The sequence below is a fragment of the Oryzias latipes genome, chromosome 1 (assembly GCF_002234675.1).
Source record: "Oryzias latipes chromosome 1, ASM223467v1".
In the NCBI taxonomy this organism is placed as follows: domain Eukaryota; kingdom Metazoa; phylum Chordata; class Actinopteri; order Beloniformes; family Adrianichthyidae; genus Oryzias; species Oryzias latipes.
The window spans coordinates 29,217,950-29,287,640 of NC_019859.2; the positions used below are offsets into that span (position 1 = coordinate 29,217,950).

The following is a 69,691-nucleotide window of genomic DNA, read 5'->3' on the forward strand; positions in this document are numbered from 1 at the left end:
GGAGCAGTCACCTGCTATAGCTGCACCTTAGTGTTTGGATGTCTAATGCTAGAGTTCAGACCTCTAACTAGTCCCTTCAAGGATGCTTCGCAAGTCTTCTCAACCAAACTCTGGCTGAGGAGAACCAGACGGCGCTTTGGTGAGGATCTGTCCTGGCTGAGTGGTTCTGAACTGCATCTTCATGGTCTTTGAGTGTCTTTAGATGTCACGCTGACTTGTGCAGAAGTGGCGTTTTTGGACTTTTTGTCTTTAAAGGAGTGCATGCAGGTACAACAGAAACAGCTTCCCCTCTGCCGACTCCTACTGATGTTTTTTCTTCAGCGTTTGGCTCATTCAGTAATGTTCTGTGAAACCTGTGTGAAGAACTCATCAGAGCAAATGAAGAAAAAACCTAAAAATGTTTATACCAAAATTGAAGTTATACTGTGATGTGTTTTTAGATCTAGAGTTTTTTCTGGATCTGTTTCCCTCAGAGGATTTTACTCTTCTGCTCATCTGAATGTTGTCCTGCCCCCCCCGCTTGTTTCATACGCAGATGTTTAGCCTCAGCCGGGTGGGAGTCATTTTACAGCATTGTTGTTTGGATTGAAACTTAGACCTGGTGAAATCTGCCTCATGTGACCCCCCTGTGGGTTAAAAACGGCCTTCTTTTATGACTGATATCAGTAAGGCGATTAATTCCCGTGTCCTGCTGGGAAAGTCGGCGTGCAGGTGAATGATTAAACTGACGAGCTGTGCCAGAGATGTGCTGTGAGACCATGATGTCATTTCCTGAATGACACCTGACTGTCCGAGGAGGTTGCTTTCGCTTTGGATGGGTTTTGTGTCAGTGCGCCCCATGGGGATGGGGGTGGCTGAGGTAAAACCTGGGACTCTGTCTTTGACTCCCAAAGTTTAAAGGCTATTCAGAGTTTGCATCATTTCTGAGGCTTTTGTCTGATTTTTGGAAGGAAACGGAGGGAAATCTGTGAGACGAGAAGTTTCTCTAGTCAAACGTCATCCAGCAGTTTGGGTCATAAATGTCTTGTGATGTGCATGAATGTGTGCAGGCCACTTTGTGCGTGCGTGCACACTAGTCGTGAGCTGGTGCACGTCCACCCACCTCTGCTCTACAACCTGCCGCAGATAAACTGGGTCATTTTGTTCTGAGAGCTGATAACGTTTCAAATATTTACGGCTGATGTTTGGATCTCGGATCATTGAGACGGAGATGTATAACCTCTGCAGTGTTTTCCCTTTCGTTGATAGTTTATGTGTGAGCACAAACGTAGTTTTTAGAAAGATAATTGCATTTACATGTTGGAAAAATACGTAAAGAATGAGTGAATCAAAAAATTCCTTTTTCATTTCTACTGTGTTTTGAAAACATTTGTCAGATGATTGATATTTAAAGGGCCTATATCATGCTTGTTTATGTACTGATAATTCAAAAACTTCACAGTAAGAGTACACAAATCTATGTGAGGAGATACTTTAGTATTAACAGATTAGGTGTTTTATTACAAAAACAGAAAGCAGTGACTACTGCATTTCATGCTCTGCTGTAAACAGTGCTATGGGGGGAGCATGGCGTTTCTAAAGCACGGCTGGCTCCGTGGGTAGCGCTCGAGAAGCGCGTGCTACAGGAAATCACTGTTGGCTTAGTGGGCTACGATCCATCGGGCGGGAACTGCATAGGCACATGGGGTGATCCAGGTCACAATAAACACTCCAGTGGGCCAGAGTGGTCTTCTGCCGGGGACTTTACGTGCCGTGGGGCAGGTAGCGACTTTCTAATGATAGAGAGAATTTGCACTCAGTGTATTTAAGCACGCATGTGCAGTGACGTATGTATCAGCCGATGTTCGATTGGCCGTTCTGCATGTCAATCAAGTCCCCATACTTCTCGGTGAGGATTTTGATTCACTCTTGTATTTTTTAGAAATATATTTTTATTTTTTTGGTTATTTATCTTTGCCTGGAATCTACCCTCATGTTCGTGAAGATCGACCGGTCAATCGCGATCAACGTAATGAGCACCCCTGGAGTAAACTATATCTTTATATATGATCCTATATTACCTTTGGTACACTAAAGAACGATTTTTAAAATAAAATAGGAGTAATTCTTGCTGCTAATTTTCCTACCCAGAAGTAAGTAACATCCGAACCTTTGCAAAGATGGATGTGCGGATACGGCTAAACGCTTTCTACAAAAAGAAAGCGTTTAGCCGATCACCGCTAGCTCTGTTGAGAAAGTGGGTGTGTGTTAGCCTGGGGGCGGCGCTTTTAGCGCAGACTCTTCCTGGAAGGGGCTGTTCCTCCCTTTGTGATGTCACAATGCGAGAACCCACTTGTTTTCATTGGGAGGGGCTGGTGCTCAGAGCCCAGGTTTTCAGAGGAATGCTCAGATTGATTGATTGATTGATTGATTTATTTATTTAAGTGTCATGCACTAATGTGCCCAGCCCACACGGGCTTATATGACACTAAAAAACAAAACAAAATACACAATACATAAAGATACATCCCCATCCCAAAAAGAATCCCATAACCAGTAACCCCCCTACTCAGAGTCTAACAGAATACATAGAGTCCATTCTTATTATCCATGCTTTTGACACAAAATTTGCCAGAAATGAATGAATGGATCAAAAAAACGCTTTGGGTTGTTTTTTTGTGAAGAATGAACATTATAATACACTTAAAAGCTCAAAATTGATTTGATTGATTGATTTTGATATAAGCCCTTTGAGATCAAATGTGTCTCATGTTCCTGCTGTGTGGAACAGTTTTCCACAGACACCATCAAAGCAGGAGTTCATGGAAGCGGACCGTTAGGTCTTCACACCTAATAAACCTTTTTGTTGAACTTGATGTTTAATATTTAGCTGCTCCGTCATGTTTTACAGTTTTTCTTGCGTGGGTTTAATGGCCTTCTTTTGTTCTAGTCTTACTTGCTGCACTTCTGAAAACTTTTTTCTGGGTTTATGTTGTCATCCACTCTTCACCTGGAGGCCTGTGACTGTGAGTGAAAGACCATCCAGGCGGTCTAGAAGTCTAGCCTCATTGAAGCTTGTAAAAATTCCATATTTTCTCCATAAAGAGCAGTCTTCAAACAGAAATCCCTGCACTTGTTCTGCTTGCTGTCTCCTGCAGACTCTTGTGTCTGTGTGATCTCCTGTTGACCTTGCAGACGTTTTGTTGTCTGCTTCCGGGGTTGTTTACTTCATGAACCGGTCCTGGGGCAGCTCTTGTGCTCTTTGTGGACTGAACCTTAATGAATGCTGGTGTGTAAAGTGCTGCTTGGTGCTCTGTTAAAGATTAAACCAGTGAAGATCAACCTATTTGGCCCCTGGCCTCTGTGAACACGTGAAGTGTGCAGCCATTGTTCTTGAATACATCTGTGACCTTCAAGTGTCTCATTGGTTATAATGGCTACATGCTTTGAGGTCGAACACACAAACATTTTAAGAAGCTGTAAAAAGAAGGACGGTGCACTAAAACAAATAATTCACTTTTATTTGTTGAGCTGCAGTTTATATTTTCTCTTTTGGATTTCATCATGTGGTGATCAGAGTAGCTTCTGGTTAAATAGCTGAATTTATTTCAGCTCCTTTCCTGATCAAAAGCATTGATGATGGGTCCGTCAGTGACCAGGACTATCTGCAGAGTCGCAGCTCATAACTTTTTTAACAACCTGCAGACTCTGATGAAGACATCAGTGTTTTTCTGGTGATCCAGGAAAGCAGTATGAAGTTCTATTAGCCCAGTGCTTCTCAATTATTTTTTGCCAGGCCCCCCCTAGGAAAAAGGAAATGTTTTGGCATTATTAGCATGAGCTGAGGAATCTAAAGGCACCAAAGATCCTGGTGTTGCGCAATCCAGGCAGCACTTACAGCTCTTCGCGTGCCCCGTTCTACGTCGCAGCCTGAGCACACTACCCTCCCCCCCCTTCATAATCACACACGCGTGTGACAGGAGCAGGGAGGTTCTGGGGTTCTTCTGTTGTGCTTTGGCGTAAACGGAAGTGTTCTTGAGAACACCAGGCTGCACTTGTTGGACCATTTTTGGCTGATTATTGTTCCTCAAAAGTCATTTTCTTATTTATTGATTGAGGAGTCTTTTTAAGCGGCTGTTTCTTTTTAGTTTGTTCGAGGGAAATCTCTAACTCAGTGTTTTTCAACCGGTGTTGTGGGAGATGATCAGGTGTGCCGTGGGAAATTGCCCTCATTAACTGATCTAAAAACATTTACCGTCTCCAGGATATCAGCTCTGTGTTCATCCAAACAGACCCTGATAAAACACTGAGAAGTTAGGAATATGAAAGATCATAAAATATTTTTTTTTGTGTTTATTTGATGAAATTAAAGACATTTTGATAAGAATGACGGTACCGCGATTTAGCCGTACCGTCAGCTATTTTCAGAAAAGTCCTGCCCCTTTAACTGTCTCCACCAATCATTCTTGGAGGCTTAATCACATGTCATCAATCTGACCAATCAGAAGTGGTTAAAGTCTTCACTTCCTTGTTCCGATTCTGCTCATAAAGTCGCTCAGTTACAAAAAAAATACCAGCTAAAGGTCGTCTTTTGCGGTGTAGCTTTCCGCGGGATCCGGTATCAGACTGTGGAATAAGTTAACAAAACAATGAAACTCAGAGAAGCGGGTCTGTTTGCATTCGGCGGCTGTTTGGACTACGCCTCCCATGATGCATTGGATTAAAGTGACAGCGTTTCAGCGCACAATGAGTCTTCCTTGTTAAACGTCTTTAAACCACAATGAACATACATCAAACGGTTTTTAAAACTTCTAACTTAACTTTTATTACATCTTTTATTACAAAAACAGCTGCAGCTTCCAGTTTTTTCTGCCACAATTATCCCAAAAATGCATGAGAGATTGTGGAGGGGCTGTAGATCAATACAGACTATGAGTTTCTCCTTTTTTTTTTTTATTTTTGGATGCTGGTGTGCCGCTGGATTTTTGTCAAGGTTAAAGTGTGCCGAGGCTCAAAAAAGGTTGAAAAACACTGATCTAACTGATCCGAAACCTGACGGCAGAGACTCACTCCTCTGTCGTCTGTGATTGGCTGACATTCACTTTGCACAGTTGACAGTCACAGTTACTGGACTCTTTTATTTTGGACCCGATGAGGGTTCTTCATTATTTTGGTCTGAGGTTTGCTCCAAAAATAAATCAACTTTTAATTTCCAGATTACTGATCATTTTTAAAACAAAGTACAAGTTTTCTGTTTGGTGGGGGATTAAGAATTTTCTCAGTTTCCTCCTGCCCGCAGATGTATATGTCTTCACAGCCACCTGCCCCTCCCAGCAGCTGTCTGAATGTTGAGCCCAGGCTTCAAGGTCAAAGCAGAAATTTCAGTTATGATTCGACCTAAGCCTGGAACAGTGGCAGCCTCAGTTCTGCCTCTGATCCGCTTCTGCTCTGTCCCTGCGCCGCCTTTGCTCCGTCTCGATTTTGCCTCTGCTCCGCTTCTGTTTCGCCTCTGCGTGTTGGGTTACTGTATTGTGATGTTGCCTGCCGCTCCACCATGTCCTCAGAGGATGTTCAGGATGTTTTTTCCTTTCAGAAACAGGTGGGGAAAAGAGCAGCAGACCCCTCTGCTGCCACTGCTTTGATTGTTGTGAAGTAATGTTTGATTCCGTCAGTGCGGTGGAGGTGCTCACCTCCTGATCGGGGTGCAAAGGTCTGTGAGTGCACAGAGCTGTGAATCAGATTGGCAGGGGGGGTTCCTGGCCAGAAACCAAAAACACACTCAGCAGATTGGATAGACTGCATGGGTCGGGGGTGTCAGCTGGCGTAGGTGGAGACACCTGTAAAGATAGTTAGTCGCAGGTCTGTCAGGACGGCAAACACACAGGTATGATTGCTGCCCCCCACCACCCTGGGAGCTTTGCTCTGTTGCTTTATCAGGCCTGTGCCACCCCCACCTCACCCTCTCAGCATGCTTTATTCACTGCAATAACAGGAGCCTGGTATCAAGTATCCTTTTGTCAGGAGGGGGAGGCCAGGCCGAGCTCCTGGTGGCTCTTTCAGCCGTGACGCAGAGGTGAAGACACCTTTCAGGCTTCAGTCTGCAGATGTTTCAGCAGCGTTTATCTCCACTTTCAGGTGGGGTTACCTCAGAGCACATCATTTTAGCATTTTAATACGTGGCTTTAAATGACATAAAAAATGTATCCTCGTCCGAGGAACCTCATCTATGTGCAGCTCTGATAGAGGAGACTTTGATCCACTAGAAGGGCCAAAGAAAGCCAAAATGAGGCTCCGATCAGGAACACTACTTTACCAGCTCCAAATCTGAAGAGGATTCATTCTTCAGTATTTCTGGAATTCAGACAAGCTTTCAGATGACGAACACGTCTGACTAAAACGCAGTAATCCATCCAACAACAGAACTCTGAGTGACTCATCTCCTAAACTTTAGGATCTTCATCTGAATCCTTTTCTTCAAACAAAAGGGATTCATGGAGCTAACGTTCAGGGAGCCCCTGACTTTCAGCAGATTTGAAGCATTTCAGCTTTGGAAATGTTTAAATGCTTTTAATTAAATCTGGAGGTTTTTCAAATGACCTGGATTTAACTTTTATATTGATTGTTGAATTGATTACATTCTGATATTAATATTGTTGCTATATTTCACTGCTTGTTTTTTTAATTTAGTATCGTAATTTTTACATGATTAATTTATGAACAACTTGACTCTGTGTTTGCTGCTATGAGCTGCAGTTATTCATTATGTTTTATTTGAGATTTTTTGTTATCATAATTTTGTTTTTTCTGTTTGATCCACTTCAGGGTTTCTGCATCTTGTTGAATTTAAAAAAGTGCTTTGTTTTTGGAAGAAAGCTCCCTTAGAAATAGTCTTTATGAATTGTTGGTTACTGGATGCTGCTGGTTTGCTGCTGCTTCAGGCTCTGAGAAATGGCTTTAAAAGGAATCCCGGTTCGTGTCGGTTCTGGCTCATTTTCTCAGTTTCTATAGCGGATTACTGAGTGTTTCACTGAAGAAGTGAGCAAAAAGTAAAGTTTAGAAATGAATTTAACTGACTTATGTGCTGCTGAATTTTGGTGACCTTTGTGTGTTTTGCTCCAACCCCCCCTGCAGGAGCTGTGAGAGTCCAATGCCCCGCACACATTTGTTCCCCCTTGGAGCATTCGGAGGACACTCACATCTGAGTGGATCTTCGCCCTGAACCCTCCACTGCACCCTGCACTCTCTCCATCTTCTAGCCTGGTTTTCTGCTCCCTCCCTGCACAAACGGGCCCATCTGGACCCCCAGTCAGCCTCCTCCCTCGGTGAGGGGCAGCGGGAGTCACTGGCGGCCCTGGATGTGGACCTGCAGCCCCTTCAGCATGGCTCAGTGGGGGACCTGAGTGACGCGGGACAGCAGTCCCACCATGACGCGTCCACACTAACCGGTAAATGACTCTGTAGGAGCGTAAGGTAACCAGCAGAGGGCAGTGCTTTACAGCATTCTAACTGCAACTTTTACTGTGTCCCCCCCCCCTTTGTGCGTTGTGATTACCCCCCACCTTCCTAGACCTTTGCTCTGACCTGCCAGAGCTGGAGATCGTCAGCCTCTTATCAGAAGGTCAGCCCAACTACACTCTCCGAGCAGACAGTGTGTTTGGATATGACAGTGAGGACTGGCTGCACACCCCCCTGCTGCCGCCGCAGGTCGTCCTGGGACTCACCCACGAGCAGATCCAAGAGACGCTCAAGTACTTCTGTGAGTTCCCTCAAGCTGCTGAGTGTTAGTTCATGCTAACACTCAGGCTTTGCTGAAGAATCCAGAAACGTCTGGATGATTTCAGGAGAATAATAAACTCCATGGGAGCTCATTCAAATGGGACTCTGCTACAGGTCTTGGGGGGGATGGCATTGTTGAAAAAGCAGGTTATTTAGGAGAACTCCACTGTCAGGGGTCCATGAGTAGATCTGGGTCAAAGTCAGATGGAAGAGAAGGAATTCATGAGGAGCTACTGGATGTTTCTCCCAGTTCATTCATGGGGTCATGGGGTCATGCCGTTTCATGCGTAGGACGTAAATCTGTATTCAACCCAGAGGGTTAGAACCTCCACGTCGCCCAAACGTCCTCAGACTGTTCAGTGAACAAGGGGAAGTGCTGCACCATGGTAACCATGGTAACCGTGTCCAACTGTTCTTACACCTGCAGCAGCTTCACGTTCGAAATGAGCTCATTTATTGAAAAAAGTAATATGTTAATATGTTTCTGTTGACTTGTGGGATTTGAAAGACTCAAGAGAAACGTTTAATGGAGTCAAAGGACAGAATGTGGGGAAAAAAGCCTTCACGGTTACAGAAGGAGGGGCTGCAAATAAGCACAGAAGTGCAAAAACCCTGTTGGTTACAGGTAGAAGTTGTCTTGTGTTGCAGACTTGTGTTGGACTTTCATGTGCGTTTCCTGCAGCAGAAGATGCTCCTCGTGTGTCTTTTTTATCACAATGGAATGACTGAAGTGTTGGAGTTGATGATTAAACTGTGGAGACTCTGCTGTTCAGAAGATCATCTGAACCTGAACTTAAAAAAGAGAAAATTCCTGCAACTAAAACGATTTTGCTGGAGCTTTTTCGTCCTGTCCTCTATGCAGGGTTTTTCTTGGTGGTCTTCTTCATCTCTAAACAGGAAGGTCTTTATTTTTTCATCCCTCATGGTTTGTTGTTCCAACATGGTGCAGAACCCTGTGATAACACACGTTGACGTCTTTCAGATTAACAGAATTCATTTCTAGTGTTGTCAAAGGCAGACAGGAAGTTCCTCCTTTTATTTATAACTTTAATTTGGAGCCCCCCCCAACAGACAGCCACACAAAAGCCTCTTTTGTAAGACAATGATGTCAGATGTCATCAAGCCAATTAGCCTTTTGTGTGCTGGAGTCCTGAGCAGGTTAATCTGAAGGTCCGCGGGCTTCGCCGTGACGGCACAGCGGCTCCTTAGAACAAAGGTCGTCCGGATGTCATGAAGTGAAATCACCAAAGCCCTGAATAAACTGGAAGTTACTTCTTTAACATGGGAAAATGTGTGATCCATGTCGTTATCCTTTATTTCTCCACTTTTTAGAGTAAAATACATCAGGAATAAACAAATGTAACCAAACAAAGAATATCATTTCTGTTTCTTTTGGATCCAAACTTGTGGACCTCACATCTCAGGTTAAATCACAAACCAGAGCATTCGGACTTCATCCACGCCGCTCACCGACGAGCGGCTCTGTCCTTCAGGAGCAGAAAATGCGAAACGGTGAAAGGAGACCCTACAGATGGGAAAGTTGTGTCTGGCGTCTTTGGCCTGCCGAAAAATTCATGAGGATGTTAAATATTTGATAGGAAGACTCTCCTGCATCTGTATTCCTGCTGAAAGAGCAAACATTCAAACTGTTTGAACCTTTTAAAAAAATATCTTTTTTCCTCCAGACTGTGCTATTTAATAAAAAGACGGCTGTCAAATCAGTGAGTAGGGAGGACGGCTGGTTGCTTTGGTGTGAATCATTCAGGCTGCTGGAGGGTTCTGTGTGAACTGGAAGCCTCCATCAGCTCTGTCTGCAGTGTTGGAACCTCCTGCGTCTGTTGCTTGTGGAGCAGCCCAACACATTAGTGGAGCATACCATCTTTTAGCCTTCGCAGGGGGGTGGAGGGGGCTTTCTGCAGCCTCCTGTTCAGCTGCATCCCACTCTGACTGATGTCTGCACTTACAGGGACATTTCCATCATCTCCCAGCGACCAGAAAATCAAACTGGCTTTTGGATCTCTGGGTTAACACGTGGCTTCCTTCTTCACCTTCCTCCTCCTCCTCCTCCTGCTTTTCTTACCCGGTAGTCCAGCGTGGCCAGGTGAAGGGAGGCGGGCGTGACGACAGATGGAGGGATTATATGTCAGACAGTGACGCACACACGCAGACCAGCACAGGCTGCTTCAGCAGAAACATGCTGCATTCCTGCAGCGCCGGCTCTCCGTAGCATCCGCAGACCGCCTCCCACCCCCCCAATTCAAACGGGGTGCCTTTCTCTGGAGTCAGGATGGAGGTGTGGAGCTCCTCGGCGTCTGAGGAGGACGAGGATGAGAGGAGCATCTCCAGTTTTGCTGAAGAAACTGTGGACGAGGCGAAATGTCTCAATAACAAAAACAGCAATAATAACAACAACAACAAGGACAACCTTTGCAGGGAGGTGACCCAAGGTGAGATGCAGCGGTATGTGTGATGGGGGGCGTGCAGCGGGCATTCTGAAGACTCACTGAGAGGGGGGTGCACCTGTGTACGTTAAGGCTTCTGTCTGTCTTCCAGTTTCAAGGTGTTCAGGTTGATTGTGGTTGAAGGTCACAGAGTCTAACCACCTGCGCAGCTCCACGCAGCTCTGCGCAGTTCCTACCGTCTCTGCTTCGTCTTCAGGCTTCATCAGAAATATTTAAAATCAGGAAAACAACATTTTTGACTTTTTTCATAAACTGTTGTGATTCTGATGTATTTCAAGTGGAATTTAAAGTCCATGTGAGAAACCATCATTTGCTTCAGGTCAGTTAGAATCCAGAACAATCGTCACATCTGCATCCAGATGATGAAGGAGATCACAGCTCCAGCTTTCAGGAGTCTTCCTGTGGGAATGTGACTGCTGTGTAGAGAAACTCAGCTGAAAAGTCTCTTTTCAGAATGTTTTTCTAAATATCTTAGACGACACCCCCACCTAACAGCTTGTCATGCTCCAGGTGGGGCCACCAAAAACAGACGTCATAAGTCTGAGAGGTTAATCCACAGAGGAGCTGTAGGTTAAGAGTTCACAGTTCCTGCCAAGATTTATCTTCAGCCAGACCCTGAAACTTCCTGATCTCTGCAGAGCAGGCTTCTCCTATGGGGGGGGGGGGGGGGGGGGGGGGGGGCTTCACTTTGGTGGTGGAGGTGCTCAGGTGTTTTTCCCTCACTACCTGAACTGCCTCTCGGTGTGTGTGACTCTGCCAACAGACCTTCTGGTTTTAGCTCCGTAAACCTGCAGACACTCTGAGGACTGATGAGCAGCATCTGATTACTGTCGTGTAATTTATAGAACTGGTGTGGCTGGACCGTTGAGCAGATCAGCAAACTGCATCATTTAGGAGGAACTCCTCTGGTTCATCCCTATTGATTATGCATATGCCATCTTTGGGTAGTTTTTTGTTGTAGTACCACGTGACTTTCAGTGGTAAACAGAGCTTCTTCCGGTTGTACAGTGTACAGAGCTTTTTAAAATTTTGCCTGACTTTAAGTGGATGATCTTATCCGAGAGTCCCAGACTATTTCAGATCTTTTTGGTCTCAGACAATTTTAGACTTTTTCAAACTCTTTCAGGATCTTTCAGACCATTTCACACACTTTCAAACTCTTTCAGACCACTTCAGACTGTCTCAGACAGTTTTAAATCATTTCAGACCCTTTCTGGCTCTTTCATGCATTTTATACCATCTCAGACTGTTTCAGACCCGTTCAGGGTCTTTCAGAACATCTCAGACCATCTCAGACTGTTTTGGATCATTTCAGACCCGTTCAGGCTCTTTCAGACCTTTCATGCCTTTCAGATCAGTTATCTTGTTAAACTCTAAACACCGTCTGTCAGGGCTTCTTGATTTAGACATTAATGATGTGAGCTCTTGGAACCAATTTTTAAGCAGGCAGAGTTGATCCCTACAGATCTGATCTGATCTGAAGGATCTCCGTCCAGGAAATAACAGAAAGTAAAGAGCAGGAAGTTCTTCAGTTCAGATGCCTGCAGCTGGCATTAAAAATGTCTTTCATTCTGAGCCTCAACCAACAAGAAAATAAACGTTATCCAAGTTTGTATAAATAAAAATATGATAAAAGGAGGCGATATTGTCTCTCAGACCAGTTTTTCTGCCACTCATCCTGAAATCTTTACTGAAATTTTCAGTTTTTTTAGATCTGCTAAAAACTGTGGAGGTGGTTTTCTGGATGAGCTCCTTCATGTGACTTTGGGTTTATGAGTGAGGAGAGGGTCCAAAGCAGTCTGACATGTCATTATCTTTAGCAACTGACTGAACGGAAATACTCTGACCCTTTTCACCACGGAAACCTTTAGGCAGACACAAACAAAGCATATGGAAACAAAGTCTGGCCCCCCTCTGAGCCATTCTGGTGTCCAGAAGAACGAGGTCTTGGCTAGTGTCTTATCTGGGCTAAAAGGGATCAGGCTAAGAGGATCAGGATCCTTTTGGTCCCTCAGCAGAAAGAGGAGGGACTTCTCTACGACAGAAGCAGGACTTCCGAGGTGCAGCAGGTGGACTTTGAGAAGATGCTGGAGATGTGGGACGCTGACAAAGACTCTTCTGCTTCTGAACAGCATATTAAAGCACATCTCTTTACCATTTTTAAATGTCTTTTAAGACCATCTTTAGTTGTTTTTGAGATATTTTTTGCAAAACATTCACTTTATTATCTCTCTTAACCCTTTATTGATTTTAAAAAAATCTAACAGAGAAGTTTCAGCAGCTTCTCCTGCTGTTTTTTAAATTTTTTTAACCAACAAATGAGCTCAATTCATTTACCGTCATTTAGGTTTTGCAGCTCATGCTGTTGTTATTAGTAGGCTTTTCTCATAACTTTTTAGCTGGTACTCATTCTCTTCAAAAAATGGAGCTTCAAACAAAAACCTTGAAAGTTTTAGGAACAGCATCAGCTCTGGTTCTTGTAGTTCCTGGTCTTCAGAGACCAGCTTCAGCAGTCTGAGCTCTCAGGTATGATTAGACTGTCAATAGCGACTCTGCTGTGTTTACATCCGAGCTGTGGGCGCTGGTTCAGCAGCTGTTTGGGATGAAAAGGATTAGAAGAAGAGATCTGTCAAAAATATCCAAGCCAATTAGCAGCCTGCTTATCGTTTCCTTCCCCGTCACTTCATTCATCCTTTCTGCCCTGTCTATCCCCCCCTCCCCCAGTGCTGTGCTCCGATAGAGTGGGGCAGGTCACCAAGACGTACCATGACATCAAAGCGGTCACCCACCTGCTGGAGGAGGTGAGAGGTCACACACACACCCCCAGCTTGCTGTAGAAGACAACAGTCTCACGTCTCTTTTCCTGATGATGCAGAAAGAGCGAGATCTGGAGCTTGCTGCTCGGATCGGTCAGTCACTCCTGAAGCAGAATCAAGAGCTGACGGCACGAAATGAAATGCTGGACGAGCAGCTGGAGGTGGCGAAAGAAGAGGTAAGAGAGATGAAAAAGCAGAATGACCGTCGGCCAAAGCCCGCTTTTCTGATCCGCGTCTGTTTTGCAGATCGCACAACTTCGCCACGAGCTCTCCATGCGGGACGACCTCCTGCAGTTCTACGCCAGCACGGAGGAGCTGGAGAGCGCTCAGGCACACTCACCGTGAGCACACGCAGCACCACATGCGTTTCTGTAGCTCAAACTGCTTCATTAAGTAGAGGACCCCTCCCCAAACCAGGGAAAGAAACAGATTTTCACCCCCAAAAGACCCCCAAGGGACCAAAACACACAGATAAAGAAAACTAGTGCCATTCACACTGAAATTAAGTTGCACATAAACCACATTTTCAGGTCAACTAAATGACTAAATCAAGAAATGTAAAGAAAAAAAAGTACTAGAATGTAGAAAGGCTCATGAAGCTTTAGTGATCCTGAAGGTCAGGAGCTCCTTTGAGTACGAGCTCCGCCCCTGAGCTTTTGCTCCAATGTCCTCGAAGATTCTGCTGCAGAGTTTAGGAAATCCATGTACCGGCAGTTCCAGACGTTCCTGCTCTGATTCTTCAGCTTGTTTTAACCGTTCTGATGTTCTTGTAGGAGATTCCTGCCCGTTTTTGAATTTTCCTTAAACTTCTCAGTTTTTAAAAACTGTTCTTTTTTTGTTGTTTTGCCCAGAAAATTAATGAAACAATTGAACATTATTCAAACATTTTGTGCTCTATTACATCTAAGAATTCATCATTCAGATTATTTTAGCAGTCAATTCATCGTTAAAACAACTTTTAGCTATTTTTTAATAAACTTTTTAAGACATTTGATATATTTTGAGCCTTGTCAGAAATGTCTTTTTTGCTTTTTGAGTTATTTTATTCTTTTTCAAATATTTATTCAGAAAATTCTCCATTTTTCAGGCGTAGTTATCATGTCTTGTGGCATCTTTTTAGCATTTTAATATATTTTCCAACAACCCGGGGCTACTTTTAGATTCTATTATTTGACTTGGCAGCTTTAATTTCCTCCAGTCTGTTTGGCTGTGTCGCTTCTGAAGTTTATTCTTCATTTTGTTAGAAACTTACTGTTTTTTTGTATTTATTTCAGCTGCTAAGTTTCTTTTGCTGTTTAATCAAACTGGAGCAGATTCAGCTGTCTGTGGTATCACAGATGATGATTTATTTCCATTCCCTTTAACTTAAACCCCTAAGCCAAGTATACTCTACATGTATCAATTAAAAAGTTTAATCAGTGCTATTAAATGTAAGAATTCTGTTCATTTACTGTTTGATTTGTGTCTTTGATGCAGAATCAAAAGGAACGAATCGAGTGGATCTCTCAGCAGTTTCATCCACTACGACTTCCTGCAGAAGAAACTCAAGACTCTGGAGGAGGAGAACCACAAGCTCAGAGAGGAGGTGCTTTCTTTGTAGAAGCCTTTTTCATTGCAGTGTTGGAGTTTTTGTTTGAGGGCTGACCTTGATGTTCCTGCAGGCCAACGAGCTCTGCACTGAAACCACGAGCTACGAGGAGCAGGAGCAGGAGCTGATGATGGTTTGCGTGGAGGAGCTCTGTAAGTGCAGACATTTTTGTGTGAGACTGAACCTGAACGCAGCGCGACGTATTTATGGGACTTGTGCATTCCAGCGTCTGCCAACAAGCAGGTGGTGGATCTCTCAGAGGAGCTGGCTCGAAAGGTGGAGGACTCTCTGCGGCAGCAGGAGGAGATCAGCTCTCTGCTCGCTCAGATGGTTGACCTGCAGGCCCGCTGCAAAGGGGTGAGGGGGTAGGGGGGCTCTGACACTCTTACATCATCATCCTTTTGTTGAAATTCTCAGATCATCCCCAAAAGTCACTTTATGTAGAAAGAGGGAGGAATAGACGCGAGCTGCTACCTAGTTTTTAATCGTAGCTGGTTCAGCTTCTCCGTTCCTGAGCAGATGAACATGTCAGAAGATTCAGATTAGAGAGCACAGAGAGAACATTTCACGAGGGCTGAAATTTAAAACCGAGTCATCTGTAAAAGCTGCAGGGATGCTGAGAAATGATCTTCTTTGAAAAGATCAGTGAAGATGTGGTTCACAGTGACAGAAGGTCATTTTGAGCAGCCGAGGGGGGGAGGAGTCTGATCAGCTGTGCAGCCTGGAGACGAGGTTCAGTGAAGACAATCCGCTGAGAAACGTCATATCACGTCAGAAACGTTTATCTGAAGTGATCCATCAGGATTAGAAGACAGGCGTTGCCCCCATCATGCCGAGTTTTTTCCATACAACCCTGTTTGGGGGCCAGAGCTACGATCTGCAGGCGCTGCAGCTGGTGAGGTATCAGTTCAGCAACGTTGTGATCCCAAAGAAGGAGGTGGTACCAGGAGATCGGGACCGCTGAGAGTCTTCAAGATGCTCCGATGAAGGAATGCAGCTGTGGACTAAACATGATGTTGCAACCTTTTTAGAGACAATGCAATAATGAACGTATGCTGTCATCAAAGGTCCAACAGCATATCAGAGAGACGGGGTATTTGCTTTGGGATGGACAGAGTGTGAACGTCTGTGGTCGCATCTCCCACACATTCATTTAAAGCTTCTGCTCTTATGCTTTTCATTTTTTTAAGGGTTGCGTGAGGTAAATTCCTGAAACAATGGATTCTTGCGTTTTCCCTGCAGCTTTCCCATGAGAATGAAGATCTGAGCCAACAGCTGAGCATCTGCAGAGAGGGCCAGGCCAAACTGCGGTCAGAGGTGAGGGTTCTGTTTGGTTCTAAACAGCAACATTTATGTAAACGCTCTCAGACAAAGAATGAACGAAAAACATCCTAATCTTGTAAAAATGAATTCAATTTCAATTGTTGTAATCCAACTATTTTCAAATTATTCTAATGAAGCTGAATGATTGCACTGGAGACACAAAGATGGTTGAATTTTAGTTAAAAAAAACTCTTAAGAACAGCAGGAATCCTGCAGACTGATAGAGGATATCTCTGTTTGGAGACATGGAACAAATCAGAGTTTTAAACTGTGTTTCTTTCATTTTGTCTGGTCATTAGACTTTGCTCTGAACTCAAGTGTTTGTCTCCCCCTGCCTGCAGCTCAAGGACTTGCAGGACAAATACTCAGAGTGTGAGGACATGCTCCACGAGGCACGAGAGGACATTAAGAACCTGCGAAACAAGAGTCTGCCCAACAGCACGGTGCAGCGGTACACGGCGCTGGCCTCTGTCCTCCCCATGGACTCTTTGGCAGCAGAGATAGAGGGCACCTTCCGCAAAGGCCTGGACACCCCCGTCCCTTCAGAGTACAGGTGAGGCTAAATCTGACAAGCTTTGGTGCAAACAAGCCCCCCCCCCAAAAAAAAAAAAAAAAAAAGACAGGGGGAAAGCAACAACAGCAACTCTGAGGCAGAAGAGCTGTAAGGTTTGCTTCTCTTTAAGGTCACTCTTTGGATGACGATGGAAGACGACGCTTCACCTGTGATAAAAACAAGCTTCAGTTTGTGGGGGGGGGACTAAGAAGACAAACAGCTTTCCAAAACCGTCCAGGTTTCACATTCCTTCCACAAATGATGTAAAATCAAAGAGGAAACAAATGTCTCATGAGAGAAGTTACATGTGGAAATTGTCAATAAAAATAGTAAACAATTAAATTGAAGAAAAGCCAAACACAGAAATGCTTTTAGAAGGTTTCTTAGGAAGTGCCTCCAGAACACTGATGAGTTCCTCTGTCCCCTGAGGAAGAAGAGCCAGAACCACCAGCTTCAGACCCTTTAACCTGATGAAGAACCCAGACGTTACACCTCACCTAAAGCATCTACCCTGATTCTGGACGTTTTCTTTTGGTCTTCAGACCAAAAGCCAATCAGTCATTGGGCTAGCCCCCTCCTCCCTCTTCACCTCCCATCAAAAAAAAAGAAAGAAAACGGTAATGCAGAAAAACGATCTCTTAGGAAAAAATGATCATGCGATTGAGGGACCTTTGCTTTACTTGCAATAATGAAAAGATGCAACAAATCTGCTGTGGGAACCAAAGAAAAGTTTATGCAGAATTTGGATTCTTAAAATATCGATTCTCATCGAGGAAACCTTAAATCCATTTTACTACCAGTAATCTAAGAAACAGTTTCATTATAATTTAGGGAATTACTTTTGAAGTCATTAGTAATCTGGATTGTGTTGGTGTAAAAGGGATTCTGTGGAGGTTTGGCTCTCATCTGTGGTCTCACTGAAGACAAAGGGAAGATAAATGTCCAGATGTTCTGACAGGAGGAGACGACACAGATACCTTCCTTTGTGCTGAAGCTCCTGGAATGTAAATAACACACCTGATACCTTCCTTTCAGCCTTGTCCTCTCTGAGCTCCAGCTCCTGGGCTTCATATTCTTGCTTCCACTGTCTCTCGCTGTCTAGATTCCCCCTGGTTTTACTCATCTGCTGATGATCCTTTCTGAGAGCAAACAGCTTCTTCTTGAGGCTGTGAATCCTCTTTTCCCTTCTCCTTAACGCCTCCTCCTGCAGCTTAAATTTTTTCTGCAGTTCTTGTTGGAGATTTTCTTCTTTCCTTCCCTGGTTTGTGACTTTGACTCTAGGATGATGAATCCCATCTTAAAGCCTGTTCTTCTTCTCTGTCCTGAAGTGTTTTTCCCTTTGAACGGCTGCCACATCTCTCTCCAAACTCTGGATCTTTGTCAAAAAGAATCTGAGTCTCTCAGTTTGGAGCTCTCCCTGCAGCACCTCCGCCAACCCCCCCCCAGCCTGGTGTTGACATAGTACGGTGTTAGCATGTTCCCTGTGACTGAATGAAGAGCTTTTCTCAGTGCAGCCACCTCCGGTCTGCAGCCGGACAGCATCCAGGTACAGGAGCGCCTCCTTGTGGCTTCCTCTGGAAAAGCAAAATTAGAAAAAACGTTCAACCTTTGAAGTTTATGGAATCTGCTCGTTTATAGTGAAATAAAGCATGATAATGGAACAGATTTCCTCCAGATCTACCAGATTTAGGCTTTTTATTTATGTTTTTATTTTTAAGTCCCAGGTTTTAACCCATAACTGCCATTCCCAGAGGAGAACTTGGCTAGGAGGCGCTTTAAGGTCCTAACTGACTTGCTTCTCTGCTTCTGCTCTTCATGCTGGCTCTGTGAAGATGCGGTTGTTGGATCAGCAGCAGTTGGATCACAGTTGAAAACTTCAGGCGTTTTTGTCCAAAGGGTTGATTCCTTGGAGCAGAAAGAACCTGAACCTGTTCTTCCTCTGGCAGGAACCACCCGTGGCGTGTCTTTGAAACGGTAAAGATGGCCAACAAGGCCGGGAGGCCTCGGTCTCGGTGCCACTCGCCGTTTCTGCCGGGCTCCAGCCCCCCGTCTGCCTCCTGCAGCCGCACCAGCACCCCCAGAACCAGCTACTACGGCTCAGACAACGTCAGCCCCACACTGGAGGACAAGGCCGGCTCTGCTCAGGCTGCTAAGGAGGACAGCAGGTGAGCCCACGGTCACTTCTTCCTGGAGGTTTGTCTGAGGCCTTATCGTGGATCTGAAACCAGCATCCTCTCTGCCTTAGTGCTAGTGGGCCAAAGCGTTTGGGTCAGCCAGGCACCCCGGGAGGTCAGGACCTGGAGGCGGCGCTGCGCAGCCTTTCCGCCCGCCAGCAGAACCACGCGTCCGACCGGCCTTTTTTCGACGTGGAGCGGGAGCGGAAGCTGCACGCCCTAGCGACAGACTGTGGGGGAGGGGACGGCTCCAGCGGCTTCCTTACCCCCAACGACAGCCTGGCCTCAAGTCCAGCAGCCTCCACAGGCACCAACTACTCCAACGGCAGCTCTCAGCACTCCTGCGGCTCCTCTGGAGGATCCAGGTCCTACTTGCCCGACCGACTGCAGATTGTTAAACCACTGGAAGGTAAGGGGTGTGTATGTGTGTGTTTGTGTGTGTGTGCGTGTGTGCAGATGAAAGGTCGTGCCCTCTCTCCGTGAACCTTCAGCAGCAGTGAACACACAGTCCTCTCCTCCATCATCAGGCTCGGTGACTCTACACCACTGGCAGCAGCTGGCTAAACCAAACCTGGGGGGCATCCTGCACCCGCGGCCGGGTGTCCTGACTAAAGACTTCAAGGAGCTTGAGGTGGACGTCCAGCACGTGTACAGCCTGAATGACCTGGAGGAGGACGAACCGGAGCTGGACGGAGCGCGTGCTGCGGGTGGGTCAGCTGTCCGTGCATGCAGATGCCCCCCCTTCAGGGGCTTCATGTTCTGCAGATCAACCATGACTTTGACCTTTTTAGAGCCCATCCTCATCCTTCTGTCTCTCCCTTCATCATCCTCACAGTCTCTCCATTGGGTCTTCCTCATAACCTCCCCCCTCATGCCATAGCTGCCCACAAACGCTCCCCCCTCATTCCCTCCTTCTCCACCCGGTAAGAGCTGCATGTCTCCTTGAAGGATTTTATTCGTGTCTTTCTTCACTTTATATCAAGATTTCTAAGAAAATCTGCTGCTGCAATGTGAAGCGGGGGGCGGGGATTGAAGTGGGGGGCGGGGACAGTTTATTCCCAGGACAGGCGGGGCAGGCCGATGTATCTCAGCTTAGCCCAACAGTAGCTGGGACAGGCTTTGGCAGTACCATAACCCCAAAAAGAATATCGTGGGTTATGAAAATATGAGAAAAAAAAACAAAATCAGAAAGCTAATTAGCTAAAGTAGGCTCGTCCACCGACAAGAAAGAAAGAAAAGAAAGAATTTGGTTATTCTGATCCTATACGGATTCTTACTGCCGAAACAGTCGGCTGCCAGTAAGCCTACTTTAGCTCCGAGTGTTTAGCTCAGCTCTTTTTGTTTCGTTACCCTCTTTAATATCAACCAATTTTGACAGACATGCAGCAGTTTTTTAAACGCCTAATAAACAGAGTGGTAGATCCGCTAGTCCTTTATCAACTGTTTTCCACCTCATCTTGGTGGAAAGTCGTATTAAATACAGACATGCCAAACGTAAATACTTTCCTTCTTGACAGATTCCTTACCCCATTAACATCTAAACTGGCTCAGTGGCCTTGTGGTAGAGTGTCCGCTCTGTGACTGGCAGGTTCAAATCCAGGCCGTGTCATACCAAAGACTCTAAAAATAGGACCCAGTGGCTCCCTGCTTGACACTCAGCACACACCTAGGTGTGTGATAGGTGTGTGACAGAGTGGGACTTTAACTTTAATCTTCCACAAAGATTCCATGTTGATGGGAACGTTGTGAAACTCTGTTGCATGCATCTCAAACATCTCAAAGCGATGCTGCACGAGAGGCAGAGAGTTTTCAGTCCCAACCTGTACCTGAAGAACGGGTGATGTTTCTCTGCCATAGACTGACGGGTTCTCAAACGGGTCACCAGGAGGCTTCCTGCAGAACCCTTCATCCTGCTCACTTTGGATCTGGATGTTGCTTCATGTTCATCAGTTTCCTCCCTGATCTCCTGTGTTTTGATGGACTTCTTTACTATTTATTTGTATTCATTTTTTTTCCAAAGTTTTAAGGAAGCGACTCTCTTTTTAATAAATGTAAAATATTTGTACTCATGAAGGAATCCAATTTTTTTATTCTTTTAGTAAAATATGTATTATTTCTGTTGCTGTATTTTGTTTTTTTACTTTGTCACGTATTTTTTATTTTTGCGATGTATTTTTTATACTGAAACAATGATGCATGTTTTTTTTTGATCTTTAGTGTTTCTCACTAAGTTTCCATGTTTGTTGTTTTTTTTTTTGTCCACTTTTTCATCACTGGTTTGTGTTTCAGGCTTCGCTCTCTCAGCCTGCCGTCTCTTTGGAACCGTGAACACGTGAGCCCCTCCTACCCGCCGGCTGCCCCCCCCCTGGGACTCCTGCAGCTTTTGAAGCAGCGTGGCATCTCAGCCTCCCCGCATCCACTCAGCGACTGGCGCCACGAACCGCGGGCCGCACGGCCCACCGTGGAGGACAAGGGGGGAGGGAACTCTTTTAGCCTGAACTTGGTGGAGAAGCTCCAGAACCTTGGGCTGCACAGAGTGGCAGCGTGGGGGATGATGAATCGATGGGGAGGAGGGAGGGAGCAGCATCCTCCCAAAGTGTAACCCTCCCGATTCACCTCAGTGACCTGCAGGACCCCCACAGTCACTCTGTGTCAGAGCCCCACAGGAGTGCTGATGATGGTGCTTCTCTGGACATACCCCCCCGATCATCCTTTAATACTTTGTGTTGTGGACGTGCTTTTACCGTTTTCACATTGCTGCTTTTAAAAAAAGTCGAGACTCTTGTTGCTTTTAGTTTTCAGAGCCATATGACCATCCTTTTGGTTTCTGGGACCCCAAAACTTGGGTGAGTCCCCTCCACCTGCACTTAAACTGGCTTGGGTCACAGGGAAATGACCCCCACCCCTACCAAAAAAAACCCAAAGCAGTCCTCTGCCCTGCGGCCGGCAGAAGACTGCGCGCAAACCTGCGTCTGTGTTTGAAATCGCATGTCATTTGTCTGCGGTGTTCTGTTTGAAAACAGTTTTTAGACGTCATGCCGTCTTTCCGAACACTCGGCTGTAGGAAAAAGGCATAGGATACTGTGGATTTAAAGGGAAACCGACTCCAGCCCCCACCCCCCCACACACACCTCTGCTGTAGTCTGAGAGCTGTGAGTGTAAACTGTAGCACCTGTGAATAAAGCTCTTCAGTGCAGCTCAGAGTGTGAGTCTTCTCTCAGTCAGCACACAGAGTCCAGACTGCTGTCAAACTTTTATTCTGAAAGGCTGCAAGCATTCAGTTTCTGTACAGTCCGATCAAAAATGGACCCACAAGGTCGTCGCCGGTGGCCTCATTCTGCGTCCCTCCTCCCAAAGTCCAGCCAGCCCCGGTAGTCCCGATCCGACATGCAGTCAGAGTTCATCACCTCTGCGAACAGACCAGTCCTACATGAACCACACAGACAACAGCGCTCCAGAACTCAGCAGATGGGTTCCCAAACACTCCTTCCCCCTTATGTCTACCTCTGCTCAAGGTTCAGTTTTGAAAGAATGACCCATGAAGGTCCATTTTTCTCTCTTTTGAGACACCAGTTCTGCTAGATTTTTTCAACCATCAGAACTGGTTTGTGAAGGAAACTGTGATGAATCTGACGGAGAAGCTCAGACCTGCTGCACGTACCTGACAGGGCCTGCACGATCTGCTTGGTCATCATTTCCCGTTCATCCTCTGTCAGGTGCGCCCGCCTCCGCTCTCGGGTGGCTACCCTCATCCTGCCGGTTGGCTCCGCCCCTTTGTGAGCCAGGGCCCCGGTCCCCCCGTCTGCCTTAGCCGGGGAGGCCGAGCTGGAGACCAGCAGAACCACCAGGAGGGCAAAGAGAAGAGCAGTTTTCCCTGACATGGCTGCCTAACCGCAGAGAGAAGATGATGGTCTGCTGCTCCAGAGCGGACGGCTTTTAAAGCTCTGCCTGACTGATAACAGAGTATCGGATTGATCTGGAGATGCATGCTGGGAAAGGAAGTGTGCAAAGTAAACACTACAGTTGTAAGTGCAGAAAAGCCTATAAATCTACTTTTTGCTGCAGCAACCGTAAAACTACTCGATGTGTTTACAAAAGAAATCCAATTTTCCAACACAAAGGAGGTGATGAGAGCTGGAGGGTAAAGAGAAACACCTTCAATAAAATATCCTTCAGGTCAGGTTTATGAAAACATCTGCTTAAGAAGAAAACAAGACAATTCTCTGAGAAGTGTTGTGTCTGTTGTGTTCTGTCTGTGGTTCAACCGTCAGATCTGCTTGTTTTTGGCATTGATGTTCATTGGAAAGATCTGGATTGACTTGGACTTTAACAATCAGGTGTGATGTTCCTGTGTGAGTCTGTGTGAGCTGAAGCGGTTCACCTCCTCCTCCTCCTCCTCCTCCTCTCACAGCGTGAATGGTACTTTCCAGATGACGCCTTTCACCCCTTTTAGTTCAATATTGGACAGTAATTTACACGCAGTACTGATTTTCTTGAGCTTCCGCTGACGGGCTCGGATGTTTCTCATGCAACAGAAAAAAACAGAACATGAAGTTCTTCAGAACTTTAGCACACACAACTGTTACATTAAACATAAGCAGTTTGCAGGATTTCAGTAACCAGCATTAAATCAGAAGAAACATTTCTACTGAGATTTTGATTGTTGACTGATTCATTACTTCATTCTTACATATGAAAAAGTTCAAACATCACCTGCATGACTGAATACATGAATGAAATACAGGCTCGCTCAGTGGCCTTGTGGTAGAGTGTCCGGCCTGAGACTAGAAGGTTGTGAGCTCAAAACCACGCTCGAGTCGTACCAAAGACTAAAAATGGGATTCAATGCCTCCCTTCTTGACACTCAGCATTAAGGTTTGGAATGGGGTGTGGGGGGCTTTGAACTACCAAATGGGTCCCAATATGTCTGCAGCTCACCGCTTCCTCAGGGGATGGGTCAAATGTGTGTGACAGCTAATAGGACTGTAACCCTTGTGCTATCTTAGATGACCCCACCCTTACATTGACGTGTTCTCCCTACCATGACAAAGGTGGATAAAGGTGGAAAGATTTCATGTAATCCATGGACACCAGTGAAGATCACAAATCATTGAAGAAAAAAGGTTCAGAGCACTGTATAGTGGGTCTAGATGACCCAACTCCCAATGTTAACGTGCCTAGGATAGCACAAGGGTTAAATTGAAACTTAATAATAGCTAAATCAGACTTTTCTACTTCATTCTTATGAAGATTATTTTTTGTACTTTACAAGGCAACAATTTTTCATTTTTTAAATGTAACATTTTTTTTGAAACGCCACCCTTCTTTTTGCTATTTTTCTTTTTTTTTGTTAATTTTATGGATTCAGATTTTGAATTTTCGTGATCTTATAGTGTGGTTGGCTTCGTGTAGATTTGTTCTCGCATATGAAAACCTGCTTTTGTTTTTGTTGCTTTCTCCTTGTTTTTTCCTTGCTTCACCCTCTTCATCACAGATCTCCTCTTCCTTCTCCTTTTTCTGTTTTTTCCCCTTAACTTTCAGCAGCTCTTGAAATGAAACTGCCTCATTCTTACTTCTGTTCTGATTTGTTTGCTCTTTAAAAAAAAGCTTGAAATGAACAGGGATGACATGTTGCTGTAAAAACCATGAAGCCTGCAGGTCTTTGACAGCAGAAGAGTCTTGGTGTCTGCAGATGGACAGAAGCTCAAACCTGTGAAGATTTCCCGTCTAATCGTAGGACGTCAAAGAGATAAAAGCAAATGTTTGACAAGCGTGCAATTTGGAGACACGCCCACACTCTAGTCTGAAAGCAGTGCATATAATGGAGGGAGTGTTCCTGTTCTACCTGTTACCCCCCCCAGACACACACATATGCTTTCTGAGGGCGGCTGCAGAGCATTTCTCACAGGTGAATGCTCAGATTAGATCTCAGACTGTTTGTCTGAATCACATTCTGTTCTCACAGGAACCTGACCAATGGGCGAGCAGCATTGAGTTACTATCACTGTCACATTTACTTAGATCAATATCGCTAAAAAACTCTTCTAAAAGTAGTTGTATTGCAGTCGATTGTTTTTGGAGAAGATCTATGATCAAAGACCCATATTTAGCTAAAGGTTTTTTTTGTTTCTGATATTTTTTGTGTGCAACATTTGTGACTTTTTCTGAGGGATGCTTATCAGAAGTGTGGCGGGGGGGGTCGCTTTTGTTTATCTCTAAAATAAAAGATGGAGTTCTATCTTCTAAAAGAGATTAAATGTAGTCTATTGTATCTGTAAACAAGCGTCTTCTACCTTAATGAAAAATCTGTTGTGTTTTAACAAGTTTATGAGTTTATGAATTATTTTTCTGCATTTGTCTTAATCTATGTTTTACACTTTACAAATGCTTTACAGGTCCATGATAGTTTTTCAACACAGTTTACTTGTTTTTGATTAATTATTTGGATGGACACTTTTTCTTTGTACTTGAGTAATATTACTTTGAAGTATGTCTTCAATGCTAGGATTTTTAGAAGTGTTTAAAAGCTAACTCAAATTCAAAACTAAAGAAATATTTGATTTAATCTTTTAAAGATCATAAGTGGAGTAGTTTTTACAGAGAAAAGGTTTCATTTTCACACAGAAGTGACTGTGTCATTGATTCTTTGTTCTCTCTGGACTGTTTCATGCGGTTTCCCTGCAGCAGCCTTTCGTGTGCACCAGATTTGAAGTGATACACAGCTTATCCTTTTACATTTCCGCACAAATGTCAGCTGTGAACCAAAGACCAACTTCATCATTGTGCGCTTTTGCATTTGTTTATCCACAGATGTTAGAGACCACACATTGGGACAGACATGCAGCTCAAACCAACAGCCTGCTACTTAGGATTACATGAAACAATTAAAAACAACAAATGAACATCACATTAAAATACCAACACAAAAATCTGTGACGGATTTGTAAAATTGACACTCCTTCATCCATTCAGCCTTTATTAACGCGTTTATACACTAACCCTTACCAAAATACTGCACAAAGTAAAGTTACTAAGAACTAACCCATTATAAACTGTCAAAACACCCTGTGGGTCCATCTCCTGCAGGATAGCTCCTTGGATGGCTTTTGAAGGCAGGTGCCTCAGCAGCCCAACCTCAGCTTATGGAATCTACCTTTTGTGACTTGGAGCTTGTGAAGGACGTCAAGAGGTACCAGCTAGATATAGTCGGGCTCACCTCCATGCACTTCCTGGGCTCTGAAACTCAGTTCCGCAAGAAGAGTTGGACTTTCCTCCGTTTTGGAACTGCACATAGTGAGAGGCAGCGGGCTGGTGTGGGCAGAGCCATGAGACTCCAGCTTAGCCCCCCAAGTGTTGGAGTTCATGCCAGTGGATGAAAGGGTCAAATCCCTGCACCTTCGGTGGGGGACAGGTCCCTTACTGTGGTTTCAGCCTACAGCCCAAACAGCAGTTAAGTTACCTGGCCTTCTGATGTCTCTTAGAGGGGGTGTTGGAAAGTGCCCCAATGGGGGGTTCATTGTCCTCCTGGGAGACTTCAGTTTCCACAGTGGTACCAGGAGGGGCATGATTGTAAGGAGTGGTGTCACTGATCTGAACCTGAGCAATGTTTTGTTGTTGGACTCCTATGCTCATTTTGGTTTGTCCATAAAAAAAAATCATGTTTGAACACAAAGGTGTCCATCAGTGCACGTGACACTAGCACACCCTACGCAACAGGTCGATGATTCACCTTGTGGTCGTTTCAGGTAACCTTCAATCGTGTGTCTTGGACACTCCCGTAAAGAGAGAGGCAGACCCGTTCACAGATGACTACCTGGTGGTGAGTTGGATCTACTGCTGCGGGAGTAGGCCAGAAAGACTTAACAAACCCAAAAGTACTGTGAGGGTTTAGTGAGAATGTCTGGCTGAGCCTCCCTCATCCGGGAGACCTTCAAACAGGTACTGTGGGAGGCTGGGGACATTGAGGCAGAGTTGACCATGTTCTCCACCTCTATTCTCTCTTCTGCTGGTTGGACTGTGGTTGTATAAGGTCTCTGGTGCCTGTCGTGGTGGCAATTCCCAAACCTGGTGTGGACACTGGAGATAAGGGAGACAGTCAAGCTGAAGAGCTCATCAACATGCTTCCTGTTGAAGAAGCAGAGCATGGAGACTGTGGAGTGGGACTGTGCATCACCTGTGCTAAAGTCAACGCGGAAAATGAAGAGCTCCTCTGTGGAAAGATACCAGGGATGGATCAAGTCCACCTCAAGTACCTCAAGTGTCTGGATGCTGTTGGACTGTCTTGGCTGACAATTTCTGCAACGTTGGGTGGCAGTCAGGGACAGAACCTCTGGATTGGCAGACTGGGGAGGTGGGTCCTCTTTTTAAGGTGGAACAAAGTGGGTGTTATAACTACTGGGAAAGCACACTCTCCATACACACATGGTTGTGAACAACCAAACCCACAGACCCAATTTTCCCACGTTAAGATATAGACTTGTTGTTCAGAAGCTGTTCAGACACCATGATTTTATGAAGCGTAAAATCATTCAGCTCATTGTCCATGCTTTAGCCTTTGGGTGGTCCTGCTGTTTATAGTCTGATCAACCAACCAAAGAGCAGACAGGGCTGTGCCTCAGGTGCTGTTCAGTGTTGCTCTTTCCTGTTGAATTTGATCATTTCTTTCATCTTTCAGGTTGTAAATGCTACCATCTTTAAAAGAGTATCTGGTTCAAAGGGCAGCATGGACCAAAGCAGCTGAGAGTCTGCATGGTGTTACAGCAGGAACATGCAAAAGTTCTCTTTACTCTGACTTGCAGGTTATGGTTACCCAGAGCCTGATGTGTTCAACCGGGATGAAAGATGTTGCCCTTTTAAAAAAGGCAAAAAAGTAGCAAACACAGCTACTGCTTTTTACAAGGGAAGGGGCTCCTTTATGCATGACTTTACTGAAAACACAGAGAGCATCAGAGATGATTTCCCTTTTGTGAAATCAGTGAAAACTTTCACACCAGCGAGTCTGATCCACTCTGGTCCTGGTCTGGTCCAGAGTTGGTTTCCTCTGATAGTCCTCTTGGTTCTACAGGTGTGAAAGCTCACCTGAAATCTGGTTTGGACCAAACAAAAAAAAAATCTGATCTTCTGCAGAATGAGGGTCTCTGTTCTCTTGCGGATGAACTTTGGTGCGGTTCACCTCAGTGTAAACACAGACAGACCTTCCATGAACCAAAGAGAGGAAGAGAACCAAAGGAAGGAGATGATGTAATTCCAGATTTCACAGCATTCCCAGAATGAATTAGTTTGTAGATCATTTTGAGGTCAGAAACAAGAAATCCAAGTTATTTCAAGTAATTTAACAGGTTTGTAATGTTCTGGTTCAGCGTGTCAAACTGCTGACTAAACACCAAGTTAAACCATGTTGAATGAAGACAGAGTCGTCGTAAGAATCACAGTTTACCTCCACAATTCTTCAATAATGTTCAGTGAAAACTGCAACAAACATTACGAGGTACATTCAGTCCATAACTTCGCAACATGTTTCAGTGTGCAGTTATCAAAGCTTTATCTTATTGTATGCATGTCTTTAAAGATCAAAATAAATGTTACCAAACTATAACAATCTAACAATAAAATCATATTTTATAATTCCTTGACATTCTTACATGTAACTGGAAAAACTTACAGCATTGCTTCTGTGATGATGATAGTGAATGACCATGGATTAGGCCCAGAACTCTTACAAAGGGTCTAACATGCCTGCATTTTTTAAACTTTCTTGTTCAAAACCCACAGAACAAATCTGTATACTAACACGCCTGCAGGAAGAGCCAAGAAGAGGCCAGATGATTTTTAACAGGAAACTAATGGCTCTGTCAAAATAAACTTCTTATTTGGCAAAATTCAACTTCAGTTAAAATAAACTCTTTTTAACTAAGATTCTTAATAATAAAACATTCATCAAAATGAGATTTTCTGAACGAATATAAGGAGAATGCTTTAAAACTGCACAAGGTCTGTCAGACAGAAAACTGAGTGATTTAAGGTTCTGTGTCTCCACATTAACCTCATGAGTCAGGATCTGAGGCGGGTCTGCTCAGTACCGCCTTTCTTTCAGATCCAGTTTTATTTGCTCAACAAAAGCTCAAAAACAAAAGCTCGACATTTGCTTGAGACAAAGCAGCTTGTTGTTCTTGGACCTTCAGTATCTCACTGGCATTGGTTCTCCAGTCCTTTTCTCACTGGAGTCATTTTTTGAAGACTTCTGACCCTCACATACATCAACTTTCTGCCTCCTTTCAGTACATGGTGACTTTTTACCATTATATCAGACAGCGTCTGTGTCAGAGTTCACGCATTTCCTCCAGATTGTTCTGCTGTTCCTGAACTTCTGAGAGAGGAAAAATGTTTTAGTCCCTGCAGCCAGAGGTCTCCTCCTTGTTTGCTGCTAAAACACATTTCAAAGTTATTTCTTAACATATGAAGCTGCATCCTATCATGAGGATCAGCAGGTCCATGATTTCCAAACAAACGTTCTCTCAGTCTGCAGGAGTCCTACTTGTTTCCAGGAAAACATAAAGTTCCTAGGTTCTTTTGGCCTTGTGGCTAGTCGTTCCTCCTCACGGTCTCCTTGTATCTAGTCACAGAAAAATGTTGGTTCCTTTGACTGTGTTTTAAAGGACTAATAATAGCACTGTGAGCTGATTCAATGGGATTGTAGTAGAAACACACATCTTAGAATTTCAACATTTAAAGTGATCTTCAATGTATATTGCTGATTGATACCTATAGTGAGTTGAAGTGTTGCAGCTGTTGGTTTTAGTGTAAGAATCCTGCAGCTTGAACTGCAAAGAGCTTAGATGTGAGATTGTTGTGGGGAAAAAAAGTTATCTTTCTGAGATAAAATAAAGAATTTTAAGAACCATGACCTTTGTCAGACAATGACCAGGGGCGTCAATCTCAGTGCAACAAAGAAGAAAAATGATTTGGGTTCAGCCTGAACAGGTTAAAGCTGTTTTTCAGGGGGCAAAAATGCACCAATCTGAGTTGTGAGAGCAGCTGACGCCTTCAATGAGACCCCGCTGTCATCTGCATGAGGTTCCATGGAAAGGAGGAGCTGCTGGAATGCTGGACGCTCCAGCTGGACTGACCTGCTGCAGCGTCCAGCTGCCAAACTGGAAGGTCCAACCTTCTGAAAGGTCCTCTCATCTCCCCCACAGGGGGTTTGGATTCTTTTGTCCTCCCAGTTCACACCCACCTGTCGTCCCACTATAAAGCAGCCGGGCATCCCCCCCAAGCAGGTCAGTCCACAGACTCCTGACCCCCCACCACAGAGCAGCATGTTCCACGCCAGCCCCTTACGCGGATGGATGCGCGCTCCAAGCGTGCACGGCGGAGCGGGAGGCTGTGGCACGCGCGTCTCCCTGTCCACCTGCGCCGGCTCTTGGGGGTCAGGACACGCGGACACGCCCGCGCACTGCAGCGAGAAGCTCACCATGCAGAACCTCAACATGCGCCTGTCCAACTATCTGGAGAAGGTGAGATGCGTTCAGGCCACTCGCCCATCTTGACCAGGTGTCTGCTGAGGTGCGAGCACAGGTGTGTTTGTGCGCAGGTGCGCTCTCTGGAGGAGGAAAACAGGAAGCTGGAGCTGAACATCCGGGAGCTCTGCCTGAAGAAAACAGTCGCTCCTCACAACTTCAGCAGATACTTTGAGACGATCAACGACCTGCGTGTGGAGGTAAAGTCAGGTGGCCGCGCACGAGCGGGAGCGCGCACAGTAAAGCCGCTAGATGATGGATCCATCGACTCTTTTATAGGCAAAACTCAAAATCCTGTCATGTTTTAACCAGTTTGATTATCCCAATAAAATGGGACCCAAGAACCAACAAGTAACATATTATAGAGAAAAAATTGGTTTAGAGAATATATTTGAAATTTATACATGATTTCCTAAAATAGTAAAATAATCTTTCATTAATTTATTATAAGTGAAGTCCATAAACTGATAATATTTCTTCATTCGACATTTCCTTTCGCTGTTAAATGAAGCATGAAAAGCTTTTGAATGTTTTCTGATCCTTCCAGGTGCAGATGTTGAAGCCACACCTGCACACTCAACACCTCTGATTTTTCCTTTCTATGCAGATCTCAAGGAGATGCTCAGTAAACCAAAGCCTCACCCTCCAGGTGGACAATCACAGACTGGCTGCAGAAGACTTCAGAATGAAGTAAGTTTCCTCTCCAGCTCTTCTCCGCATCATTTGATGTATTGAACTAACGTGTGTCAACAGCGAACTTGAAAGTTCATCGCATTGATGGCAGAAACTTTTGTGCAGGTATGAAATGGAGCTCAGCCTGAAGAAAGCTGTGGACGCTGACATGTTCCGCCTCAGGAAGGTCAGGGACGGCCTGACCCTCGGAATCAGTGACCTGGAGATATTCGTAGAAAACCTACAGGAGGAATTAGTGACTCTGAAAAAGAACCACTCGGAGGTGAGAGCAGCCATTCCCTTCAAAGCCGAAAAGATTCTGACGTTGGGATGGAAATCAGCAGCTTGTCCTGATTTTGTATTCAGGAGATGCATCAGCTGCAGGCGGGGCAAACCAGCACAGTGAATGTGGAGGTGGATGCTGCAAACTCAGTGGATCTGACCGAGGTCCTGGAGAAGGTCAGGGTGAGTTATGAAGCTGTGCTGAAGAAGAACAAGCTGGAGCTGGAGGCGTGGTACCATTGCAAGGTGAGGTTCTCCAGAACAACAGCTCAGAAGTTTGAAAACAGATGAGAAAGCAAACGCTGACAGTTTTACTTGTTTCTGTTCTGGGAAAGATGGAAAGTCTCCAGAAGGAGATTGTTTCATGCACAACAGAAGTGAAGACATTTGAAACCGAACTGACAGAACTGAAGAGGACCTACCAGAGTCTGGAGATAAAGTGGGAGTCCGTCTGTGCTGAGGTGAGCAACTTCAGTAACTTCTCCGCTTCTCGCCGTGCTGTGAGCTGAACTGGTTGACTGCTCAGCTGCGACAGGACGACTGTCATTTTCTTCCCACCTGTCCTGCAGGTTCAGCTCCTGCGTGAGAACCTGGAGGAAGCAAATTCTTTTTGCAGCATTACGCTGAGTCAGCAGCAGGAGACCATCTACTCACTGGAGATGCAGCTGCAGGAGCTGAAGGTCTCGCTTCAGCAGATGCAGGTGAAGTACAGCATGCTGCTGCAGCTCAGGATGAAGCTGGAGGCGGAGATCGCTGAGTACCGGAGGCTGCTGGAGGGAGAACACCAAGAGAAAAAGAGGTGGGACAACAAGCTGACATCCGCTTTCTTTAATGGGGCCTTAGTTGAATCTGCAGCAGGAACACATTTTTAACATGGCGCCCACTGTTCCACAGAGATGTGATCATTTGCAGAGTGACGGAGGAGGTGGAAGGTAAGAATACAGTTGAGTCATCGCACTCTGAAGGTTTTTGCTGCTCTGCTCATGGCCTCTGTCCTCCCCAGAGCCAAAGCACCACATTGAGAAGAGGGTGAGGACCATTGTGGAGGAGATCATCGATGGGCAGGTGGTGTCCTCCTCTCAGAAAACCCAAGTGCAGACCATTCAGTGACCTGCCTCCAGTGTCTGACAGCAGGAGAACTGTAGGCTTCTCTGGTCTGTTTCACTGGGATGGCTGCAGAAATCCGAATCGTTAAATCCCTTGTGACTTGGTGACTGTGAAACAAAAATGTAATAAAAGTTGAAAACATATGAAGGTGTGTGTTTCTGCATGGGTGCTATATAGCTTCATAGCGGGCTTTGTCCTGACAAACAAACAAAGAAAAACGCTTTTCCAAATAAAAGTCCCTGAGTTTAGACATCAGTAATTCACATACAAAGTTGTCACAGAAATGAAAAAATAAAGCAAAAGTAAGGAATGTCATCAAATGGTTCAAATTAACATATTGGATGAAGTTGACCAACAGATGGCATGGAAGGGGTTTTGTTGTTATCCTGAGGGCAAAAGTGTCTGTGGAGAGGAGAACATCCTGTAACGGGAAGAAACCTCCAGCAGAACCAGGAGGGACTGGATGGGGGGGCAGATCCCCATTATGGGAACAAGCAGGAACCTTGCAGGGAAAAGACTGAGAGAAGATGGCGCTCAAACATTTAAAGATGTATTAAACGGCCAGTTGTCATTATAACTGAGGCACAAATCCTCACAATCTGTGAGAGTTTGAACAATTAATGGAAAAAAGAAAACCTGCAATCTACTTCATGACCAGCAGGTGTCCCTGTGTGTTCCTAGTTTAGCCATGACCCAAGTGGACTGTCAAAACTGAATCTTAAGGAAGTAAAAAGAACCCTTACTTCTAGAAAAAAATTCTTATTTTCTGTCTTGCAAAATATAATCTTATGAACATTTTTAATAGCAATATAGTCTTAGTTTAAGAAAACCTCAGTCACTGAAAGTTTTTTCTTAAAATTAGAATTCTTAGTAAGATCAATTTCTCTTTCGCAGATTCGTTAAAGTTCATTTCAAGAAATTGTAAGAAATTTTTATTTATTACTCGGGGCTTGTTTTGGCAGCGTGGAAGCAGATTTTTGCTGCGCAGCAGACTTTCACGGAGATGATCCGTTTCATTAGCTCTGCAGCTGCAGCATTGACTTGACTTCAGCAGATATAAGGAGATGCTTTCATTGTACTTGTGACAAATAAAGTTCTATGTATCTGAGCGCTCACAAAAGCTCAGGTGAGAAGGTTCTACACCCTTCATCCCGTCCAGATCTGCTGAACACCAGTGAATCTCAGTAATACAAGATTGTATACCTTAAAGCATTGTCTAAAAGCAAACAAAAGCAAGCGAAAAACCCCGCAAAAAATACTAAAAGTAATATGATGCTGTAAAAGCTTTGAAAGACATTTTTTTTTTAAAATTAACCCCTTGAGGTCTAAATTTTTTCCAGCTAAGAAACAAAAACTTCATATTTGTTTGTGTGCTGAAGTCGTTTGATCAATAGGTGTCCGGGGGATAACTGTAACAATCATGTTAAAAGTGAACCAGTCGCTCATGTCTTTGAGGATCAGATCTGACGACCAGCAGTCTCCATTCACTTCAATCTGAAACAGCCCAGCAAACAGAGTCTTTGAGTCTGGCTCTGCAGACCTTCTCTGTGGTTTAGTTTAACTTCAAGCTGTTCATTGTAACAAACAAAACCTTGTGGCTTTGTTTGATAAAAAAAAAAAGTTCTACAGCCAGGGCGTTGTCTCTAGAGTGACAGGTGTCTGTAGGACACCTTGGTATTTGAACTTGCACAGACTGTCCCACATTTGTACATTTGTACATCACAAAGGGTGGGGTCGTAGGAAAACAGAGCCTGGTGCTGAGGTGACCCACTGGGTCGTGTTCGACCCATTTGAAGCAGCTTTGCCACTCTGTGCAAAGACTCAGCAGGTTCGCCAAGAGCACTGGATGTTAGGCAAACTCCTATTAGTCAGAAACATGCAAATGAGGTTGGGCTGGCATGAACATGTACAGCCTGAGGTTCTCCTGCAGGAACCTCTGAAGGCGCCAACAGCTGATGCCTCTGACAGCACCTTTAGAGGCAGAAGACACTGAAACAAACTCCAACCTAAAGTACCTGGTCTGCAGGGTTAAAATGCAGCTGCACTAAACCAAAAGCTGCAAATAAACTGGTCAAGTGGCTCAGAAATGGTAGTGTTGCCATTCTGTCTGGTTTTAAGGCCCAGAATGTTCAACGTGAGAACAGAATTTTAACACAAGAAAATAGTTTTCACTCCAGATGTTATTTCTGTTTTAAGAGTATTTGTTTGGACAGGTTCACAAAGAAGCACTGCCAAGAAACACCTGATCCAGCCTCCAGTCATATGACACAGAGATCTTATCTGATAAAAGCACACACACCTGTAGACACACCCAGGTGAGCACTTTCAGAGAAAGGATCCTCTTGCTTCACACATCAAACATCCTGCGTGTGTCCTACAGCACATTATTACATAAGATTTGGAGTAAAACCGTTGTTTCCCTGTCAGGATTATTTATAAAGGCCCTTTTTTCTGGGTCAACTGTAAAGCAGTGAAGGAGAACATTCTGGTTATTCCGTCTCCTCATTGGGACTGAGCCAGGACGGCGTTTGCTCCCTCTGACCCGTATGGTTGCCCCTGGTCTTGGTTTGGCCCCTGACCTCAACTAGTCTCTCTGAAACCTGGGTGTGAGAGGATTTGAACATTCCTCAGATGAACTTTGTTTCTCAGGCATTTCACCCTCCAGCAGCAGTGAAGCCTCTACTGCAAAAACTCAACCTTATGAAAGTCAAAGACCCTCGTGTCAAGAGAAATGGTCTTTCTTCCTGTTTTGCAAAAAAGATAATCTTATTAAGAAAGTTTCTATTTATTTTTAGCACATAGGTTAGGAAACTGGACGTTGTTTAAAAAAAAAAAAAGAATTCTTGGTATGAGCATTTTTCTTAACAGATTTTTTTTTGTTTTTGCTAATTTAATGAAAATGTGTCAAATTCAAGAATGTTTTACTTCTTTCTCTGGGGCTGTATTTGCAGAGAGCTTGAGTTGGAGAAACACTTTCTCTTCTTGTCATCTGACAACTTTTTGAACAAAAATCATGGCCTCAAACGTTGTGCTTAAGGAAACACCAGAGCTCTCCATTCTGAGGCTCCATCTGATCCCCGGATCATCTGAACGGAGGGCTGATCCTTCTCTGGTCTGACACATACCATTGCTGCCAAGGAGAACATCTTAAATCCTTTTTTCCTAATTGGGGTTTTGCTTTTGATGGAAGAGTGTTTTGATGATTGTATTGTTGGTTCTTCATCGTGTGAGGAACATGTGAGGAACGGCGGTTTGTCCATGTTCTGATTCATAAATCTACTTCAGTTGATTGACAGTATCTACCTCTTCAGGCAGGACCCTGGAATTTTGCCCCGTCCAAAACCTCCTCAGAACAACAGTTGGAGAGCATGGGCAGCAGCAGACTCTGGAGACTGAACCCCATCCTGCTGGTTTGGGGGAAAGAACCCCACCTCTGGGTTCAGAAACTTTTTGTTTTTATTTTTTAGAAAGACTGAAATAGTTCATTTTGGATTTCTAAATTCATTCTGTCATGTTTTTTCTCATACCGACGTTTCAGACTTCAATGTGATGATGTTTCATTTTCAAATTGTGTTAGAATGAGAGTTTTCCAGAGGGCAAACATTGAGCTCTGGTGATTTTACACTGACAGTTTGAGAGTTTTCAGAGAACAGCCTCAAACAAATGACTGCCACATTTCAGCTCACAGGAATTCCGAGATCAAGACAGACACTCTGGAAAACTGGAAAAACAGGGTTTCCAGAAACTTGCACCTTATTTTCTGCAAAATGATTTTAAATAGAAAAAATGGTTTAAAGACCCACTTCAATGAAAATTGTGTTTTTAACACGTTCTTATGCCATCTTTCTGATAAAGGAGAACACATATAAATAAAAAAAGTCTCAAAACGGCATTGCTAAGTATTTATTTATTCAAATTGGTGTCAATCAGGAGCAGATGAAAAAAGCTAGAAAAAGCCTGTGACAAGCTCCAGTAGGAGACCATTGAGCTCCCTGCTCCACTTCATTCCAAATCATCCAGACAAATACATCTGTGATCTTCAGTTTCCTTGTCTAAGATGGCATCTGGCTCAAAACTGTACAGCTGGATAGCTCAGATACTGCTGACTATTTTTGTTGCACCAGTAATGTTAGGTTGGGATTGTGAGGGGCTGTAAGCTAGCGGGAGATGTGAAAACAAAGGGCTGATGGGAAATGAAGATAGGCTTACTTTGCGCCAACAGTCCCACCCACAATTCAGAGGCGAATTTCTGATTAACTCCTGTCACTGTCATGATCTGTGGGGAGTTTTGTTGGGCATGCTCTCCACTCTTCCAGTCTCCATCTGGTGCTCCTGATCACTGTCATACTGTATTTAGCACTGACAGTTCCTCACACTCTCTGCCAGTTCGTTGTGCTTTAGCTCACATTCCGGCCTTTCCCAGTTTTTCCTTGACTGTGCTTTGGCCCTTTTTCTGTCTGTGGTTAAGATAAGGTCTGTCCTCTTGGTGTATCAATCTGCCGTTTCTGCGTTTGGATCACAGATGTTGGACTTGTTTGCCTCCCCTGACTTGATTCCTCCTTGTTTCATGACGTCTCCAGTGGGATCTCCACCTTTGTTACTGAGAAGTTTGAGTATAAGAAGAGACTGGATTATATTTTGCTTGGAGCAGGACATATATTGACTCTGCTTTCTTCTGGTTTCAGGCTCCTCTGTGCAACTGGCAGTGTATTTAACTATTGGAGATCTCAAAATAAATGGATATACTTATTCCTGTGTGTGCTTCTAGTTTGGGTTTCCTACTTGGAACACTAAAGGACGAACTGGCCAATATGGACCCCAAAAGCACTCGGAAATGGAGATCGAGTATGGAAAAAAATTAAAAAAGCAAGAGTAGTTTTGATGGTCGCTTTGCTGGGCTTTGTATTATTATGAGTGACCTTCTTCAGCAGTTTAACAAGCTCCCTTTGAACCAGAGACAAACACCGGCTTTGTCAAGGTGAGCGAGCCAGTCCAGTGTGTTACACTAGAACCTTGCAGTGCTGAACTTTTATTACTTATTGTGAAATATATTTTGCTTCACAGCCATATATTTCAGTCTGAGCTCTCTAAGGTGGCGTTTGCAGGAAGAGGCAGACAGTGGGGAACCCCAGAGTGGGAGCATCAGTCCCGTATATGTCCGTCCTTTCAGCGGTTGTCAACCGCCCTCAGAGTCTTCAGTCCACTCATCCCTGCTCATGAGGCCGGTCCCGGATTACCCTGTCCAGGCAAACGTTTTTTGACGTCCACTCCTTCCAATTTCCCACACTTTCTGCAGATTGTGCAACCAGACACTTCACCCTTGTGCTATCTTAGATGATCCCACCCTTGCATTGACCTGTTCTCCCTACCATGACAAAGGTGGATAAAGGTGGAAAGATTTCATGTAATCCATGGACACCAGTGAAGATCACAAATCATTGAAGAAAAAAGGTTCAGCGCACTGTCTAGTTGGTCTAGTTGACCCAACTCCCAACGCTGAAGTGCCTAGGATAGCACAAGGGTTAAATAGACTGAGGGTAAATGACTAAAATGAAGACAGCAGTGAATCATGACAAACTTAAAACAGGTGTGACTGTCAAGTCACAGGTGTGTCAAACAGGTGAAAGTCAAACCGCTGTGAAAACAGAACATGACCAAAACCAGTTGCTCTGCAAAAACTCTATGAAAAAGACACAGGTTCTTTGATTCAAGTTAAGAAATTGCATAATCCTAATTAAAGAACCACTGTGATTGCTTTTATTAATCAAAGGATGGTTGGGGTGTGACTTTAAGTAGAAAAAAGTTTGTTTGTTTTTTCATTATGACATAAAATTTTAGTAAAAACAGAGTTTGATTTATCTGGGATCAAACTTCAGCAAAGTTTCAGTTATAACCCTCCAACAAAACTCTGCTTTTATAATTCTTTACAAAAGAGTAAAAATATTTCCTGATTTATGTTCAAGCAAAAATGAAACGGCTAAAAGAGTTTAATGAAATGAGGTCCAGCAGGGACTGGATTTTACTCCTAAAATAATGAAACCTTATCTCAACTGAAGGATCTTATTTGCTTGATTAACTCCAGTTTTTCTGTGAATAAAAGCTTGTCTAAAACGACTTACATTATTTGAATATGCTGAGTAAGCTAAATGGATTGTGCAAATGTGCCAAAATGCAGAGCTGGATGCTGTTGCTTCACCTCGCAGCCTACGCAGTAATTACAGTTTTTCTGAATTGTTTACAGTCAAATGTTGGTACCTGAGACACAATGACCACGACATGTAACTCATTCACCAACCTCCTGAACCAAGTCCGCTAAACTCTAAGCACAGTTTCTGCTTTACACTCAAATTCCATTTCTAAAACATACTTACTTCAAAACACTAAACACAATTCTTATGAAAATATCTTTTCATAAGGAACACACTGCCATTCAAATATGCACAGTCACTCAACACAAGGGCAAACATGCGTCACACAAGTTTACAACTAGCAATCAGAACATTAGCATGAAAGGGCAACAGGTGTTCTCCTGTTTTGGAGCAACAGTTGTCAACATTGGGAACAGAGGCAGAACCAGACGGGTGAGAGTAAGAGGAGGTGGACGAGGAAGGCCAAAGACCGGAGTCTCTGAAATCCAAGCCCCTTTGGTTGATCATGGGGTCAACCATGGTCTAACGATGAGGAGGCTGGGCAAAGAGTACAACTAAATTTGAGCAGGTACACTTTCCGAAATGAGAATAGGTAAAAAAAATCTACTCTCACTTGAAAATGGCAGTACTGGACATCCCTACAGTATTCAGTGAGTACAGAATTACCGTTTTGCCTGTTGACTGTTCTGCAGAACTGTACAAATAATGTGAAGTATATTTCACGTATTTAGGAAATATATATCTACTTTAATTTACAGTATTTTACTATTTGTTTGGCAGAACTGATTGATTACTAACACAAGGTGATCAGGAACGTGTTCTCTCTCCTGAACAGGAAACTGAAATCATGAACATGGTCCTAGAAAACAACGCCATAAGATTGTGGCATATACAAAGAACAATGGTAAAAAATGGTGACATATTTCAAAATATTAATGGAGAAGCCTATCAACAGTGTATCATCAAGACCGTGTCTTGTGCAGAAATCATCTCAGGATGAAGCAGGTCTATAGGGTGCCATTTGAACGCAATTCAGAAAGAGTCAAAGAATTACGATATAACTATGTGTAAGTGAGTTACCCAACTGATGCATTCACTCAATACTGTTTACAGTAAATTATACATATGTGAATATTGCAATCATAATGACTGTACTTAACTATAGTGATCACTCCGTGTCTATTTCTGATATCGTCATGTGTGTTTCAGAGAGTCCTGGAGCTAGAGGTGGCTGCATAGGAGCACCAGTTCATCTTCATTGATGAGGTTGGGTTTAGCGTCACAAAAAGACGAAAGAGGGGAAGGAATATCATCGGACAGGTTGCCATTGTTGAAGTCCCTGGCTAGCACAGAGGGAGCATCACAATGTGTGCAGCGCTTACCCACCACGGCGTCATCCATCACCATGCTACCTTTGACCCCTATCACCGTCCATCTGATGGCATTCCTGGACACCCAACACAACACACTCATTCCACCAGATCAGGTAGATGGCCCAGTGCAGCTCAAGTACGTTGTCATATGGGACAACTTAAGTTTCCACGGGGCTGCTCTCGTACATAACTGGCTCACAGCCTACCAATGCTTTTAAGTTGTTTATTTCCCTCCATATTCTCTATTCCTCAATCCTATTGAGGATTTTTTTTTCTGAATGTAGATGGAAAGTGTATAACTGGAATCCACAAATGAGTCTACCTCTTCTCCAAGCTATGGAGGGCGCATGTGGAGATAGAGCAGCTCATGCTTTTCATAGCAGGGTTGGTCATACTAGGCGGTGTTTTCCCTGCTGCTTGGCCAGTGAAACCATTGCTTGTGATGTGGATGAAGTGCTGTGGACAGCGCACAACAGTTGTTGTTGTTTTGTATGTAGTGTATGTTGTGTTGTTTAGGAATGGAATGTACACCGTGTACATTGTTTTTGTGGGGATAATAAAATAAGCTTCTACCATGTATTTGTGTGTGCAGAGTATAAAAATATTATCAAATATCTTACAACACACTTATGAACTGTCTGTAGTACATGAACCAAGAAAAAGCCCAAGTCATTCTGATGAATGAAGACGTGTTTTCTATTCATCATGGTGTTCAGCTGTTTCCTATAAATGTCTATTCATGTAGGTTTGTGTGTCAAATAAAAGTGCAATCATATTTTGAGAGGAAATAACATAGTTTTGAATGTCATTTTGCAGGAGTTTTTTTTGCCCATTTCTATATTATTTTATTTGTGTATAGAGTTATGAGAATACGGGGCATGCTTTCAGAAGATGTGTTTAAACAACTGAGAAAAACTGTAAACAGGAAATACAAATAAATACTGAGATTTTTAGTATTAAAAGGATTGGAGTAATACATATAAAATGCATTTATAGTACACAAAGTCTGCTTCTCCCTTTTTCGTCTTCTTTGTCCGGGTTCTATCAACTCTTCAAGTGCTCTTTTACTCTCTCATGTCCTCTCATTCCCACTCTTCTTCTTTGTTTTCTAGCATCTGCCATTTTTGTTGAAGACAGGTGAAATCACTTGTTCCCTTTTATAACCTACCTGAGTGATGCATTTTCAAAGTAGCATGTGTGCTTCCACACCTTGTAAACGTGGTTTTCCAGTTCTTTCACTAGTGTGGTCGTTGGTAATCTGGGGTTTTGTAATAACAAGAATGTAACGTCACAACCCGTGTCTTTGTCTAAGGTGTGAAAATGGGTACAGAAATGTACAAATGTGCAATGTTTTGCAAAAAGGGTGAAGCAAACTTTATGTGTAATGTTGTGCAAATCTGCTGAGGTGTTTTGCTCATTGGAGTATGATTTTGCAAATTTTTATTTTTATTTTAGTGCGTAAACAACTGTAAAAACTGTAACAACATTGGACCTTGATTTTTTTAAAAATCCGAATTGCTTTTAGTTTGTGACCGTCCAGAACCCTCAGGTCCTCAGGGACAGATCCGCTGGTGGTCCCAAAGGTCAGAACAAAGACCCACAGTGAGGCCACATTCCAGCACTGTGGGTCTCACCTGTGGAAAAACCTCCTGAAGATGTCAGGCCTTCATCCGCTGTAGAAGTTTATAAGGAGAAGCTCAAAACTAATCTTTTTGGCTTTGCTTTAATTCATTTTTCCATTTCCCTAATGTTTTACAGTGCTTTGATGTTATGGACTGTTTCTCCCAGTCTGCATGTGTGTATGGAGGCTATTATTGTGATTTCTGTTTTTGCAATTATTTTTATTGTCATCTGTTTATTTATTTCATTTGAAGTACTTTTAGGTGGTCTGTGACAGGAGAAGCGCTCTATAACTAAAATCTGACTGTGTGTCTATGTGTGTGTAGTAATGTATGTGAGTGGATGGGGGTGTGTGTTTGTGAATGTGTATGTATGTGTGTGCTTGTTTTTTTTTTTTTGCATTTATCTGTGTATATGTGTGTGTGTGTGCATTAATTTTTGTGTGTGTTATAAAACTGCAGAACAGTCTTCCTTCAGGACTCCTTCTTTGTTTTCTAGCTCCTTCCATTTTGCTGATCTGCTGGCCTCAGTCATGGAAAAGTAGCTCCACAGCCACACCCATGTGAGTTTCTCTCCAAATTCCTGTTTCTTCACGCCTTAAGAAGCGCAGATATCATCTCCTCTTTGACATCTTCTGCATTCTTGTGTCAGCACTCGCTAATGTCGCAGAGCGCCATGCCTGGACCTGTTTCCCCTGACAGGCCTGGACCCTTCTGCTGGGGGACAGCCTCCAGCCCCGCCCGGACCGGACTGAAACATCCGCGCGTTGTCAGACTTAAGACTGAAAAAGGTCCGGTAACGAGAAGAGGGAAGTTCTTAGCTTAACGTCAAATGAATGTGCAGACATTTGTCAGTGCTAAAGAACCCCAGACTCGTTTTAGAAAGGAGGTTCCTGCAACGAGATTGTTTGGTGTTGTGCTGAAACTGATCCTGGCCAGTGAAAAGAGAACAAAGGGTTCTGTGAAAACTGAAGGAAGCCTCAGTGAAAGTCTTCTTTTGTGGAAGAAGTTTCTTAGCAGACAGCTTTTGTGCTGGATTTTTTGTAATGCATCCCAGCAAACACACTCACGCCTCTCAGAATGAGCAAAAAATGCTCCAATAATTTAAAAAAAGGTCAAGTTTTGCAAAAAAGAGGTACTTGGAAAGTTCTGATGTGTCAGAAAACCTACTCAAATGGAAATGGTGTCTTTGGCGTTTTCTTTAACAAGTTATTGTGGCATTTCTCTGATGATGAAAGATGTGTAAGAAGATCATTTTACCTAAGATTGAATTTCCAAGTATTTTATCATTGTAATTGTTATGACTCAAGAGCAGACGAAAAAATGCTGTTTGAAAAAGATCGTGTTTGCGACACTGAAAAAACGCTGGGCGGGTCAGGAGCTTCCTGCTATGTTCCATTCTGATGCGTCCACTTGTGAACGACGAGGTCCATGTACGTCTTTGTTTTCCTCGTCTGAGCTGGCAGCTGGCCCAAAACTGTACAGCTGGATAACTCTGATATTACTCACCATTTTTGTTGCACCCGTCATGCTAGATTAGGGGTGTGAGGGGCTGTAAGCTGCCAGGAGGGCGTATAAACAGAGAACTCTCAGCAATAGGGAGAGGTGAATTTCTATGAACTACTGCAGAAATTCTGCAGAAACTATGTCCTTTTTATTATTTATTTTGGCTAAAAAAATAAAATCATAATTGGAAGACTACTGGGAAGACTTTGAAAGTGTCTCAAAAGAGGATCGGAGTGGGATTTCAATCACCACAATCTCAGAGGTTTTGCTCCAATGGCTCCTGAAGGTGACGCAACTGTTACCTTCACTGCCAAAGGGAAAATTCCTCATTAATGACTTCTGACAAGCCAGTTAGCTTGAAGCAAAACAGTCCACTTTTTTAATGATTTCACAACCTGCCCAACCATGAGAACTGTTGAAGTGTTGAGTTTAGTCCATTAAAAAAAAATACCGCAGATGTGATCCAGCAGAACTCAAAACAGCACAATTGACCATTTTGCAGGTATGACCTCCTCTTATTATGCTTTTAATTCTCACAAAAGGTTTTGTTGAAAGATGAATCACAACACAAGTTCATGCTGCTTTTCTGCAGTGTTACTGATTTTTCACCAAACCAGGTTGTTTTATTACTGCTTTCTTTCATGTTCAAAAAAATGAATGTCAGATTAGCATTATGAGCACGCCCCCCACCACCACCACACACGCACACATGCCAGTGGCGGGACGTGCATTTCACACCTGGGCCTTCAGTAGTTCTATGTCTGAATCACTCAACCCTTCATGAACCATTTTACGATGCAGAAATGAACTTTGCATTGCAGATTGGAAATTCCTGTAGCCACAATAAATGCCTCTAAATGAACTGAATAAATGAAACAATAAATAACCATGTCGGGCAACTAAAGCCAGCAAAAAACATTGTAATTAATCACATTAATTTGGAATATAATTTATTATGATACTTATCACTAAAGCCTCTTTGGACAGGCTTATCATCAGACTAGTTAGTATTCAGAGATTATTTAACTTATTGTTAATGTGTTTAAATTAAACTTAATAACAATAACAATTAGTTGTTAGTAGGCTGCTAGAAGTTAAAAGCTGGGGAAACTATGGTGCACTGGGGTTCTGTCCTCTTTTCTCATCTACTTCTACCCTTCCTCTCTTCTCTATTCTTGATCATTATTCAACATTTAGTTCTCCATGCCTCTGTTTTATGCAGTGCGATTCACGTACTCTCCCTCTTTCCCTCTCCCCTCTGGGGAGTGGGAGTGCTTCCAGATTCCAGTTGGCTCATCCGTGCTCCTGTACCTGACCGTGTACCTCGTCTCTGGCTCGTCTCTGCTCCTGCTCCTACACCTGGCTGTGGATCCTGTCTCCGGCTCAACTCGCGTCCCCAACTGTCCCCCTGACTCCGTCTGGATGAAGCTCCTCTGCTGGACTTTATATATGTAGTTGTAGAGTTAGATAAGTTAATTCTTCTCTATGAGTTCTGGTAAATCACCTGTCCGTCCTGGGGGAGGATCCCTCCTTCATGTGGGGACCCCTGAGGTTTCTTCGTTTTTTCCGGAATCCGTTTTTTTTTTTTTAGGAGTTTTTCCTTACTGCAAAGAGGGGTCTGAGGGCAGGGATGCCCAGTTTAGCTTAGTCAGTTTCTTAGTTCAGTTTAGTATTTTTCTATTGAATTCTATGTAATTATGATCCTTTTGATTTTATTTTTAACTTTTCAGACGACTGTTGTTGTGAATTTGGGCTATGAAAATAAAATTGAATTGAATTGAATTTCACTCATCAAAAAATCTGATTATTTAAAGACAAAATCCATTCTCCTCTCTTTCCACAAAAACATCTCCATCACCCTGTCGTGTAGATTATTGTGCTTCAGTTCTGTTCTTTTCCATTTCATCAAAGCCGAGTCTGTCATGTTGTGTTGGTATAGGTTTTAATTCACTTTAGAGCTGAAAATGTCCGCTCGACAGACGCAGTGGATACAGGGATGGTCAGCGGCAAACACATTAATCTGTGCGGCTACTTCATGATTGACTCAGAATATTTCTGATGAAGGAAAATTTTTTATGGCGTACATTACAGTCAGTCAGCTCTGTTTTTAACTGAGATGGATCAAAAAGTCGTCCATGGCTCTGTGTCAAACTGGACATGGCTGCATGCGTCTTCCTGAAACTTCTGTCCAACCAGAAGGTCTGGCTAGTAACTGCCATAAGTCATAATAGTGTCTCCATCATGACGGAGGGCCTCATTCTGCATGTCTGCCACGTCTCCATCTGCATTGTCTTACAAAGTGTCCTTGTTTTCCATGATTGCAACATCTAACATTTTTTTGCATCTTAGCCTAATGTTGATCCCAGGCATGCGTCCCATGGGCATTAAGCTCACGCAAACCACAGGTTATTGGGGCGCTACAGGAAGTTACTACAGCGCCACACACTGATTTGGGCTAGCAGTCAAGAAAACGCAACTTAAACAATGGAGCATAATGTTTATGAGTGGCAGCTAATCCAGCACTGAATTCAAACACTCGAACAAATCAAGCTTTAAATTCCAGCACGTTTTCATTTTCTCTTGCCTGCAGGCAGAAATCGCACTATAATCTGGGGTTTACTGCATCTAATCACCATGTTGTCCAAACAGTGATTCACACTAGTCCGGCACTGCTGATCTTCTGCTGACCCTAACTCGATGCATAACTTGTCTTCTGTCATTCAATTCCTTTAAAGAATCTGGCTTTCCTATGAATGGGTGTAGTTCAGGTGGTTGGGTCTGTTCCACTGACTGTGTTATCTGCTTTTGAACTGTTCAATTTTCCACGGTAAAAACCCCTTCCATAGGTGTAGTCTGAAGAATGCTGACTTCCATGGGCATTAACCTTTGTGCTATCCCAGACACTTAAACATTGGGAGTTGGGTCATCTAGACCCCACTAGACAGTGCTCTGAACCTTTCTTCTTCAATGATTTATGATCTTCACTGCTGTCCATGGATTACATGAAATCTTTCCACCTTTATCCACCTGTGTCATGATAGGGAGAACATGACAATGTATGGGTGGGGTCATAGGATAGCACAAGGGTTAAATAATTATTTCCAGCCACAGGGTTAAAGGGTGAAACTACCATTCTTGATGTTAAGGGGAAGAAGAAAACATACCTATCCATCTTGTAACTGTATCCGTCTTTGATTTTCAGTCAAAACACTGAAAGCAGCATAATAAAAGGAGATCAGGTGAAGTTAAACCTATAGGCCACAGTCTGCCCCTGACACCAAAGGAAAGCAGATGAAAGCAAACAAAACCATTTAAAGAAGTTGATCAACCCTATCATTCCCTGCCTCCAGAAACAGAAGCACCTAAGACAAACTTTCAGCCATCCAGCAGCTCTAAAAACACCATCTACTCTGCACATTTACACTTAATGTGTCCCAAACACTGCTAATTCTCTGCAGATCCAACTATCAATTTTTTACTTTGCACTTGTAGCTGAGGAACACCACACAGGAACACACTCTATTTCAAGGCGATCATAAAGGATTAAGTGTAGTTCTAAGTTTTCTTTTATGTAACGATGGTTACATTCAATCTGTACACTGAAGGTCCCTGTGCAAAACCCTTCATCCTGGAGTCTGGGTTCCCCTGTGCTTGTGAGGCCCGAATAAAATACGGGGTTGTGTCAGGAAGGGCATCCAGCATAAAAATCTTTGCCAAATCAAACGTGCTGGTTAGTGAAAACTGATTTGCTCCGTCCAGCGACCGCCAACAGGAAGTGCTGAGAAGTGAGAAACATCAGTGATGTGAGGCCCAAGTGGGAAATCAGGAAGTCCTCTGATCAACAAATATTCGAAAGGATTTTATAAGGAAAAAGGATAAAAATCTTGATGTTGGTGGGGGTTAAGAGTATCAACATACTCAAAGATCTGATTATATAGAAGGTTTTACAAGCAGAAAGGGCAGGTGCCCATTAGTATTGGAGCCATAAAATGACTAACAGAGAAAAAGGATGAAAGTATTTCTTTTTCCAGGAATGTATTTTACCAGTCTGGGTATTTTGCTGCATTTTGAGAAGAAATAAAACCCTCCACATTTCCAATTTGTTTTGATTATTAGTTCTTCCAAATTAGTTTATACAGAATTTCTTGAACCTTTTTCAATCCTTTTTTGATCTTTCGTGCAAGTTGGAAAAAAATTACTTTTTTGCTGGAAAGAAGGCCTTTTTTACTTTTTTCGGATTTAGTTTTGCCATACTAGTAACATCTTTTCCTGTTAAGTGCATGCCTGACATGAGTCTACTGCCTCAAAATGATTATCTGCAGCAAAAAGGAGCATCTGGTTTGTATTCTCCGGAGGTGTGGTGTCAGCACACATGGCCACAGGCATCTTTTGGTTAAAAGTAATCAGCTTGAAAATCACCACAAATACAGAACATACATGGCTGCCTGGATTTCAGAGACTGAAAATGGATCCAGAACCCTCTGCGTTTCAAAATAGGGTGTCAGTGTTTTAAAGGTTTTGCGTGATGCAGGGTGGGGTGAAAAATCCTTTGGGGGCATTTTAAAAGAATGAGGTGAAAAAAAACAGCAAACAGGCAAGGGCTTGTTCCTATTTTGAGTGATGGATGTGCCAAAGTACAGTTGTAAAATAATAACCCACAGACAAATGCTTGGCCGGGAATCCAACTTTTCTGAGCCAAGCCTTGAGTAAGACTCAACCAGAATGTCTGCAACAACACCCCCCGTAACCCTGCAGGCTGTAACGGCTCCGTTTGAGGCTAGAGTTTCAGATGTGAAGATCGTGTGCACGCATGGGAAAGGTGACTTCTTATGTAAAGGTGGACTTCTTATGTTATGTATGATAACGGGACAAACAGGTATGCCGGAGAGCCCCTAATTAAAAAGCACTCAATACTCCAGATTTATGGACCCCCCCCCCTTGTTTCTTTAAACAAACTGGCTTGGGGAGCGCAGACTTCAGGCCCAAAGAAAAGTGGTAGGAGGGATTTCACATTTCACTTCACTTTTTACAGTGTAAAACAGTACAAACATGGAACAGAGAAATAAGTCAAAAACATTTGTTACCGCTAAATTCCACCAAAAAAAAAAAAAAAGCTGTCAGAGAACAAAGACAATTTTGAAAACGTGTCAAAGACATGTTAAATAAATTCTAAAACCATGAGTGGCACAATTTTTTCCTTCACAGCCATACAGTCCTGGTTAGACTCCCAGCTGGGTCCTTTCAGTGTGGAGTTTCCATGTTCTTCTGGTAGATGCATGGGTTTTCTTTAGCTTCTTCCCACAGTCCAAAATCATGATGCACAGGTGATCCAGAATTGTGCATTAGGTGTGAATATGGTTGTGTGGTCCTTGAATGGACTGGAAAGGCTGGGATAGGCTCCAGCAACCACAAATGGCAATTACCAGAAAATAAGTGTTACATTTTAGAAGAAACTTAAATGCCAAACACTTAATGCAAAAATGATAAAGTTTACATTTCATGTTTGAATAGTTTGAAAGGAATCTGTTAATTGAAACAGGAATGAAGCAGTGACAGAAGATGGACAGGTGTGACAGGTGTTTCCGCTTCACATTAGACTAAAAACTGGTGAAAGAGCACATGGGGGTTGTTTGGTTTTACACGAGGTCTGGAGGTAAAGGTCCAATGGAGAGAGAGGTCCATTGAGGTGTGACCTGGTTTTAAACACAATCGAGTTTGCCATTTCTTCTGTCATGCAAAAAGAATTCAGGGGCTGGGTGAATGAGGGAGGTGCGGCCCAGCTCGTCCTGTCAGAAGGGCCTGCATGGCTCCTCCCCCGTAGGAGCAGAATAAAAAACAAAGCCGCAGAGGAGCACAACATCTCAGCCAGCTCCACCTCTCCAAGCAGGCCGATCTCCGACCACACTGCACAATGAGTAACTATTCTAGCATGCACTTGTCCTCACGCTCCTCTGGAGCAGGAGGCTCAAGTATGGGCTTGAATCAAAGATATGCTTCCAGCGTCTATGCTGGCTCAGGCGGCAGAGGGACCAGAGTCTCTGTTTCCTCTGGTTCTTTTGGGGCCGGAGGTGGTCTTGGTTCTGGTGGTTTTGCTTTTGGCTCAGGAGGTAGTGCAGGCTTTGCTGGCGGTGCAGGCGGTGCAGGCAGTGGAGACTTCCAACTTGGAGCCAATGACAAGGCCACCATGCAGAACCTCAATGACCGGCTTGCCAGCTACCTGGAGAAGGTGCGCACCCTGGAGAAGGCGAACAGTGAGCTCGAGCTCAAGATCCGAAATTTCCTGGACAGCAAAGCTGCCCCCGCCGGCCGTGACTATTCAAAGTTCTATGCCACCATCGTAGAACTGCAGGGAAAGGTACGGTTCCTGAATGTTATTGCGACTCTTATGATGCAGACTTGAGATGTCAGTTCAGCAGATTGTTTTTACAGAGTTACATTGATGAGGAAGAAAAATGTGTCTTTATCTCACAGATCCAGGACGGGTACCGTACCAAAGGAAGCATTCAAATTTCTTTGGATAACGCCAGGCTGGCCGCTGATGACTTCAGAAGCAAGTACGTATCACAGCGGGAGAACAGAGAAGCATGAATGCACGTGGAAGACCTGCATGAAGGATGTTCAAGTCTAACCGCACACGTCTCGGTCCATTACAGGTTTGAGACCGAGCTCTGCATGCGCCAGTCAGTGGAGGCAGACATTGCTGAGCTGAGGAGAGTGCTTGACCAGCTGACCCTTGCCAGGTCAGACTTGGAGCTCCAGATTGAAGGCCTCAGGGAGGAGCTGGTCTTCCTCAAGAAGAACCACGAGGAGGTGTGTAGTAAATGTGAGGAAAATATCTTAAAGGGAACACAGAACATGAATAACAAGCAAATTCCATGTGTTTAACAGGAAATGGCGTCAATGAGGACTCAGGTCACTGGTCAGGTCAACGTTGAGGTGGACGCAAAACCACAGGAGGACTTGAGTGCCATCATGGCTGAGATCCGTGAGCAGTACGAGGCCATGGCTAATAAAAACAAGAAAGAACTTCAAGAGTGGTACGATAAAAAGGTGAGAGAATAGTTTCAACTGGACTGCATGAACTTCTTTGAAACCATGTGCTAAGTGAAAACCCAATGTTCCTTCTCATCTTCCACAGGCAGAGGGGCTGAAGTCAGAGATGTCTGTGAAACAAGAAACTTTAATCTCGTCAAAGTCCGAAATCTCAGATCTCAATCGGACACTTCAAAACCTGCAAATAGAGCTGCAGTCTCAACTCAGTTTGGTAAATGATCACTGTGTGCTCTGCTCCTGTCTCCTCTGAGTCTTCCCTGGTCTTCAGCGCCCTCACACTCTCTCTGCTCCACAGAAAGCTGCTCTGGAGGGCCAATTACACGAAACAGAGGCACGCTTTTCTTCTCAGATCTCTGCCTTCCAGCAAAAGGTATCAGTTCTGGAGGAGCAGTTAGTCATGATGCGCAACGACATGGAACACCAAAGTCGAGAATACCAGATCTTGTTTGACATCAAGACCAGACTGGAGATGGAGATTGCAGAATACAGAAGGCTGTTGGATGGAGAGGCCACGTGAGTAGAAACGACACAAACCAGCTTTGAAACTGAAGCTTTGTTGTGGCTTTGATGGAAACTGATTTTTTTCTCTCTGTCCTTGCAGGCAAACCTCCTCCACCTCCTCTTCCAAATCCTCCAGCACTTCCTCCACCACGACCAAAAAGATCATTGTGGTCACTGAGGAGATCAAGGACGGAGTGGTTGTGACATCCTCCTCACAGGTTTCCTCTTAAGGAAAAGATGAAGGGCGACATGATGAGGTCTGAAGTCATCACCTGAACCGTTGTTGCTTCTCTGAAGTTGCAAAAAAAATAAAGCCTCTCAGTTTCTCTCCATCATCTTGTGTCATTTGTGTCTTCATAATTCCGGACAAAAAACAATGCCGCCCTTTCACACCTTAAATCATCCATTTGATGTGACGTTCCTCAGGTGATTATGTCCTTAAATAGACTCTGAATTTAAACAGAGCACTTTGATTTGAAGTTCAGTCACCTCATAACATCATCTGGATGAATGGGCATCTTGACTGACAACAGAGCACCTGGAGGCAGAGTGTCGCAAGGACAGGCCGACGGCTTGTTCCAAATGATATTATATTATGATAATAACTTTTTTATTAGTTCAATTGAAGATTTAACACGGCAACTAAAATGTTCAGATTAAAGTCCACAAAGCTAAATCGGGGTCAGGCAGGCAGGGGTCGATAACGAGCATAGGAGCATCAGAGCGCAAACTGGAGTAATCAGGATCCAGGCGAGATTTGGGGCAGGCGGCAGGCAAACAGAGACTAAACAGGGTCGGGATATCAGGCTTAGCTATAACGCTCGGTAATGCAGGCAGAGTGGCACAAACAATACTTCACACTGAGTGAAGCTCAGCGCAGTGCTTAACTGTACTGTGAGTGACTGCAAATGAGAGTCAGGTGTGTGGCATCCACAAACTGTGCACTGGGGTTGCTGGGAGATGAAGTACATCCAGAAGTCTGGAGACGGTCCCCGCCGGTGACCAGAGGGAGAGACAGAGCTTTAACTTCTGACACTGAGCTACAGTGACTCAACAGAAGCTTCAAGAACGCGCCCTCATCCAGGTTTTCCAGGAACCTGTCTCCTTCCTGAAGGCCCAGGTGCATGTGTGCTCCACCTTTGACTCCAAAGGAAAGAACACAGCAAGTGGTGAAAGAAAACAGGAAAAAAAAACATTAAGTGTTGTGATGTCAAATAAAAAACAGCCATAAAGGAAAAATGTCAAACTGAAAATTGTAGTAAAGAACCAAAAAACAATATGAAACTCTGATCGTCCTGTTCTCTTCAGGACTTCTCTGTGTTCCTCCCTGAAGACAGGATGAGCTATGAAGCAGTTCTGGCCTGGCGTGGCCTTTAAAAACCAAACAAAAAAGAGTTTAGAAGAGTATCGCCATCAAATAATAAAGATGTCAACAAAAGAATCCCATTTGAGCATTATTAATGTGTTCTCAGTCCAAATTAAAGTCTGGTTTGTTCATGTAAATGACTGACAGAGTCTGTGCTCCAATCATCAAGCAGCACAGAACACATTTCCATCATCCTGCTGATAATACTCAGATGTCCGTCAAAAGCAGCAGATGTCCCTGGTTTACTGGACTTCCATCAGATATACAGACCAGGATGGTTGTTGATCTTCTTTTCCTAAAGTCAGATTAAACAGAGCTGGTTGTTCAGCATAACAAGAGAATCTTACTGGAGGACATTTGCTTAGGGTCTAGTCCTGCTGGGAGAATCTTGCTGTGATTCATACATTAAGTGTCCAAAAGCTCATCGTTTTCATCCTGTCCAGCAGCTGAGCAAACAGAAGTTTAGAGCCTCTCGATTTGGAAAGATTTTATTTTTACAACTGGGGTTACTTTCAATTCCCCTTTGGTAAATTTGAATAATCCCCTTTTGTATTTGAAACTAAACTTTCTTTTTATGAATTCTTTTTATTTTAATTTTTTAAGCTCTACATGAAAAAAAGAGATTACAGAGATTGAAGAGAAAAAAGAGGGTAAAGAGTTGACAAAGAGAGAAAAAAGTTCAACACAAACAGTAAATGTTTTTTGAGGCTTAACAGTATCAATGTGAGTAGTTGCTGTTTACACAAATACTGCCTTTTTGTGCACAACCAAACACACCTACAGACTCAAACGCACACAATGGTGCAACCACTATCTGCAAAACCAAACAAAACACACACACACACACACACTTCATTCATCTGGAATGCCTGACGCACCCAAATGCCTGTGTGTCACCAAACAGGTGGAAGAAGCTGCAGAAACGATGAGGCCAGAGCAGCTCGATGGAAAGTTTGCATTTCCTAGATGAACATACTACTACTACTTCCAGTCTACTGTCTCAGGTTGTGAGAGTTTCACGTCTTTCATGAGCTACAGTTACTGCATTTCATATTGTTTACCTGTTAACTTTGTATGAAAATGAGTACAGTTGTTTACAAAATCATCTGGCGGAGATTGCACACTGCAAAAACAGATACTTAGGAAGGTAAAAAGACTTGTTTTAAGAGAATGTCTTTTTTTCTGCATTGCAAGAAAAAATGTTCTATCAGGAAATGTTCATAACACCAAAATAATCGTAATGTATTATGTTTTAGTGACTAGATTTTTTTCTTAAAATAATATTCTTTTGCAAGACCATTTTTCCTCCCTCATTTGCAAAAAATTTCTGCTTATTTAAAGAAAATATTTAAAATTTCAGGAATTTTTGACTCATTTCTGGTATGGCTGTTTTTACAGTGTAAATTTGAATGTATTTAACTTGGACTCTAAAGTTAAACACAAGCAGTTTATGTTATTACAATGTATACTTTTGGTGTGAACAAAATACGGTTTCTCACCAACATGAGTTTTTTGTATGTGTTTATTAAACACAGCATGTCAAACGTCTTAGTGCAGGTGGAAACACTAAATGAACCCTTAACCTAATAAATAGTTGATCCTTCTTTGGCTGCAGTAACCAAACGCTCCCTGTAGTTACAAATATGCACTGCAGTCAGGAGGATTTTTGGACCATTCCTCTTTCCAAACCTCTCCTAGTTCCAGAACAATCTGGAACTAGGAGAGGTTTGGTGTGAATCCCTCTCCTGAGGTCAAACCACAGCAGTAAGGACACAGAGGTATTGGGAGTGTTTACTTCTGCTGAAGCTGGTCTTCTACCGCCCCCTGGTGGTGATTCACAAGATCTTCCCACTGTGGATGTTTGAATATCCTGATTGGAGAGACCACCAGATAATACACTTTAATACACTTTAAGCTTTGGCTGGGCAATATTGAATTTTTTAGATCACGATAGTTTTTTCAAATCAGACGATAACAATATATATCACGATATAATTACTGTATTTGTTGAATTTGAACACTCTGCTCATAAGAGATATGTGTAATCATCAGCAGGATGTTAAGATTTAAATATTTATTTCCTATCATACTTTAAACAAAACAGATGCACTGAAGGAACACGATTGAAGCAAAAGCTTTCAAGTTTAAAAAGAGAACATAAATAAAACAGAACACTAAACTGTTTGGTCAGTTCCATTTAAAACCAAAACATTAATTCTACAAATAAATTCTAAAGTCTTCAAGTTGTACAGGACAAACCCAAAATTGACAAACATTTTTGGCAACTTCCAGGAAATAATCTAGGAACTAAAAGCTAATTCTTAGAATTTCTTCTGGTAGTTCAGAGTGTTGCTGCTGTGCAGGTCTCACCATCAGTGTTCATTTCCGTCTGAGATTAAACATGCTGGTAGTTCTGCCTCCTGTGATAAAAAAAGGTTGATGGTGTTTCCTGTTTTAGAAGGAATTTGCCTTCTGCACAGTTCACAGTGTTCTTTACTCTGTTTTTTGTCAGATTTTAAATAACTCTAAAATCGAAATTTAATGAAGTCGGCTGGTTGATAATAAAAAATCTACAAGCCAAACATATTTTTACCGGTCAAAGTATAAAATGATTTCACAAAGAAATACCTTCAGCCTTATGAATTTTTTTTAATAAATGAAGGAATAGAGGTTTGCACAAACTTCCATTTTTCTAACAAGAAAAAGTTATATCGCAGCATATTTAATTATCTATTGTCCCCCAGCCATGCATTAAGCAATATTTACTTAATAGGGTCTCTGTCCTTACGGGTAACCACAAATTTGATGATACCACTGAATTGGCACTGTTCTTTATTGTGTTTTTTTGTTTGTTTTTTTACAAAATACAATTTAGATTACGATGATGTGGCATTAAACTTTACAATTCTACAATTCTTCCACAGATCAATCCAACTTTCCCAAATTTTTAACACTGGTTCCTATTGAGGTGATAAATGGGTTTGACAAACTGCATCTCTATTGGCCAATAGGAGCCACTGCAACCGGCTTCATGACCTTTTGCTTGGAAGAGCAGGCTTTAAAGGCCCACTCCAATGAAAATTCAGTTTTTTGGTGTTTTAACTTGTTTATGCAGCATTTTTCTACTTATGGAGGATGTTAGCAAAGTTGTTATTCACGCATTGGTCCTGGCGTGTGTACCCAGTATCCGACTCAAAAACGGAGGAAAAATAAAAAGACTTCTCCACGTTAGTTGAACTTTTCACACACAACTTTATTTCTCAGCTGCTTCCTCCTACAGGTCACGTGATCATAACAGAGCCTCTCATTGGCAAACAACGCATTACTCATCACTTATGACTGATTATTACAACTAAGAGCAAAACAATATGAATATGTCAACAGAGGAACCATGATAAGACAATTGAGCATAAAATTAATAGCATTTCTGATCATTTCTTTATTGAAATCCTTGTGAAGCAGGAGCAGATGAAAAAATATAGTCAGAAAAAGCTTGTAGCAGTGACGTAGGTGCTGCAACCGCCAGGCCACACACTCACCTGTTCTTCTTTCAGCACAAACAATCCAAATAGAGTAAGTGAATCCTGACAATCACAAGCGTTCTCGGTGTTTTTCCTCATGTGTTTGTCTAAATCTTCTCTCTCCAGATTTTAACTGTTCATAGCAGTTTATATTCATGCCAGGCCTGGAGGACCAGATATCCTCCATGATCTGAGGTCCAAACCTTCCATTTACCTTTATATATATATATATATATATATATATATAGATATAGAATAGAATAGAATAGAATAGAATAGAATAGAATAGAATAGAAGCTTTATTAAATCCCGGAGGAAATTAAGAAGTGGCCAGCTGCTTGCATTCACCACACACAATAAAATAAACAATAAAAAGAAAAAAGCCATCAAAACAATCAATGTTAAAATCTATTTGTTAAAAATAGTAAAAATACTCATAAAAAGATATAATAACTCATTATTCATAATTCAGAAATTAAAATCTAGTACAATAAAACCATAAAAAAATGTATTGCTCAGTCAAGGAATTGTTCTGTCTTATGGCACCAGGGACAAGAGACATCCTCAGTCTGTCTGTGGAGCAGCGTCGGGGCAGTAGTCTGCTGCCGAACAGGCTCCTCCCCCTGGTGAAGGCCAGGTGCAGGGGGTGAGAGGCACGGTCACAATGCACGGTCACAATGGACCGTAACTGGAACAAAGTCCTCTGCTCCGCTACGTCCTCCACTTGGGTCAGTTTCAGTCCAACAAGACAGTTGGATTTGGGAAACACAAATCCAAGAGAACAGCTTAGTGGCACAAACTTTGTTTATATAATAAGCTTAAAGTTAGTCACCTGAGGTGTTTGGATGTTTTTCTAAACATTTTTGACCTCCTGCAGGGCCAAATGAAGATGTCAATCATTTGTTATCAAGCCTCTCCCCTTTGTGACTGATGGCTGCTTTGCCATTCCACCACCTCCACAGGCCTGAGACTGCTGCTCAGGACAGAGAAAACCACTGATGTTGGGGGCAATCTGTGACAAGGGGGCATTTTAGCGGTCAACACTAGTCTTCCTCAGCAGTTTGGTCGGTTTCTTTCTCTCATCGGTTGGGACTCTGCATCTCCTTCAGGTCAAAAGGTCATCTATTTGTTAGCTACGGTTCACCACTATTTTCTTTTTCTTGCTGATTTGTTTTCTTCTTTATTACCGTCTCTGAGCTGAAAGTCCTTCTGGGTTTTGGAGGCAGAAAATGGTTCAAATGTCACAGGAACAGTTCCTGTGCTCTTAGATCCTCAGACACGTCAAACTGTTGAAACAGTTGTAATTTATGTTCTAAAACTCGTTGTTTGACACTTTTCTATGAAAAAGTCACCTGAGGTCTCTGGATTTTTCCTTAAGCACGGACATCCTGCAGGTGTAAATTAAGCTGTCAATCATCTGTTTTCAGGCCTCCGTGCTCAGCGGTTTGACGTCAGAGGGAAGAAACTATGTGGACAGGAAAACAGTTTTTTGCCTGAAAGACGCCCTCAGAATAATGTCAAAGGGTCACACATGGTTAAAAACATGAAAAGAGTTTTTTTTTTCATCCAATACTCCTTCTGATCAGTAAAAATAGCATTTTGTCTTCTCAAATGTCCTTGTGCCAGAAACAATTTAGAAAATGGGAAGCTTCTGGTCAATGAAAGAGCTGTCAGGAGAAGTAAACTTTGTCAGAAGGCTTTTTGTAGACCATTCAACCGCATTCAGCGCCATAGTGCCCTCCCAACTGACCACGTAGACGAGTGACCTGGGACTGAAAGAGACCCTGAGCAGATGGATCGTCAGCCTTCTGACTTGAACGTCTCAATTGGTCAGGGTGGGAAGTCACACCCCTCCAGCCCTCATCCTTAACACCGGAACCCCTCAAGGGCGTTTTTAAAGGCTGTTTGACACGCCCTGCTGTTCACACTCTTCATGTACATCAGATGACGACCCCATCGCCAAGTATGTCGATGACACAGCAATGGTGACTCTCATCTCCAACGCTGACCAATCATATCTGAGAGAGATTCTTCACCTGCAGAGCTGGTGCCAGGCCAACAAACTCCAGCAGAACGTCAACAAAACTAAGCAACCGATAGTGGACTTCAGTTGGAAACAGAAGATGGACGTGTCACCGCTTAGCATCGGTGAGAGGGTGGACTGCTTCAGATACCTGGATGTCCACATCTTTCAGGAACTGACCTGGTCCACCCACATCAACACTGTGGTGAAGAAGACTCGCTAGCGTCTAAATCCACCTCAAAACCGGCAAGACTTCCAGTTCCCTACAAGGATACTCAAGATCTACTACACCTGCACTGTAGAGAGTATCTCACTGGGGGCATTATGTCATGGGTGGGGGGCAGCTGCAAGCAGGACGTCAAAGCCATTAGGAGAGTGGTTCACTGAGCGGATCATCAGAACCACCCTTCCAGGCCCAAAGGACCTCTACTTGGAGTGATGTGAAGCCAGGGCTCTCAAAATGATCAGGGACTCAAAATCAATGTTAGCTTCTCTGAACCATTTCACCACACATTTACTTTTGATTGTAAATACTGGATTCTGCCTTTATTAAGAGGAGTTAAGTTAAAAATATCAATTTGGTCTAAAATCAGTTTTCTTTCATTACATTTCTATTGTTAATGATTGTTGAGTGTATCTTTGTTTATTTCTTCCTCCATTTTTTAAATTAGTTTTTGCTCCATCTGTTATTTTTTCTGCAGCTCTGAGAAAAAATGCTCTGTCAGATTAAACATCTTTTACAAACAAGCAGTTTACTTGAAGTCCCTGTTGCACCCCCCCCCCCCCCCCCCCCCCCCACACACACACAAATATACACAGATACAAGCATTTCTCAACATTGTTTCAAGAATTTTTTCTTTGTCATCACATTTTTTTTCTTTCACTTGTTCTATTAACAAAGGCTTTTGCTCGTTACCAATGAGATCATTGCCACACTGAGGAGTTCTCCATCTGCAGCTGTCCAGGCTGGTTTTAGCAGCAGCTAGCTACAGCTGGAACAGCCACAGCCTCTGCAGTTACTGGTTCTTGAAGGTTGACCTGTGACGAGTCTGCTGTCTTCTCGAAGGTTTGAGTGTCAGGAGTCTTTCGTTTATGTTGTTATACATTTCTTTTACCTTCAATACAAGCAGTAAACGTCAAATTCTTCAGAGTGTGTTATGTTCCTATGCAGAATTCAGCTTTAATAAAAATCTTTCATGAATCTGTCTGTCGGTCTGAGGTCTGAGATCCGACCGGCAGCTTCAGGCTGACAGTGGTCTTCACAAATACTATGGAACTGGTACGATAGAGTTGCTCTTTTTTATGTTTACTTTGTAAGTATATTTAAATAGAGGTGAAGGAGTACAAGTACCTGGGAGTAACCACGGACAACAGACTGAGCTGGAAGACCAACAGCACTGCTGTGTACAAGAAGGCCAGCAGCAGACTCTGCTTCCTGAGGAAACTAAGGTCCTTTAATGTGTGCAGCAGGATGCCTGGGATGTTTTACCAGTCTGTTGTGGCCAGCACTCTGTTGTTTGGGGGGGGGGGGGGGGGGGGCAGTATAGCTACCAGTGACACAAAGAGACTGAAAAAACTGATTAGAAGGGCTGGCTCTGGGTGCAAAATGGACGCATTTGAAGCTGCGATGGAGAGGAGGACTTTGAATAAGCTCGTTTCCATCAAGGATTATCCTGAGAATCCTCTCCATTCTGTACTTGACGGTCAGCGGAGCGCCTTTTCCAAGAGGCTAAGGCAGCTTCGCTGTCACACCAACAGCTACAGGAGATCATTCCTACCTCACTCCATTGGACGCTATAACTCCTCATCCATTTGCAATAGATAAACTCATTTGAGGTCCGTCTGTTTTTCTCCAGAGCTGTCATTGTTTTTCACTGATGGTTCTTTTTCTGATTGATTGTTCTGTTTTCTATGTTCACCCATTGTTTGTGTTTGTATCTTTGAGCCTAACGCGGACGCTGCAACAACCCAATTTCCCAAGCTAGGATCAATAAAGTATCTTTATCTTTATTTATCTTATCTTACATAAAAGTACTTTTCATAAAGTGAGGTACCGTTGTCTGAATTTAATGGGTCTAAACAAATACCTGCTGTGTCAGCAGACGTTTACCTTGGCTAATAGAAATGATCAGGATCACAGCATTTGATTTGTCTGAATCATCTTTATTGCTTTCTGTAGATGAATCCACAGCTTCACTCAACTTCATCCACATCCACATCCACTGTCTTTGAACTTTGAACCACCTTTCCATCTACGACTGTCTCCACCACAGTGATGACCTTTGTGATTACTGAGGAAGAGGAGAGAAATTCATCAATAAACCCTGCAAAGCTTCTAAAGGCAGAATATTCTTCACATGGAAATAAAGATGCAAAGATTTCTCACCTTGTTTAGAGCTGATGATTAAGACAAAAAGGGAAATGGAAGTAGTTAGTTATCATCATTCTGATTCGTATTTTTTCATCTTTCCTCTGTTTTCTGTCTTCATCAGACCTCACCTCTCATCCTCCCCCTCCAGCAGCCTTCTGTATTCTGCAATTTCTTTCTCCAGACGGGTCTTCACCTCCAGCAGGATGGTGAATTCCTGCTGGTTGCTATAGATGTCACTGTGGATCTGGGACAGCTGAACTTCCAGACTGGAAACCATCTCCTGCAGGCTTGCCAGTTGTGCAGCAAAGCACGAGTGAGTCTCTGATAGGGTTTCTTCCAGAGATGCTTTCTGTGATGGGGACAGACAACTGGTGAGTTTATTGTCATAGGGTGAATGAACAGAAAAAGAGCCAAGCTGGCGCTCATAATAAACATAAACCTTGCTTTCAGCAGAACAAAGTGAACTCGGTAGAAAAAGATAATGCACGGACCCACTCACACTCTGACTCAGCACAAACAATTAAACCAACAAGAATGATGTGGAAGGAATTCCTCCTCGTAATTGGACCAAAGCTATTTTTCTAAAAGATTCATTTCATTGTGATGAAACAGAACGGATGCACTTCAAGGACACAGTGAAACGTTTGTCAAGAACAAATCCAGGAAAGCATTTGGGAACAGTTAACAGAATGTGTAATGTGTGCAGTTTGTCTTCACGTACCATGCTCAAATGGGACTCCAGATCAATCTGGAGCTTCTGGAAGGTGATCTTCAGCTCTTTGATCTCAGTGTTTGATGTTTTCAGATCCTCTGAATATTTCTTGACATCATGCTCCATTTCCAGGATCTAAATAGAAACGGCCCGGCAGGCGTTAAAACCTCAGCTCAGCTGCTGAACACACAAAGGGTTTTCTCTGCTCACCTTCTTGTTGTACCACAACTCAATTTCCTTTTTGTTCTTGGCAATCAGACTCTCATACTTCTCTCTGATCTCCATCATGGCCTCGTTCAGGTCTGAGGTGGAAGGGGCGTCCACGACCACGTTGACCTGCTCTTGCACAGGTTTCTTCAGCAGGGCCAGTTCCTTTCGGAAATAAGAGCAGAGTAAGACCCACCAGCACCATCCATCAGGATTGCTACAGTGATGACATGGTGCCTTTTTGGACTATGCAGGCTTTGGTTTATTGTGTGGCACTGATAAACAGGAGCAATGAGCTCATTTAGACAGAAGAATAGGTGGAAGTGTGCAGGGAAGAGAGGTGGAGAAGGGGAGCAGTAGAGTGGCTTGCAGGGAAGTAAGTTAAGCTGTGCTTCCACGGTTTCATCAGCGGCATGGCTGATGTCACAAAGGAGAACAAACAGCGACAGCTTAATCTCGCAGCTCACATCTGCTGCTGAAGATGCAGCTGCTCGATCGTGCGCAGTGCAACCAGACGCTCCTCACCTCTTCGTGGTTCTTCTTCAGCATGATGAGCTCCTCCCTCAGACCCTCACACTGACTCTCCAGATCCATCCTCTTCAGGTTCGAGTCGTCCAGCAGCCTCCTCAGCCCTGCAATGTCGGCCTCCACAGCCATCTTCACGGCCAGCTCGTTCTCGTACCTGTGGGATTCGGCAGAGGGTCCGGCGGCACGTTAAAAACAGAACTTGTCAGTTGGGCACGAGTTTGTGCTGTGATGCATGTGTGAAGTAACACAACCGTGACAGGAATGCACTGAGAGGACACTCACTTCATCCTGAAGTCATCGGCTGCCAGCTGGGAGTTATCAATTTCCAGGGCACTTTTGGCGTTGAGCTTGGAGGCCATGAAGATCTTTGAGAGAAACAAGAAAAACTCAACATGAAGGATGCTGTGTGTGACTGTGTGTGTGCATGGGTTAATGGGACTGTGACTGTAAAGCGCTTTTGGCCTTCAAGGAAGGTAGAAAAGCGCTACATAAGTATATGCCATTTACCATTTACCATTTACCGTGCAGCTGAGCTCCCCCAACACTAACAACACCCCAAACACCCTGATGTTCCACAACCTTCTAGCCTTTACTAATGTGTGTCATGTGAGATCAGGGAAGCACTGTGTCTATCAGATAACAACACCATTGCCAAGACGGTGTTGTCATCCACAGTGTTCTCCCCCGGTAGGGGACACACAGAAAAGTCACATTGGTGTGCCACTCTCACGAGCACCCTCCAGAGTTCTGCTCCCACTGAGGAAATTTACTCTCAGAATTTTTCCTTTATGTTGAGACCGAGCCTGCCCCCTCCCACTCACCTTGTCCTGCAGGTCCTTGATGATGATGAAGTATTTGGAGAAGTCGTTGGACACCACAGTTCTGCTCTTGTACCACTCCCTGATCTGCATTTCCAGCTGCTCGTTCTCCTTCTCCAACCTCCGCACCTTCTCCAGGTAGGAAGCCAGACGGTCGTTCAGGTTCTGCATGGTGGCCTTTTTGTTGTCGCTAATATGGAGGTCAGTCCCGTAGGTGAGGTCCAGGTCTCCGTGGACGGGAGCCCAGTTGGGCCTCGTGATGTGAGTGTTAGAGCCTCCTGCTCCGCCGTACACACTCATGGCCTTACGGCTGTAGGAGTTTCTGCTGATGGACATGCTGGACAGGCTGGATCTGGCAGGAAGATCTGAGTGGATTTGCAGTTGGAAGCATCACTAGGGGTCCTGGTTTATATACCTGCTGGACGCAGCATAGTGGGAAGGGCCTGAAGGGAGGAATGTGGTTTACCCCCCTCCACCTCATTGTTGGTCTGGGTGTGGGAGACAGTGAGCGGGGGCTATGAGATCCCCTTACAGGTTAAACTTGTGAGTCTACATTTTGTTTTTACTAAATAAAGGGCAGCAATTGCATTCCTTTTTGTTTTGATGCTTAATAGTAGGTTTTCTGAAGGGGCGGGGGGGCTGTCTGTCCAACAGAAGAGACACGCCTGAGGCAGCTTCACGCCTCAAATACGAATGTGAAAGGCTGCAGCAGAAACCACGGCAGGTTCTTCTGTGCAGCTTCTACTCACATTCACTTTACAGTTGATGGAGACTGGAGTCTTCTTAACTCATTGAATCCCTTTTGGGGTCACCAGGTTGCTGGAGCCTGTCCCAGTGACTGTTGGGCAAATGTAGGGTATACCGTGAACAGGCATGTTGTCTGTTTCAGGGCACACGATCACTCCTATACAATCTAAAATGAAAAACTAATCTGTGAATTATGTTTTTGGTCAGTGGGAGGAGGCCAGAGTGCCTGGAGGAAACCCCGCATGCACAAGGAAAACATGCAAGTCAATAGAAGTGACCCAGCCAGGATTTGAACCAGGCCTCTCTCACTGGAAGGCAAGAATGCTAATAAAATGTTTGGTTTTTTAAAGCTTTCACCCAAAGACATTTCCCCGTATTAACTGTTGGATTTTTTTCTAATTTGTTTTCTTTCAAGTCGAATGTAGAAGCTGAGACAAAAGAGGAAAAGGTTCTCGCCTCTAAGCTGACATCCTGTCTCTGTCAAATTGTGGACAAAAGCAAACAGCTGCTGTCTCCAGTGAAGTCTTCACGTTTCAGGTGTCTTCCTCTTTGGGACAGTTCTGTGGACTCAGCCGGGGATGGGGGGGGGAGGTGATGATGAAGATGAAGATGATGTCCCTCTGTTATCTGTTGGGGTTTGACACACGGCTCCTCAAAATAGACCAGAATAAAAAAAGGAGGCGCATGTTTTCTCATAGCATAAAGATGTTTGATGAATGTGTCTCATCATGAAAAATTTTATTTTCAGGTAAGGTTCCTCTGACATGACACAGCTCTTTCATTTACTAAAAGTTTCCCATTATCGGAATTGTTTGTGGCACAAACTTTAAAATGTTGTTTTTACTGATCAGAAGGAGTATTGGATGAAAAAAAAACAACCTCTTTTTATGTTCATTTATGTTTTTAACCCTTTGACCTTATTCTGAGGGCGCCAGCAGGCAAAAACTGTTTGCCTGTCAGTTAAATCATCAATCCTCTTTGCTTTTAAATAGTTCAGTCGTTTGGACGTCTGTCTCAGTTCTTATTTCACAGTTTCTTCACTCTGACGTCAAACCGCTGAGCCGGGAGGCCAGAAAACAGATGATTGACAGCTTCATTTACACCTGCAGGATGTCTGTGCTTAAGGAAAAATCCAGACACCTCAGGTGACTTTTTCATAGAAAGGTGTCAAACAACAAGTTTTAGAACATAAATTACAACTGTTTCCACAGTTAGACTAGGTTTTACGAGCCCAGGAACTGTTTCCGTGACATTTGAGCCCTTTTCTGCCTCCAAAACCCAGAAGGACTTTCAGCCCAGAGACGGTAATAAAGAAGAAAACAAATCAGCAAGAAAAGATAAAGAGCTTTGAGGCAAAACAGATCTATCTTCAGACAGATGGATGACCTTTTGACCTGGTCAGTAGGAGAAGCAGCTGAGAGAAAGAAACCGACCGAACTGGGGAGAAAGGCCGGTCTTGAGCTCTAAAATGCCCCCTTATCACAGATTCTCCCCGATATTAAGGGTTTTCTCTGTCCTGGGCAGCAGTCTCTGGCCTGTGGAGATGGTGGGCTGCAGGGGGAGGATGGCCAGCGGCCATCAGTCAAACCTTCGGTGAAGAACATGTTCAGGAGACTTGTCAAGACCATCAGTCTGTTCAGACAGGGGCCATGCCAGCGATGGCCAGCCCTGGTTCTTCTGGGCCCCATGATTCAAACCTCTGCTCTCCATGACCGTGATCATGTGACCAGAATGTTCCTGCCCCGCCCTGCAATCACCTGAACTGGTCTGTGTTTGCTTGGTGAAGGTAAGCAGCCTGTGTCCGGATCTTACATCATCTGAAGACAGTTTGTCCTGAAATGCAACGCTTGAGCCACTACGATGATAAAACTCAGGTCATATTGGAACCAAAGTACCCAACCGGACTGGAGCAGACAGAACCAGAGACGACTCAAAGAGTTCAAGACGATCCAGGTTTTTCAGATGCGACTGTTTTCAATGAAACCAGGTTGAACACAAAAGTGAAGCAATTATGCCTTCCCTGCAGACATTGAGACAAGACATCATTAACAGGAGGGGGTCTTTCGGGTGATAAGATCCTGAGTGAGTTTCAGGTCTCACCAGCGAGTCCCAACCTGATCACCACGACTGGCTAGTAGCACAACTTTCTCCCTTTCAGCTTCATCAGCTGATAACATCTTTTGCTTTTGACACTTTGATAGAACAGAAATGCCGCCCATCCAGACTCTTCAGAGCCACGCAAGTATAGGCTCCTGCCAGATCTCTCTGCTGGGACGTGGACTTTTCCTCTTCACGTTTGCTCCTCAAAGCAGTGGATCGAGGAGAGCTACTAGTTTACTGAAGCAGAAATGTGCTCCGGCAGAAAACTCACACCACTGTTTTTACTGAAAGCTTTTCACGATGCTCCATTCTTGCTGTCTGTCAATGGATCTCAAGATTTAGGTTACAACCACAAGCCTGTTCACGGATAAATCCAACATTTACTCTTCAAAATCAGTAATACCAGCCTTAATTCGTAGCAAATTATGTAGGACTTTTGTAGGACAAAGGCCCCAAGGGCTTTGCAGTCACAGCATGTTTCTGACACATTCTTCACCTGCGTGTTGCAGCATCTATCAGCAGCTTCATTAGAGAGCTTCAGACATGCTAGATGCTCCTCAGTAAACATGCTTTCAAGCTGCTCAGGTAAAAATGTAAAAAAAGAAACATTTCATCTTTTTTCCTTTTGTTGATATAAACAGAATTTTTTTCTATCATTAATAAATTTGACGTTTTACAAAAAACAAATTTAAAGATAAATTCAGCAGAATATAACCCTTTGAATTCTTTCTGTCCTAATCATGAAGACATTTTCTATGGCTCCTTGAACTCAGTTTCGGGTCTTTCAGAGCAGAGGGGGGCCTCATGCAGTCCTAAGAAATCAAATTCACCTTTAATTTTTGAAACACTTGCAGTTCATAGACTGTGTGGCCCCTAGAAAACACTTCAGCTCTTTTAAGAGTTAATTCTGCTCTGGAGAATTCTAGCTCCATGAGATCAAGCCTGATCAAATGGGTTGATGGTCTGAAAGTGGCTTAGCGCTGTACCAAAAGTCTGTGGTTCACCATCAACCTTCACCCTTTCACTCAATTTTACAAAAAGGAAAAACACCCCAGATGTTCCAAAGAGCTGCAAGTTCTGAATATGAAAACCTTTCTGCACGTTTGAGACTTTTTCTGTTCTGTCCTAAAACCTCAATGTCAGAATGTCCTAAACTGGAAGAAGGAACCCCCTCTGTGCTTCAGTTCAGGGTCAGACACCATCTCTTTAAGGCTATAAATCTTCCTGTCTGATGAAGCTTAGAGGTCAGATCATCCTGTCTGTTCCTGATCCACGAATGCAGAAGTCCCTGTGGCAGGCACGTTATTTTGGTGTTTACCTGACTCCATGCCCGCCTCGTCAGATGAGTTTCCCATCTGAGGATGATTCTGCTGGAGGTTTATATGTCAGAGGTAGTTTGGCCAATTCCATGTACAGAACAGAGATGACAACAAAACCTTTCCATGTAACTTCAGTGGACCCAGCTGGTTTTCCCAATCACTCTGCCATCCAAGTACAGATCAATCCAAGGGTGCAAGCTTCAGAGATAAAAAAATATAAATAAAAACCCAGGTTTTTACTGCTGCCTTGTCATTATTTATTAAAAAAATAACAAATAATAATAAAAAAATTAAATTTATTAAAAATCTGGGGAGATATGATGAAAGACAGCAGCACACATCTTCATTTTTTCCTTTGTGTCAAAAAGCAGCATTTTCACCACCATGCTACTACATTTCTGACTGATGTTTGTCAAAGGTTAGTGTGCTGTCAGGGTCACACAGATAATGAGACTAGGGTTATTTCAGACCAGAGGTTCTCGAAGTGCAGCCCGGGGCCAATGGCGGTCCGCGGGAAGATTTTTTGTGCTCCTCAATAAAAGAGAGCCAGAGCAGGTTCCTTTGAGGAAAAACGTGTTGGCGAGAAGAAAAGGCGCTTTCAACCTAAGTGGACAAATGCTTACTTTGATGTACTTCGTGGGCTGGATAAAGTCATGTGCCTGATTTGTGAGCATGTAAATGCAATGCTTAAAGAATTCAATATAAATCATCTATGTTACAAATCATTAAAGCTATGACAAATTTACCGTCGAGGAGCGCAACAATAAGCTCCAACAACTACAACAAGGCCATGCTGCACAGCAGATGTTTACAAAAATGGCTCAATCCAGTGAAGCTGTGACAGAAACTAGCTATGTTGAGGCTTTGGAACTGGCCCAGCAAAGTAAGCCCTTCACCCTTGTGCTATCTTAGATGACCCCACCCTTGCATTGACGTGTTATCCTAGGCACTTTAACATTGGGAGTTGGGTCATCTGGACCCACTAGACAGTGCCCTGAACCTTTTTTCTTCAATGATTTGTGATCTTCACTGGTGTTCATGGATTACATGAAATCTTTCCACCTTTATCCACCTTTGTCGTGGTAGGGAGAACACATCAATGTAAGGGTGGGGTCATCTAAGAAAGCACAAGGGTTAAACGGCAGTACTTGGGTCATACGTCTTAGATATCCTTCCACAAGCTTCTCACGAGATTTGGTAGGAATTTTGGCTCATTTCTCCTGACAGAACTGGTGGGACTGAGCCCAGTTTGTAGGTCGCCTTGCATGTACACACCTTTTCAGCTCTGATCATAAATGTTCCATGGGATTTACATCTGGGCTCTTGATAACCACTCCAAAAACACTGCCTTTGTTATCCTTAAGCCACTTTGTAATCACTTTGTCAGTGTGCTTCGGGTCATTGTCCATTTGGAAGATCCCTTTGGCCCAAACTTCAGCTTTCTGGCTGTTGTCTTCAGATGTCTTCAGCAAAACAAGCCCACAACATGATGCTACCACCCCCATGTTGGGATGGTGTTCCGAGGCCTGCAGGCTTCCCCCTTTTTCCTCCAAACATAACCATGGTCATTGTGGCCAAACAGACAAGTCTCCAAAAATTAAAGTCTTTATCCTTGTGTGCATTCACAAACTTTAATGTGGCTTTTCTATGTTTCTTTTGGAGTCATGGCTTCTTCCTGGCAGAGTAGCCTTTAAGCCCATGTCTGTACAGTTCCCCTTTTAACTCTTGATAAAGATACATTCTTAACATCTTCAGCCAGCATATTCACATCTTTTGCCTTCGTCCTTGGGTTGTTCTGAACATACATGATGAAAGTACGTTCATCTCTGGAAAACAGAACCCGTCTTCTTTCTGAGTGATACAATGACTGGACGTTCTCGCGTTTATACTTGCATACAATTGTCTGAAAAGATGAACGTGGCACCTTCTAGCATCTGGGAATTGCACCCAAGGATGAACCAGAGTTGTGCAAATTAACAATCGTCTTCCTTATATCTTTTCACTTTCCCATGATGTTTTACAAACAAGTAAGTATGTTTCAAATGTGCCCTAATATGTATCCAATTAACTCAAATGCTGTCAATAAGCGTATAAGAAGCTTCCAAAGAAATGACATCATCATCTTGGGCTTCCCAAATTGTTTAAAGGTATAGTGATCTTAGCGTATGTAAACTTTTTACTTTAATAAAAGTAATCAAAACTTGCCTAAAAAGACCCTAGTCTCATTTTTCTGACATTTAGCAAATAGAAATAATTTTGTTAATTGTAATTGACCTAAAACAGAAAAAGTTTACTTTTATGTCATGTTTGACGGTGAGAAAATAAGCATATTTGTGTTTTTATGCTGTGCACGTAAACTTCTGGTTTCAATTGTATGAAACACTTTTAAAAAAAAAGGACACACATTCAAAACTGACCATCATTTTTAATTTGAGTTCTGATAATCGAATCAATTTTTTTAACATTTTAATGCAAGCTTGTGTTTTCTGAGATCTGGCAAATAATCAGGGAAAACCAAAAAAGTGAATTTGCTCCTCTGGATTTTAAGGATTGAATCAGCCAAAGAAAAATAATACAGCAGATTTTGGAAGTTACATTCATATTTTTCTTATGGTAAAATACGTTTTTGCAGCAAAATAAAAACCCACAAAAGTGAGATCATTATGAAAAATCCATCACTTAAATATTAACCGTTATGGTGTTATTTTAGTTTCTCAGCCTCATGGGTCTGGGAACCTGCTAAAGTTTGGGCTTTTTCAAAACAACACCATTGAACAATTTTATGTTAAAATACTCAACAGAAGTTTACCAGTACTTAAATTCAATTACAAGTCATATGAGCAGCAAACATGGGTTAAATATTTCCTTTACCTTTGTTAGATCACGTTTATGATTTAATGTGCAACTCATGTTTTAATGAAATGTAAAAAAGTTTCACAACTTTTGTTTTTTTTATTCATTTGATCTTCTTTAGACATATAGCCTAACTCATTCAGGTGAGTTTACATAACACAAGTTGAACACAAACAGTTACAATTTCAGTCTAAACTTACCAGTCCCATTCAATTGTTTTCTGTTTTCACCAGTCTACACAAACACTAGGGGCAGAGTTTTACTCTTTGTGTTGCACATCCTACACTTTCCCCATGTCCTATATATTGAGATATTCTTTTCATCTGGGGTCCACAGACTTTGCAACACTTCTTATTATTGAGCAGAATCTAGAATAATGAAAAGATCAGAAATGTTTCTCACACCTATTCCTTGCAAGACGTTGATGTCAGACATTTACTGGGGCAGCTGTGGATCAGCAGTAGGGCAATCAATCTTTGATCATCAAATTCAGGCTTGATTCCCAGCTTGCTGAATTTTCCTTGGGCAAGACACTGAACTCTACAATACCTCTAGTGATTATAGGTTGGTGCCAGTGTTTGGCAGAGGAGTGTGAATCTATGGGTGAATGGGACTGTGACCGTAAAAAGCTTTGGGTCTTTGAGGAAGGTATAAAAGTGCTGTACAAGTGTACACCA

General features: G+C 43.3%; 5 protein-coding genes and 1 long non-coding RNA gene across 7 annotated transcripts; 4 read left to right on the top strand and 2 right to left on the bottom strand.

Annotated features, from left to right (window-relative positions):
* Window positions 1-7,204: 7,204 nt before the first annotated feature.
* LOC101173611 (trafficking kinesin-binding protein 1) lies at window positions 7,205-21,867 on the top strand (the record flags this gene model as incomplete). The annotated part of the gene is made up of 15 exons (XM_023954820.1): window positions 7,205-7,424; window positions 7,547-7,735; window positions 12,942-13,018; window positions 13,093-13,209; window positions 13,280-13,374; window positions 14,510-14,618; window positions 14,695-14,773; window positions 14,848-14,978; window positions 15,864-15,938; window positions 16,286-16,497; window positions 18,444-18,662; window positions 18,743-19,080; window positions 19,199-19,378; window positions 19,507-19,594; window positions 20,961-21,867. Coding segments are annotated over 15 exons (2,442 nt in total), but the record flags the coding sequence as incomplete, so codon positions are not given.
* Window positions 21,868-21,912: 45 nt separating this feature from the next.
* Window positions 21,913-23,024, bottom strand: LOC105354756 (gastrin/cholecystokinin-like peptide). 2 transcript variants are annotated; one of them, XM_011479356.3, is made up of 2 exons: window positions 22,333-23,024; window positions 21,913-22,080 (listed from the first exon to the last, which is right to left on the bottom strand). In XM_011479356.3, exons 1-2 carry the CDS (start codon window positions 22,550-22,552, stop codon window positions 22,004-22,006), a joined length of 297 nt encoding a protein of 98 aa, XP_011477658.2. In that variant the 5' UTR covers window positions 22,553-23,024; the 3' UTR covers window positions 21,913-22,003. The 2 variants fall into 2 exon arrangements, with proteins under 2 accessions (XP_011477658.2, XP_011477660.2); XM_011479358.3 differs by having other exon boundaries at window positions 21,913-22,097.
* Window positions 23,025-29,797: 6,773 nt separating this feature from the next.
* LOC101159418 (keratin, type I cytoskeletal 19) lies at window positions 29,798-32,389 on the top strand. Its single transcript, XM_004066179.4, has 9 exons — window positions 29,798-30,184; window positions 30,262-30,387; window positions 30,795-30,877; window positions 30,986-31,142; window positions 31,226-31,387; window positions 31,477-31,602; window positions 31,711-31,940; window positions 32,036-32,073; window positions 32,145-32,389. Exons 1-9 carry the CDS (start codon window positions 29,987-29,989, stop codon window positions 32,249-32,251), a joined length of 1,227 nt encoding a protein of 408 aa, XP_004066227.3. The 5' UTR covers window positions 29,798-29,986; the 3' UTR covers window positions 32,252-32,389.
* Window positions 32,390-38,788: 6,399 nt separating this feature from the next.
* LOC105354760 lies at window positions 38,789-40,347 on the top strand. Its single transcript, XR_002290723.2, has 3 exons — window positions 38,789-39,047; window positions 39,233-39,468; window positions 39,607-40,347. It is a non-coding gene; the product is annotated as an uncharacterized LOC105354760 (long non-coding RNA).
* An 8,373-nt stretch (window positions 40,348-48,720) lies between these two features.
* LOC101159648 (keratin, type I cytoskeletal 13) lies at window positions 48,721-50,784 on the top strand. Its single transcript, XM_004066180.4, has 7 exons — window positions 48,721-49,250; window positions 49,367-49,449; window positions 49,549-49,705; window positions 49,784-49,945; window positions 50,034-50,159; window positions 50,244-50,461; window positions 50,550-50,784. Exons 1-7 carry the CDS (start codon window positions 48,807-48,809, stop codon window positions 50,677-50,679), a joined length of 1,320 nt encoding a protein of 439 aa, XP_004066228.2. The 5' UTR covers window positions 48,721-48,806; the 3' UTR covers window positions 50,680-50,784.
* Window positions 50,785-59,501: 8,717 nt separating this feature from the next.
* Window positions 59,502-62,397, bottom strand: LOC101159894 (keratin, type I cytoskeletal 13). The gene is made up of 8 exons (XM_004066181.3): window positions 61,999-62,397; window positions 61,460-61,542; window positions 61,175-61,331; window positions 60,653-60,814; window positions 60,452-60,577; window positions 59,859-60,079; window positions 59,746-59,756; window positions 59,502-59,650 (listed from the first exon to the last, which is right to left on the bottom strand). Exons 1-8 carry the CDS (start codon window positions 62,329-62,331, stop codon window positions 59,553-59,555), a joined length of 1,191 nt encoding a protein of 396 aa, XP_004066229.1. The 5' UTR covers window positions 62,332-62,397; the 3' UTR covers window positions 59,502-59,552.
* Between the last annotated feature and the right edge of the window lie 7,294 nt (window positions 62,398-69,691).

Coding starts and splice junctions, on each gene's coding strand:
- LOC105354756 (XM_011479356.3), bottom strand. CDS start 22,552: ATGTCAGGGAAAACTGCTCTTCTCTTTGCCCTCCTGGTGGTTCTGCTG. Junction 22,081..22,332: donor GATCGTGCAGGCCCTGTCAG/GTACGTGCAGCA, acceptor GTCTGTTCGCAG/AGGTGATGAACTCTGACTGC.
- LOC101159648 (XM_004066180.4), top strand. CDS start 48,807: ATGAGTAACTATTCTAGCATGCACTTGTCCTCACGCTCCTCTGGAGCA. Junction 49,450..49,548: donor GCTGATGACTTCAGAAGCAA/GTACGTATCACA, acceptor GGTCCATTACAG/GTTTGAGACCGAGCTCTGCA. Junction 49,706..49,783: donor TCAAGAAGAACCACGAGGAG/GTGTGTAGTAAA, acceptor TGTGTTTAACAG/GAAATGGCGTCAATGAGGAC.
- LOC101159894 (XM_004066181.3), bottom strand. CDS start 62,331: ATGTCCATCAGCAGAAACTCCTACAGCCGTAAGGCCATGAGTGTGTAC. Junction 61,543..61,998: donor TCAAGGACCTGCAGGACAAG/GTGAGTGGGAGG, acceptor TTTCTCTCAAAG/ATCTTCATGGCCTCCAAGCT. Junction 60,080..60,451: donor TGGAGTCCCATTTGAGCATG/GTACGTGAAGAC, acceptor TCCCCATCACAG/AAAGCATCTCTGGAAGAAAC.
- LOC101159418 (XM_004066179.4), top strand. CDS start 29,987: ATGTTCCACGCCAGCCCCTTACGCGGATGGATGCGCGCTCCAAGCGTG. Junction 30,878..30,985: donor GCAGAAGACTTCAGAATGAA/GTAAGTTTCCTC, acceptor ACTTTTGTGCAG/GTATGAAATGGAGCTCAGCC. Junction 31,941..32,035: donor GAACACCAAGAGAAAAAGAG/GTGGGACAACAA, acceptor ACTGTTCCACAG/AGATGTGATCATTTGCAGAG.